Genomic DNA, 60,948 nt, shown 5'->3' on the forward strand with positions numbered 1-60,948 from the left:
CAGGTGAGAGAAGAGAGATGATTCCTGCCTTAATGTAAGCACTTGTCCCCGTAGTGCTCCCTAAAGCAACATCCACAGACAGGTAGTCCAAAAGAGAGTTTACTTTATTGGAAAACATACAGGTATTCAGAGCTTGCAGAAGTAAAAAGGCAGGAATGGGGGGGGCAAAGACATACAGCAGAATATATGGAGGAATAGTGGTCATACAGGTCATATCAGGTAGTACAGGTTGGCACGGCAACCTTAGGCTAATGGGGCCAGGCTCCCACAGGCATCAAAGGCTGGAGAGAAATGTAACAGTTAGATAAACAATCCTTGAGCAAAGCATCTGTGAGAAGCCAAAACACTCCCAAACGCAGAGAGGAGAGAGCAGGCCTGACAGCTTCTCTGAAGAAGCCTATTACCAGAGCATATTACAGAGGTCTCTCTACACAAGGTGAGAGCACTGAATATGTTCTGCAGTCAGTTCTGAGACTGAGGTCTCACACAGAACTATCTGACATACACATGCATACATAGACATGCATTACAGCCAACAATGGCTAAACACATAGACGTGCTCTAATTGGAATACATATAATTGGAATACCTGGATGGAGATCCATGGAGCCTTAAGCTCTTAAACTGAATTGTACTCAGTATCTCTCTGGAAGATTGGCACTGCCAGAGAGAGACTGTAGAATAGAGTTTTATAACTCTACACATAATGATAAGCTACACATAGCTTCAAATACTGATTAATCACAGTGTAGTTAAACCATTAAAATGGCTCTTAGCTATACAACAATGCTCATAATAAATGCATGCTTAGAGCATGGCTTACACATAGTCTTTTCTAATCTGAAGCCCATCTTCAGACCCATAAATCTCAAATATAGAGAGACTTTATGGTTTCATGACTTCAGTCACAGACTGACTGCTGGAAGAGCTATGGATCAGCTCTTACATGAAACTATGGAACCAAAGAGATCTCTCTTATTCTTACAACTACTGAAGGCATTGAAATAACACAATAATACTTAGAGAATACCTGAAGGGAATCTAACTATTCTAAATGAACTTATAGAATCCTTACAGAATCTCTGCAATGACATAACTGGGTAAAGTATGTCTTATATTTACATAAAATGAATTAGAATATTTATTCAATGCACTAACCATTATTTTATAAGATTTCTGTAAACTGTATTATTTCCTGAATGAAATATATACTTGGGAAACTCTCATATAGAGTCATAAAGATTGTTGATATTGCTGATATTTCTTGCATATATATTTGTTCCTGTTGAACTAACTAATATAGTTTTTATTTCTGTAATTATTTACATGCATATATTTTATGTGAAATAAATAATATTTTTATTCAAATATTTTCATATTTTTTACTGGAACAATTCAATAAAAAGACTTGCTTTTTAAAAGTAGGTAAAGTTGTTGAGTCCTGCTTACTCGATGACTGGCTGAATAAGATACCTTCACTTCTCAGTAAGAGAAACATTCTAAGAGCCTGTCATTTGAACAGCACAACCTGCTTCATTCTCCCCAGTTGATTAAGATTAAAAATTACTAATTCTCTATTGTTTATGAAGATACATATAGATAAATATACATATATTTTTACTTTCTTTCAGTTTTAGCCTTAGTGTGACACTGTTCAGATCCGAATTGGCTGTATGAACAGTATCATTAAAGTAAGCTTTAGGAAGTTGACTAGTGGCGCTGAGTGTCTACTCAGACTGGCAGTTGCTCGTGTTACGATATGGACTGTTTGTATCCCGGACTGGTCATGGCAACTCCCAGTCTGTCAGGCCTGGTATTCAGCGGTTACACCAGGTGCTGTTCCAAGGTCAAGCTGTTATTCAGATCTGAGGTTGTTGTGTCTTGTTCTACCCTGGGAAGTGTTATCAGGGGGTTGCTGTAGCAACCAGTAATAGTCCAGATTGTTCGCTCTCACTTTTTCCCCCATTAGTGTCCTTGCACTTTCCAAGTGGTTCCTGTAACCTGATGTATTATTTCCATTAAATCATCTTTCTATGGAGAACCTGTCTAGAAGTTGGTTGTGGAAATTGTATGGCAAGCCCAGAGCTCACATTAGGACACTAATCCTCTATTTTTTCAACATTTGATCGTGTCAACGGCTTGCACCCGCGCCCTAGCTGGAATTGCCAGGGGAGACCTCCAGCGAGCGCTCCTGGAGGAAGCACGTCGCACTCATCAGGAGGCCTTTCGGCTGGCGGGTTTGGTGGCCTTGCAGTGGGTAGCCCTTGAGAAAGCGGCACCCATCGAAACTTCGGAGGCCGCGCACTGTGCCTGTGATGAGGCACGTTGGCTTGCCGGCCTCCTCGAGGAAGCCCGTCTAGCCCAGCAGGGCGCGGTGCTACTAACACGTCTAGTCGGCAGGACCTGTGCACTGGGCGGAGGCGAACAACTGTTACAGGGAAGCAGTCTACCCCCCCCAGACGACATGGCGGGTGCGCTGGACGAAATCGCTCCTGGGAGCGATTTTGCCAGGAGGCCGAAAACGCCGCCGCCAAAGTCTTGCGCTTGATGGATGTACCAGTAAGCACCGCTACTGAGGCCAGCGTCCAGCAGACGTTGGAGGCGGTTTTGGGTCACCCCGTGCCAGGGAAACTTGTGCGACAGGCGCTACCTCAGTTAGGTGACCACGGAGAACTTTTACTGCTGTTACAACAGGGATTTGAACCAGTGCTGACCGAGGTGGCCGCTGCTTGCGCCGCCGAGCTGGAGACGGCTAAAGCGGCGGCGCTAGCGGTTGAGCAAGCGGAGGCGCTGGCAGCCGCGCAGACGGAGGCGTTGGCGACCACAGAAGCGTCCGTGGCACTAGCCACATGGACATCCGCCCTACTTGGAGCACGGACTAAGGAAACAAGGATTCCGGATACGGGGGGAAGAGTGGTCGCTTGGTTCTTTCTCCCCCAATCCCTCGTATTATCCTCTCCCGTCTAGGGACACGGCTCGCCAACAAAGACTGGCTGATGCCGACCGCCACAGTAGTTTTGCGCAGGAGGGCAGAGGGTACCCGGGAGAGGAAGGTCTGGGAGACTGGAATACAGACCTCCGAACGTCCCAAGCCTGGCGTACCAGAGGGGTCGAGGAGGAGATCCAATGCCTACGGTCCCAAAACCTGGATTTACAAGAGCAGCTTGCTCAAGTGCAGGATCAAATGGCTACTATGTGGAGGGAGATGGGGAAGTTGCAATGGACTCAACCGACCCCTGCCCCGCTCCTGCCGGCTCCGGTGCCGCCACCGCCGAGGCTACAAACCCCGGCACCTCCTCCACTGGGACAACCGACTCCAGCGCAGCCTCTGCCAGGGCAGCCGGCTCCAGCGCTGCCTCCGCCGGGACAACCGGCTCCAGCGCCGCCTTCGCCGGGACAACCGGCACCAGCACCATTCCTGCTCCTGGGATATCCCGTATTACCCGCGTTGCCAGGATACCCCTATGCACCACCACTGCGCCCGTTTGCTTCACAACGGGATTTGCAGTTCACCTTCGACGGGTCTGCAGATGAATTGCCGTACTTTCTGCACCATTAGGACAGTTTCATGAAAGCAAGGAATGACTTTCCCCACTGAGGACAGTCGAGTTCGGTACATTTCGTCTCTCCTGCACGGGGAGGCGGCGGAGTGGATGATCCAGCTGTTTGATCTTCAGGCCCGATCCATGCAGACTCTAAACGAGTTTATGCGGGCTTTACGAAGATGTTCAAGGACCCATTCCAGGGGGAGAGGGCCAAGACTACCATTCTCCAACGGCGGCAAAGTACTAAGTCTGTCAGAGAGTATGCCAGTGAATTCCAAAGACTTGCCAGCAAGATCGTGGACTGGAGCGAGGCCACACGAGTGCAGTGCTTCCGTGAAGGATTGCACCCCGAAATTCTATACTGGGCCCTCATGCAGAGAGACCCACCGCATCTCGAGGCTGGATTTTACTTGCGGAAGAAGTGGGAAATTGCCGACAAGTGCTTTCCATATCCAGACACCAGGCAAAAAACCTTGGCCCATGGCAGGAGCAGCCGACCCCAAAAACGCCTGCACCACCGCTGCGACACCCGGCTGCCCCAACTCCAGCCCGAGCCCAACGGTTCCAGAGTGGGGCCTGTTGTCAGCTCTTGCCCCGTGATAATTTCATGAATAAATTCCATGAGATGCTTAGTCCAGAAAATCAGGTTTATTCAGAAAATTCAACGGGTTTCAGAAGCCTAAAAGTCAAATGGACTCTAGTGCAGGCAATAGGCAGGTACAGAACATAAGTAGCAAAACAAAGACTGATAACAGGGCACCATGGTAACCACCCCCACCCCCTGGAGACCAAAGGAGACCAGCGGGGCACTCGGTGCTTCTCATGGCGCGAAGTCTAAACAGAACAAGGCGAGACCTTGGACGAGGAACACAACAGCAGCTGCTCACAGCCACAGCATACCATTCCCAGGATCTGCTCCTGACATTCTGCCCCTCCAAAAGCCTCCCTCACCCCCCAGTGGCAGGCTTATCAGGGTAGGCGACATGAAAGTCCCGAACTAACTGGGGGGGCGGAGACATCCCTGGCATGCACCCACTCATCTTGGGCGGGGCCAAAATGTTTCCAGCGGACTAAGTATTGAAGGGTGCCCCGGTGAAATCGCGAATCTAAGATTTTAGCAACTTCGAAATGCTACTCCCCCCCACCATCTTGGGCATCTCAGGCGGTGGTTCTGGATGCCATTTGTCTGAGGGCACATATAGTTTAAGGAGACTGACATGAAATAACGGATGAATTCTGCGTAAAGATTTGGGGAGGGAGAGCTCCACGGTGACCTGGTTGATGATATGGGAGATGGGGAAAGGACCCACATATTTGGCACTGAGTTTGCCGCAGGGGCGAGAGGAGCACAGATTCTTGGTGGACAAGTACACTAGGTCCCCCACCTTACAGTCCTTCCCTGGTGAACGGTGCTTGTTGGCCTGAACTTTGTATTTGCGCTTGGCTCGTTCTAAATTCTTAACGAGCCATGGCCAAGTCGTTTGGACAGTATGCACCCACTCATTCACGTCAGAGTGCTCCCCCTCCCCGGACACATCAAAGTGCCCGACGGGGCACAAGTCCTTGCCATACACTGCCTGGAAGGGGCTAAATCCAGTGGATTGATGGACTGCATTATTGTAAGCGTATTCTGCAAAGGGCAACAAGTCTACCCAATCATCCTGGTGGTGATTCATGTAACAGCGTAAGTAACATTCCAGTACAGCATTCACTCGCTCAGTTTGACCATCAGTTTGAGGATGAAAGGCACTAGACAGACCCTGTTCCACCCCAACTAATTTCAGAAAGGCCCTCCAGAATTTGGCCACATAGGTGCCCCCCGTCACTCACGATCTTGCGTGGAAAACTATGCAGTCGAAGGACATGTGACACAAAGAGGCGGGCCAGTTTCGGGGCGGAAGAAATACCTGCGCAAGGGACAAGATGCACCTGTTTAGAAAAGATATCTGTAATTATCCAAAGCACTGTTTTTCCCCCACTGGGGGGAAGATCCGTCATGAAATCCATTGCAATCACTTCCCAGGTTCTAGAGGGGGTCTCCAAGAGTCCGGGCGGCTTGCCTTGGGCCTGTTTGGCTGCGGCACAGATGGGGCAGCTGCGGATAAAGGAGTCTACGTCTGATCGCATGCCCGCCCACCAGAATTGACGCCGTAACAGATGCAACGTTTTGAGGAATCCAAAATGTCCGGCTGTCTTGGCCCCATGAACCAAGCCCAACACCTCCCCCCTTAACCCCGCAGGAACGTACAACTTGGAATCCTTGTACCAAAAGTCCCCCCGTTTCACTAGAGTAGCCGGTAAGGCTTGTGCAGAGTTGTCAACTTGGTAGCTACGACGCAAAGTTTCTTTGAACGATTCAGGCAGTCCCTCCACCCCCTCAACCTTGGGAGTCGTGGTGGTGGGTGGTGCAGGCGGAGCCGGTGCCACGGGAGGGAGTGGGGCTGAGCGGCCGGGGCTCTGCACTTTGGGAACTACAGGCTGTTCGGCCGGCGGAGGCAGTGGAACGGGCTGCCCCGCCGGCTCAGCTGGGCGTGAGGTTTGCCCGTCCTTCGACGGCAGTGGCGGCGACCGGGTTTGGGATCGCATTTGCACTGCGAGCGTAGGCAATAAACGTTGCTGGGCAGGGGTGAAGAGAGAGTCAGTGGGCTGATCAATTTTGGTAGGATACTGGGGAAGCCTAGACAAAGTGTCGGCCAGTAAGTTTTGCTTCCTTGGTACATGTTTCAAAACGAAGCGAAATTGGGCAAAGAAGTCTGCCCAGCGCACCTGTTTTGCGGACAGTTTGTGAGCCCCTGTTAGGGCCTCCAGGTTCTTGTTATCGCTCCAGACTTCAAAGGGTAGTTTGGAACCTTCTAAGAACTGCCTCCACACAGTCAGAGCATGTTTGACAGCAGCAGCCTCCTTTTCCCATACGGGCCAGTTGAGCTCAGACTGTGTGAATTTTTTTAGAGAAGTAAGCGCACAGATGCAATTGACCATCCCCCCTCTCTGTAACAAGGCTCCCCCCATGGCAACTTCGGACACATCGACTTGCACAATAAACATTTGGTTACAGTCTGGGTGTTGTAAAACAAGTTCAGAAGTAAACAGGCGTTTCAGAGTGTCAAAAGCAGTTTGACAGTGGGGGGTCCAATTTACTTAAGCGTTAAGTAAGGCAGCTGCATTCCCCTTCCCCTTAGTCTTAAGGAGATCTGTGATGGGGAGTGCAATGCGGGCGAAATTGGGGAGGAATGTTCTGTAAAAGTTTGCAAATCCAAGAAACTTCTGGACTTGCTTATGGATGGAGGGTGGCTTCCAATCGAGTACTGCTTGCACTTTTTCAGGGTCCATAGTTAGTCCATGGTGTGAAATGACATAGCCGAGGAATGTCAACTGCTTCTGGTGAAATTCACACTTGGATACTTTAGCATAGAGCTGATTGTCTCTGAGACGTTGCAATACTTTTCTAACCAAGGCAACATGTTCGTCCATAGTTTTAGAGTATATAAGTATATCATCCAGATAAACTATAACCCCTTCGAACAGAAGGTCACATAGGATCTCGTTAATTAGTTGCATGAAGACCCCCGGAGCCCCTTTTAAGCCAAAGGGCATGACCAGGAATTCAAACATCCCAAAGCAACTAGAAAATGCTGTTAGAGCCTCATCCCCCTCCCAGATCCTAACTCTGTAATATGCTTCGACTAGGTCCAATTTAGTGAAGTTATGTCCCTCTTTCAGTTGTCCGAGGAGATCTGAAACAAGAGGGATGGGGTAAGCATTGGTTTGTGTGACAGCGTTGAGCTTGCGAAAGTCAATACACAAACACAAGTCTCCTGTTTTATTGTGCTCGAAGAAAGCGGGTGCAGAAAAGGGAGCAGTGGACGGACGAAACCTCGAGCTACGTTTTTATCCAGGAAGTCCCGAAGCACTCCCATCTCTGTAGGGCTCACTGGGTAAATCTTACTTTTTGACAGCTTTTCATTGCCCACCACTTCAATAGCACAGTCCGTCTGGTGGTGGGGGGGGGGGCAAGATGTCACATTCTTGCACATTAAACACATCTGCAAAGTCTTGATATTGGGGGGGGCAGTGCGGGAGGATCAGAGGTCTCTGAGGCCAGGGCAGGGGTTGGGGTGTTGACGGTTTTAACCGCCACCTCATATCAGTGTTGGTCACATAGCGGGTTGTCGAATGCCAACGTCCCAGCCCCCCAATCAATAGTAGGGCTATGTCCTTTGAGCCAGTTTACTCCCAGCACCACGTCGTATTGGACATTGGGTACTATGGTGAAGTTAATTTGTTCCCAATGGTGGCCAATCCCCATCGCCACCCCAACTGTGTGCCGAGTCACTGGCCCACCCCTGAAATCGCTACCATCCATCTGGGCGAAATGAACCGGTATTGGTAAAGGCAGGGATTTCACTTGGAGTGCATTAAAAGTTACTTCGTTGATCAAAGTGCGGGCGCACCCTGAGTCGACTAAGGCTTTGACTCTTAATTGGGGACCCCGTTTATAATGTTGCAACAATACATCCACATACATCGTCTCTTCCACTGCACTCACCATTAAGGGAGCTTGAGGTTTTGCAGGAGGTCCTGCTGTTGTCTGCGGCAGCGCTCCCTCTACCGCAGACACCACCCATTTTTGGCGGCTCGAGGGGTGACTCCAGATTGAGGGCAGCAGCTTCCCAGCGGTCACTCTCATACGATGAAGCAGAACTGTCCCGGGGGGAGAGCAATTTTAATCCTGGACCCCAACGGGTCCGCTGGTAATGCCTCCGTGGTCGCCTCTTCGACATGGAGGGCTGGGGGCGCTCTCCATCCCAGAGCGATGCTGAGTTTGCCCACGGTGCTCCGTCCTCGAGCGCGATCTCTCCCTCGGGGTGTTCCGTCTAGCCGTGGTAGGGAGTTCGGTTGCTCTGTGCGTAGCGGGCAGGCTGCAGCGAAGTGCCCCACCGCGCCGCAAACGAGGCAGGCCCCTCTCAGAAAACGCAAAGCACGGTCAGGGGTAGATTGAGCCTGCCTCCACGGTGTGGCCGGAGCAGCGACTTTGGGAGGATTCTTTGGGGGGGGGGCCTCGTCCTTGGCTTGACGGCGGGTAAGGGTGATGAACTGGCGGCGGCTTTCCACTTCTTCAGCCAGTAAAATCCATTGCTCTAAAGTCGCTGGGTCTCGTTGCATGTAGGCCCAATTTAGAATATCGGGATTGAGGGCTGTATGGAAGTAATGGATCTGAGTGGCCTCCGGCCAATCGACTATTTTACTCGCCAATCATTGAAACTCGTCGGCGAATTCTCTCACAGGGGTAGAGCCTTAGCATAGTTGCAGGATGGCAGTTTTGGCTTTTTCCCCTGGAACTGGTCTTCAAAACGCCTCCGCAGCGCCCTCATGAACTCATTCAGCGAGTACATGGATCGGGCCTGCGTATCAAATTGAAGGATCATCCACTCAGCAGCCCTTCCCATCAGCAGAGATGATACAAACCGCACTTGGCTGTCTGCCGTGGGGAAGGCATGTCCATGTTCCCTCATGTAACTGTCCACTTGATGTAAAAAATACGGCAATGCGTCAGCGGAGCCGTCGAAAGTGATGCATAACCGAGGCGGCTTCCACGGGGCGGCAGGGGCTACTAGTCCCCCCAGTAATAATGGAGGACCAGCTGGAGGCCCCGCTGGATATGCCACTGGTTGCCCTGGCAGCGCAGCTGGCACTCCCGCTGGTGGCGGCGCTGGTTGCCCAGGCGCCACTGGTTGCCCGGGCCTCTCTGGTGGCACAGTCAGTTGCCCTGGGCCGGTTGGTTGCCTCGGAGCTGGCAGCCCCTGATGCTGTCGCGCAAGTTTGTGTACTAGGACGTCGATTCGGTCCTGCATTTGGCCCATACGATCCAATAAGTCTCGGTTTTGATACTTCAAAGTGAGGATCTCTTCCTCAGCACCCCCCGTTCGTCGGGCTTGGCTAGCCCGGAAGTTTGTATTCCACTCCTCGTAGTCGTCCTCTGGATCCCGTAGCAGCCCCGCTGCAAGCCGCCGTCTACAGGCTGTATCTCAGGTAGGGCTGTTGATTCGGTTCGGCCTGAACAGAAAAACAGCCGAATTTCCCGATTCGGTGGTTTTTAGTTCGGGACGAACCGAACTTAAAAATGGCGGGCAACTGGGGAGCCGAATTCAGCCAGTTCGGGAGTTCACAAATAAATCCGGCCAATTCGGGGCGGCAGTAAGCAGCATAACCGTCAGTAAGCAGCATTCTCCTTCCCCGGCCAATCAGTGGCCAAGCTGGGTCTTCTTCTGGCCAATCAGTCAGGATTGAGTACTGGAGGAATCAGCTGATGTGCGGCCCAGCCGGGGAGAGAGAGCGAGAGAGAGGGAAATCCTCGTGTGTGTGTGTGGGGGTGCTTGTGCACATTCACTCCTTTCTGTGGCTGCAGGGGGTGCATTTTTGGGGGTGCAGATCCCAAACTTTGAGCGGAGCTTCAGACAAGCCTTCTTAAGAGACCACCCAAGTTTTGTAAACATTGGGTCAGGGTGTCCCGAGATATGGGCTCCCCCCTTTTTTCTTTCCATGGCTGCAGGGGGCGCATTTTTGGGGGTACAGACCCCAAACTTTCAGTGGAGCTTCAGATGAGCCTTCTTAAGATACCCCCCAAGTTTTGTAAACATTGGGTCAGGGGGTCTCGAGATATGGGCTCCACCCCTTTTCCCTCCCCCCTTTTCCATTTACGTGGCTGCAGGGGCTGCTTTTTGGGGGATACAGCCCCCAAACTTTCAGCATAGCTTCAGACAATCATTCTTAAGATACCACCCAAGTTTTGTAAAGATGGGTTCAGTGGGAGCAGAAATATCGGCTCCCCCCTTTTCTCTTTCCGTGGCTGCAGGGGGCGCATTTTTTGGGTGCAGATCCCAAACTTTGAGCGGAGCTTCAGACAAGCCTTCTTAAGAGACCACCCAAGTTTTGTAAACATTGGGTTAGGGGGTCCCGAGATACGGGCTTTCCCCTTTCCCCTTTTCCCTATTGGGATGAATGGGATCCTGTATGCATCTCCAGAGCAAAACGTCCCATGCCTAAATGGAATCATCTTGGATTACTCAGTACTCCCCAGCCCCTCCTGATGGAACAGAAGACAGCCATAGTAAGACCCCTTTGGGGGCTTTAATCTATAATTTTTCTCCTGTGTATGTGTGTGTGGGGGGGAAGCAGAGTCTGTGTGTGTGGGGGGAGGGAGCAGTTTCTGTGGGTGGGGGGGAAGCCAAAGGGGGCTTTTGCCGGTTCTGCCTGGGGTGTGTGTTCCCCGTCGAGTCTCTCCCTGGTTTGAGGGGGGGTTTCAGTTGTGTGTCTTCAGGTTTTCCCTCATAAGAGCGGTTTGGTCTATTTGGATGCTTGCTCAAAACTTGTTTTCAAATGGTGACTTAAAGAATGCATTTGGAGTCCCATGCAAAAGGGGAAATTCCACCCCTCCTGCTCATTATGCATAGCTAGCTGCCTCTGTCCCTTTCCATGGTTTGCAAACTCCCAGGTGTCAGGTGTTGCTCTGCACAGTTGCAAAGGTGTTGCTGTCGTGTTGCCTTGCAGTTGTGTTGCAATGCTTTGCAAACTTCTCACCTGTTTGAAGGGGCTGGGAGCTTTGTGCGTGGGCGGCAAGCTCTGCTCAGACATGCACATTTAGGGTGGGGGGACCCCTTTCGGGGCCCATATCTCAGCCCCCCCTGACCCAATCTTTACAAAACTTGGGGGGTCTTTCAAGAAACGTCCTTTGAAGCTCTGCTGAAAGTTTGGGACCTCTACCCCCAAAAATGCCCCCCCAGAGCCGCGGAAAGGCAAGGTTGTATTTTTAATGGCTTTATTCGGCCGAATTTTTTTCCTGAACTTTGAATTCCTGCCGAATTGCACGGACCTGAAGCGGGGGAGTTCGAACTTCAGCATATCCCAAATCTAAACGGGCTGAATTCAGCCAAATCCGAACTATACCGAATTTTTTTCAATTCAACAGCCCTAATCTCGGGGTTCCGGGGACCATGTAGAAAAGGACCATTCCGATTTATTGCGGCTCCCCGCTCGCATCCCAAAGGCACCTCGAGCCCGAGCCGTGGCTTCCTCCTCCGCCCGCTGTTGGTCAGCGAGCGTTTTGCACGCCGCGAGTCTGGCTGCCTCGGCAGCAGTTGTTAGAGGTAAAGCCGCCTGCTCCAAAATCGGAAGGATGTCCTTGTGCCTGCCCAACAAGGGATGAACTTGCTGGGCAAGATCCGCGGATGCATCGCCAAACATAGGTTGCAAAACTTTTTCCACGTCGGCCTCCGCTGCCGTGGCAGCCGGCAGGTCCATAAGAGCCATGATAGTCTTAGCTGCAACATTTTGTGCTTCCTGTTGGCACAGGAGAGGATCGGGGATGTCCTCTGGGGCCCCGGCCATCTGGAAAGGTAGCTCGCAGTCCTGGATCAGGGTCGCCGGCTGGCACTGCACCTCTCGGAGGGCGAGCTCACTGAACAACTGAGTAAGGAGAGCAAAGTCCCATTGTACTGACTGGAATTCCTCCAGCAACCTCTCCAGCCACAAAAGCTTGTCGCGGGCCAGTAGGTCAGCGTCCCTCGTTTGCCAAGGAACTGCCACCGCTGTACAAAGCCACTGGCGCACCGCCAAGCTGCCCAAACGGTCGGCCTCCGCACGTGTCCGGAGGGCTTCAACAAAGACGGTGTGTAGAAGGTCGCAGTCCTCGGGGAGCTCGTCCTGCGCCCCAACCCAAGAGCCCGCCAGGATTGTAGAAATAGAGATTAGAGTCCAAATGTCAGCTCTTGCCCCGTAATAATTTCATGAATAAATTCCATGAGATGCTTAGTCCAGAAAATCAGGTTTATTCAGAAAAGTCAACAGGTTTCAGAAGCCTAAAAGTCAAATGGACTCTAATGCAGGCGATAGGCAGGTACAGAACATAAGTAGCAAAACAAAGACTGATAACAGGGCACCATGGTAACCACCACACCTGGAGACCAAAGGAGACTAACGGGGCACTCGGTGCTTCTCGCGGCGCGAAGTCTAAACAGAGAACAAGGCGAGACCTTGGACGAGGAACACAACAGCAGCTGCTTACAGCCACAGCATACCATTCCCAGGATCTGCTCCTGACACCTGTCTCATCTGCGGGGCGATGGGCCATTTCACGGCGGCTTGCCCTTGCCGACCTGGACGGCCAGACCCGACCCCTCGTCCTGAAAGCTCAACCCGAACAGGGGGCGGAGGACGTCAACGAAGCGCAGCTACCGGACGAGGCGCAACCACCAGACGCAAAGGTCCCCCCGCTCTCAATCTCGACGTGGAGGTTTCTTCACCAGATCGCCTCATTGCTCCTCCAGTGGGCCCCACCGGGATTTGGATTACAAATGCTACCGCTCCGAACGAGGACATTACAGCTTCATCGGAAGAAGAGGGAACCTGGGGAACTTGGCGCTGAACCTGGTTTTGCCCTCTGAGCAGTCAAAAACGGACTGGGTCTGTGGTAACCGGAGCGCCACCACAGACCTCTGCACCCGTGCAACCCAAAGCTCCAAGAATGGTGAGCGAGGTGGAAGAAACCATGTTCCTAGATGTTATTTTGCAATCCTATAAGGGGGCACCCCAAATTGCTGTAAAAGCCTTAGTTGATTCCGGTTGCGCCCAAATGTCAGGCCTGCTCTCTGTGTCTGAGATAGTTTCGTTTTCTCACAGACTCCCGTTCAAGGTCTGTTTCCCTAACGATCGCATTCCTGTTCCCTTTGAAGCTAGCGGGTGTCCGTGGGAGCCTTGGTGTTTCTAAGCTGTTTGATATTATCTCATGAGACTGTATTGCTCCTGCTTTTCTAGTGTTCTCATATAACCAAGTGCATGCCCTTTCCCCCTCATTGCTGCCTTTCGATTTCTAAGCTCTGCTTACCTGTGTTACCAATAAACCAACTCTTTTGGGACTACTAGTCTCCTGGTGTGGCTATTGGGAATCCTATGGAACAAGTGCTTACATTAAGGCAGCAATCCACACTCCTCTTTCATCCGTCAGGCTAGAGCCCCGGAGGGTTCGCCTGGCTCTCGGATTGGAGCTGGGATGGTGCTCTCCGAGTTACCTACCCATGGCTGGAGCCCTGTGCGGTTCGCCAGGGACCCGGGTGGGAGCAGATTTGCTCCCCGGGTGGTGGGTTCCTGCCCGGAGCCCTGGAAGGCTCCCATCCTTGGTTCCTTCCCTTGGGGACAGCGGACGACGACCCCGACTTAGCACAGGATGTTTTAGCTGAGATACATCGTACTGACGCGGAAGTCAACCGCCTGACTGGACTACTTCGAGCTCAGTGGCGTTCTCTGGCCGCAACGGTTCCCTGGACATCCGAAGTCGTGGATGCCAGTGCTCGCCAAGACCTCCACACCTTGCACTGGTTGGTGGAGGACGCTCGCTTGGCGGCAGAGGATTTACAGTTGTTAACTAGCCTGTTGGCGGGATTAACCTTCAGTGACATGCAGTTGGATCAGGCAGGGGTCCCGATCCGTCCTGCTGCGTCACCAGGCATGGCGACTCCAGCCACACCGGATCCACAGCTTTGCCAAGTGGAGGCAAAAGCGGTGGCAACACGGGTGGCTGCGCTCTTGCAAGGCAAGTCCTCGGCGACGATTTCTGTGGCTGAAATCACAAAGCTTCTGACCCCTGACTTCGGTGCTGGTGCGGCGGCCTTGGCGGTACAGATTCAACCGATGTTGGATCTTACCGACCCCTCTGAACTCCTCTTGGCTTTGGAACTGGAGGCTCTCCCACTGATTACTACAACCCTCGCCGCTAAGCTTGCGGCTGACCAGGCCTTGGTGGAACGCAAGAGGGCTGAAGATCAGACGCGGGCAACGGCGGATGCCGTGGCCAAGGCTCGGGCTGAACAGGAGGAGAAGGAACGCTTGGCTGCCGAACGGGCGTGATCCGGCACACGCCCCCAACACCCCGGGGGCTATGAATTTCCCTCGTTCTCCCTGACTTTCATTCTGTCTCACAGCGTCCAACGCGCCCATAGGTTCGCGGGACCTTTGTCCACTGTACCGGATGAATCTGATGAGGAGGACCTATACGGTGGGGAGTCCCTCTGGGCTACTAACCTATGGGCCAGCCAGTCCCGCCGCACTGGCGGTACCGGCACTGGCGGTACCGGCGACGATGTGTTTTTGTTGCAGAACCAGAATCTGGACCTTATGGAACAGGTGGCGCGCTTACAAGACCAACTGGCCCTAGTACTCCGTGACAACGACCAGTTACAATGAGCCCAAACCGCGCCCGTTGCCCCGGCTCCAACGATGCCGCAGCAGCCACCACAACAGCCGCCACAACAGCCGCCGCAGCAACCAGCTGCGCCGGTGGTACCTCCCGGCGGAGGACCCGTTGCCCCTGGCGGAGGGCCCGTTGCTCCTGGTGGAGGGCCCATTGTCCCTGGCGGAGGGCCCGTTGCCCCTGGCGGAGGTCCCGTAGTGCCAGGAGTCCCTGCCCTACCGTTGCTACCGGGTGCCCCGGGAGTACCAGGGGCACCAATTCCTGGACACCCACCTGCACCCCAATGACATGGAGGCAACCCAAGTTGAAGATTACTTATGACGGTTTGGTTGAGACTCTGTCCCGATTCTTGCACCATGTGGATAGTTACATGAGGGAGCAAAGACAATTTTTCCCTACCGAGGATAGCTGTCCGTTTCGTTGCCTCCCTGCTAACGGAGAAAGCGGACGACTGTTCGATACGCGGTCCCGCTCCATTCACTCCCTCAACAATTTTATATTTGCCTTGAGGAGGTGTTTTGAGGACCCCTTCATGGGAGAGAGAGCCAAAGCGGAACTTTTGCAACTCAGGCAAGGCTCCTCTCCGGTTCAAGAATTCGTGGATGAATTCCAACGACTCGCGAGTAAAGTAGTGGACTGGCCTGAAGCTACCCTTATCCACCACTTCCGAGAAGCTTTGCACCGGACATTCTGAACTGGTCTTATATGCGAGGCAACCCAGATACCCTTGAGGATTGGATTTTACTGGCGGAGGAAATAGAAAGCCGCCGGCGATTCATTTCCCTAGTCTGAAATCGGGCCAAAGAGAGGGGCGGTCAGAAACCTCCCCCCAAACCTTCTACTCCCAACCCACGGAGACCAACCCGACTCCCTCTGGATCACGAGTCCCGATTCCAGAGGGGAGCCTGTCTCGTTTGCGGTGTTATGGGCCACTTTGCAGTGGCTTGTCCTCAACGTCCAGAACTCGCTCGACCGGACGCACCGCCCCGAGCTTGGGGATGACCTCAACGCAGAGGCACCGTGGCCACCCGCAGCACAGCGCCGGGACGACCCACACCCTCTGCACTTCATGTCGGAGAACCATCTAGTCTCCCTGCACCTATCGACCTTGTAGGGTCCCGGATTACAAGTGCCCCATTGGGGGACAGCTCTCCTTCTTCAGATGAAGACCGTCATTGGAATTCCCCAGCTCTGAATCTGGAATCACCTCTTGACCTGTCAAAAAACGGACACGGTCTGTGGTGAGTGGAACGTCCCCACAGACCCCTGCAGAATCCCCTGCAAAACCCAACGCTCCTGTCATGGTGAGTGAAGTCAAAAATACTGTGTATGTGGACGTAGTGTTACAACACTATAAAAGGGGCCCCCAGTTACGTGTCAAAGCACTCATAGATTCCGGCTGCGGGCGCTCTTTAATCAATGAGGCCACCTTTGCAGCTCTTCAAGTCAAATCCGAGAGTCTACCGGCTCCTGTCCAATTCGCCCAAATGGACGGTAGCCACTTTAAAGGGGGTCCGGTCGACCGTCGCACACGGGGAGTAGCAATGGGCATCGGTTCCCATTGGGAGCAGATAGACTTTACCATAGCTCCTGTCCGATACGAGGTCATTTTGGGAATCAACTTGCTCAAGGGGCATAGTCCCTCCATAGACTGGAAGGCTGATACTATTACGTTCACCGACCCTAAGTGTGACCAGCATCGACGCGAGGTCACGGTCGTCCTTCCACCCGCCTCAGCCTTAGCCTCCGATGCCCTACTGTCGACCCAAATACCCGATGTATACCGAGACTTTGAGGTTGTGTTTGATGTAAAAGAATGCAATGCATTGCCCCCCCACCGCAAAATGGACTGTGCGATTGAAGTGGTGGGAGACTGCAAACTGTCTAAAAGTAAAATTTACCCTATGAGCGTTTCCGAGCGCGCCGTACTGCGAGACTTTCTGGATAAAAACCTTGCTCGTGGGTTCACTCGGCCATCAACCGCTCCCAACTCAGCCCCCGCTTTCTTTGTCCGTAAGAAAACGGGTGACTTGCGCTTGTGCATTGACTTTCGAAAACTCAACGCAGTCACCCGTTTTATTACGGGTTTCTCTAATCAATGAGGACACTTTTAAAGCGTTAAATGTGAAGGTGGTGCGCCTACCCCAGCCCATCCAGTTCGCCCAAATGGATGGCAGTGAATTTCGGGGAGGGCTGGTAGATCACCGCACCAGTAGAGTTGCCATGGGAGTGGGCCATCACTGTGAACAGTTGCACTTCACAATAGCACCGAGCATTTGCTATTCAGTGGTGTTGGGGGCAAACTGGCTACGTGGACACAGCCCCACTACAGACTGGGCAGCCAAGACGATCAAGTTTACCCAACCTCAGTGCGACCTCCATCACAAAGAGTTAGCAGTGAAAGAACCCGCTATGGCGGCGTATCCCAACGCTCCCCAACTGCCCCGAGTATGTAGACTTTGCTGATGTTTTTAATATAAAGGAGTGCGATGTGTTGCCCCCCCCCCACAGCTCAGATTGCGCCATTGAGGTGGTGGGGGAAGGCAAATTACCAAAGAGTAAAATCTATCCAATGAGCCCCAAAGAGAAATCTGTGCTCAGAGACTTTCTCGACACAAATCTGGCTCGAGGTTTCATTCGATCCTCCACTGTGCCTAATTGCGCCCCTGCCTTTTTTGTACGCAAGAAAACAGGTGATTTACGCTTATGCATAGACTTTTGCAGACTCAGTGCGGTCACCCAAACCAACGCCTATCCCATTCCCCTAATCTCTAACTTACTAAGCCAGTTGAAAGAGGGGCGCATTTTTACGAAACTGGAATTGGTTGAGGCTTATTACCGTGTGATAATTAGAGAGGGGGATGAACCGCTGACTGCGTTTTCCAGCTGTTTTGGGATGTTTGAGCACCTGGTGATGCCCTTTGGATTGAAAGGCGTCCCGGGGGTCTTCATGCAATTGATTAATGACATACTTCATGACCTGTTGTTTAAAGGAGTGGTGGTCTACTTAGATGACATTCTTATTTACTCCAAGTCCTATGAGGAGCATGTTGCCATGGTCAAAGAGGTGCTATGGCGCCTCAGAGAAAATCAACTCTATACCAAAGTATCTAAATGCGAATTCCACCGAGACCAATTGACTTTCCTGGGTTAGATAATTTCACACCAAGGACTGGCCATGGATTCTGAAAAGGTGCGAGCCGTGGTGGAATGGGAACCTCCCTCCACCCGTAAACAGGTGCAACAGTTCTTGGGGTTCGCAAATTTCTATAGGGGTTTCCTCAACAACTTCGCTCAAGTTGCGTTACCCATCACCGACCTCCTTAAGACCAAGGGGAAAGGGAATGCAGCTTCTTAGCTGAGCGCGCAGGTGGACTGGAGTGTCAGAGGGCTTTTGACACTCTCAAGCAATTGTTTACTACTGAACCCGTGCTGAAGCATCCGGATTGCGGGCGGCCTTTCGTAGTTCAGGTAGATGCTTCCGAGGTAGCCATGGGGGGCCCTCTTCCGAGGTAGCCATGAGGGGAAAGCGATCAACAGAACCCCTGCGCATATTTTTCCAAAACGTTTTCCCAATCCCAACTGAACTGGCCAATATGGGAAAAGGAAGCTGCCGCAGTGAAACATGCTTTAATAGTGTGGAGACATTTGTTTAGAGGGGGCAGACTCCCCCTTCGAGGTTTGGACTGATCACAAGAACTTAGAAGCCCTAACGGGAACGCACAAACTTTCCGCCAAACAAGTGAGATGGGCAGATTTCTTTTCTGAATTCAAGTTTGAACTGCGCCATGTCCCTGGGAAGCTTCAGCAGATGACCCCGTGTTCTAGTATTATGGGAGAGGGAGAAAACCTTCTCCCTGTGCACTCTCTCCAAACCATGCATAATGTTATAGACCTCTATCATGTCTCCCCTTAGCCGCCTTCTTTCCAAGCTAAACAGCCCTAAGCGTCTTAACCCCTCCCCATAGGACAGTTGCTCTAGTCCCCTAATCATTTTGGTTGCTCTTTTCTGCACATTCTCAAGCTCTGTAATATCCTTTTTTAGGTGCGGTGACCAGACCTGTACACAGTATTCCAAGTGTGGTCTCACCATAGATTTGTACAAGGGCAGTATGATATCAGCAGTTTTATTCTCTATTCCTCATCTAATTATGGCCAGCATAGAATTTGCCTTTTTTACAGCAGCCGCTCACTGGGCTGACATCTTCATTGAGCTATCCACTACCACCCCAAGATCCCTTTCTTGGTCTGTCGCTGCCAGCACAGATCCCATCAGTGTATATGTGAAGTTGGGATTTTTTGTCCCAATATGCATCACTTTACACTTACTCACATTGAATCTCATTTGCCATTTTAATGCCCATTCTTCCAGTATGCAGAGATCCTTCTGGAGCTCTTCACAGTCCGATTTTGTTTTAACCACTCTAAATAATTTGGTGTCATCTGCAAACTTGGCTACTTTACTGTTTAACCCCCAACTCCAGGTCATTGATGAACAAGTTGAAAAGCACCGGTGTTTTGTTTTGCCCAGCAGACCTTGCCCTTCTATATGCTTGACAATTCTATCTTTAATAATGCTTTCCATTAATTTACCCGGAACAGACGTTAACAGACGTTAAGCTAACTGACCTGTAATTTCCTGGGTCCCCCCTGGAACCTTTTTTATAAATGGGTGTTACATTGGCCATTCTCCAGTCCTCTGGTACAGAGGCTGATCGAAGGGACATATTACATATCTTTGTTAGAAGTTCAGCAATTTCCCATTTGAGTTCTTGAAGAACTCTAGGATGAATACCGTCTGGTCCCTGTGACTTGTTAGTTTGCAGTTTGTCTAGATGTTCTAGGACTTCCTACCTTGTTACCACTATTTGCCTCAGTTCCTCATTTTCCCCTCTCCAAAATCTGTGTTCAGGAGAAGGAATCTGCCCTGTATCTTCAACAGTGAAGACGGATGAGAAGAATTCATTTAGTTTTTCAGCAATCGCTTTATCCTCCCTTAGAGTTCCTTTACTCTCATTGTCATCCAATGGTCCAACCGCTTCCCTAGCTGGTTTCCTACTCCTAATATACTTAAAGAATTTCTTATTGTTTGTTTTGATGTGTTTAGCAATATGCCCCTCAAAATCTTTTTTTGCATCTCTAATTATCTGCTTGCATTTCCTTTGTGCAAGTTTGTGTTTGCTTCTGTTCGCCTTGTTTGGGCAAACCTTCCAGTCTCTGAAGGAAGACTTTTTTCCCTCTAATTGCTTCCTTCACCTTACCCGTTAGCCATGGTGGTGACCTCCATGTTGCTGGTCACTAATACTAAGGAAATCAAGAGCTGCTAATCAAGAGTTCAGAGAAAGTCTATGCATGGTAAAACCACCCTGACCCCCACCCCAATTCTGGGAGGGAGGGCTTGCTGGAACTTGCCTTTGAGCTTTGATTCCCCTCTGGTTGTTGCCTCTTTTCTGCCTTGTGTTATTGTGGGCTAGCAGAGAGGCGTGGCTGGGACTATTTAAACAGCTGGCTGTATATGTACATTGCAGCAAATTACCCTGGGGATTGCCATAACTTTTGCTGATCATTTTGATACCAAGCGATGGCCATGTTCTCTTAGAGCTTTGGCTGATAAGGCTTTAATAAGTCTCAGAGCTGACTTGGTCAATCGGGCGTTTTGCTGAATTGTCTTTCCTGCCCTGAGTCAGCACCATCAAGCTGAGTGTCAAAGGTTTGCTATAAAGAGCTGAAGCCAACAGTTGAGGCTCCCTTTTAGTTGAGGCTTCCAGAACCAGCTGCCTGTACCTGAGCAGGAATATCCATCCCAGAGGCAGACGCTTCGCCATGGTAAAGCTGAAACTGCCCAACCCTGGCCTGGAACTTAGAATACCTTCCCATGAGGAACTGGAAACCATTGAGGCAAGGGAGGCAGACACCAGACCCAAATGGGATAACAAAGCACAATACATGCTCACCTGCGTTGGATTCTGTGTAGGCCTGGGCAACGTATGGCGATTCCCTTATCTCTGCCAGAGCCACGGAGGAGGTAGGTCTTTGCTAGCTCAAATGATTGTGTGGTACCAAAGTCCCCCCACCCCAAAGTGTATCACTAACAACAACCTAAAAAACATTTAGATTTCCAGAAGACTTATAGACATACGTAGGATTGTGCTGTGTAGCTATAGTTAATATATTTATGTACAGCTTTGCAAATATGGAATTCACTGGGATTTATTTATAAGTAAGTGTGCATAGGCTTGAGGCAATTATTGAGATACAAATTTTGAATTATTCTTTTGGGTATTTTCATAATGCTGTCAAGTATGGCAAGCCAAAAGTATTCTGGTTTCCATGTATATACCATGTCTAGCAATTAAAAGGGGAAATATTATTAACATCTTAATTGTAAGTATCTGAGAGAGCAGTATGTTTTTTTAAAAAAAAGATTAATTAAGAAATTGTGTACTCTGGTGCAGCATTCTTACCATGCAGGTTCCACTTAATATAAACTGAAACATATAACTCACATGTATTACTGGATCACCTTGTTTTAAAACATTAAGCCCATTGAAAATATCTTTCCATCATCAAGATTTTGTGCCCTGGGAACTGATCCAAAAGCGATGTGTTGTACTTACTTTTCACTGTATTACAATATGGGACATTCTTTCCAAACAGGAGATTACTTAACAAGGGCAATGTCCGTAAAATATGTTCGTAAAATATGCATGTAAGCCTGCTTTCACTGGAAAAAATCTGTGTGGTTGAAGGGAAAACCTTCTAGGGTTGCCATAAGTCAGTTATGACTTGAGGGGGGGGAGGGGGAGAAAGAAAAAGTGGTAGAGCATCTGCTTGGCATGCAGAAGATCCCAGATTAACTGGGCTGAAACTAATAAAATGAATTTCAACAGAGATAAATGTAAAGTTCTGCATTTAGGTAGGAAAAATTAAATGCATAAGTATAGGATGGAGAAGACTTGTCTTGGCAGTAGTATGTAGCTAAAAAGGCAAAAGCAATTTTGGCTGCATCAACAGAAGTATAGTGTCCATATCATGCAAAGTGATGATAACACTTTGTTCTGGTTAGACCTCACCTAGAGTACTGCGTTCAGTGTTGGGCACCACAATTTAAGAAGGATGTAGACAAGCTGGAACGTGTTCAGAGGAGAGCAACGAAGATGGTGAGGGGTCTGGAAACCAAGTCCTATGAGGAAAGGTTTAAGGAGCTGGGTATATTTAGCCTGGAGAGGACTAAGAGGTGATATGACAGTGATGGCGAACCTTTTAGAGACCAAGTGCCCAAACTGCAACCCAAAACCCACTTATTTATCGCCGAGTGCCAATGCACCATGAGTGCCAGAACCATGAACACATATGATGGAATAATATTCTCTATAATTTCATCTCTCAAACATTTTGACTAACTAAAATATTTTTGTCAGTACTCAACAAACATTAAAAGGCACATCTGTCATGGCTGCTTAGTTGAATAGTTTTACAAAGGTCAGTAGTACTGCTTGTGACTAAAGTAAGTGGTTTCTAGAGTATGACCACTGTAGTTCAAACTCTTTCTTTTCCTGTAAAATATAACCTTCTTTTTAAAACTTACAATAATTCATTGCATTTAATTGCTTTCCAGTCTATCTTATCCTTTTCTCCCTGGAAAGTGTTTAAGAGGGGCATGATCCCTTTACACACTAAGATCCATATGCTTATGTACCTTTCAGTTTCACAAGACTTAGAATGAGCAGGCTTTTGAAGTAAAATGTGAAAGGACATTATTGTCAAAGCACTTCCCTCTAAAATCAGGGAGAAATATTGAAATCGCTTAGCAAAATCCATTAAAAAATCTCCAGCAATTACCGGCTTTATATGTTTCTCACAAATCATGCCAAGCAATGTGAAAGAAAGAAAAATAGGTTCGCCAACATGGTGATATGATAACCGTCTTCAAGTACTTGAAAGGGCTGTCATATAAGGGATGGTGCAGAGTTATTTTCTGTTGCCCCAGAAGGTCAGACCAGAACCAATGGGTTGAAATTAAATCAGAGGAGTTTTCGGCTAAGCATTAGGAAGTACTTCCTGACAGGACAGTTCCTCAGTGGAACAAGCTTCCTCGGGAGGTGATGGGCTCTCCTTCTTTGGAGGTTTTTAAGCAGAGGCTAGATAGCCAGCTGACAACAGTGCTGATTCTGTGCATTTAAGGAGGGCAGGAAGGGTTGCATCAGTGCTTGGCTCTTGTGGCCCTTTCTTACATGCCCGAGGAAATGCTAATCTCCACTTTGGGGTCAGGAAGCAATTTTCCTCCAGGCCAGATTGGCCAGAGATCCTGGAGGGTTTTTTTTTTTTGTGTCATCTTCTGAGCATGGAGTAGGGGGTCACTGGGGTGTGTGTGTGTGTGGGGGGGTATTTGTTAATTTCCTGCATTGTGCAGAGGGTTGGACTAGATGATCCTGGTGGTCCCTTCCAACTCCATGATTCTGTGATTTAAAAGGACCAAGTAGTAGGTGATGTTAAAGACCTCTGCCTGAGACTCTAGAGAGCCACTATCAGCCTAAGTAGACAATATTGTCCTTGATGGTTTGATGTAGTGTAAGTCAGCTTCATATGTGTTTCATATGAATGTGTTTTTAAAAATTCATTCTACACATGTTTTGGTTTGCCTATCTATACATCTTTACTAAGCTTCTATTTTCCAAGTGTCTCGGCATGGACTGTGACTGTCTTTACCCTTTCTTGCTTTCTTTTTGTGCACTGTATGTTTTGGATAACTTAACATGCAACACATGCAAATTTGATACATTTGTATTTCAGTTTGAATCTGTTTAAATCCATGAATTGGTATGCGTTGCATTTATTCACATTTCTGATTAACCCATTTATTTTTATTAGCAAGAGTGATCCATATAAAGAAGTGTGGTTCTTCAGCATCCTTTTGCTATAATGTAACTTGAACATGCACAAATATGCAAGATTTGTTTAAAAAATCCAGTGAGCCATGTTATGTGACCCATGTGGTGATCCTTCTGCCAGGTCTGTATGTCCATTCACCTAATGGATAGTTGGTGTGGTCAACTCAGACAATGTGGACCACCTGTTTGGAGAGGTGAGACTGAATCCCAAATTCACTTTCCTCTCCAGTGGGGACCCATAAGTGGTTTATAGCATTCTCCTCCATTTTATCCTCCAATTAGCCCTATGAGGTAGGTCAGGCTGAGAGTTTGTGACCAGCCCACGGTCAGCCAGCCAGCTTCCATGGCAGAGTGAGAGTGGGGATTTGAACCTGGGTCTCCCAGATCCTAGTCTGACACTCTAATCACCACACCATGCTGGCTCTCATCTTTTCTATCAAACACCTATATGCACCATGTCTGTGCAGATGTGCGAACACTATCTCTGGATGCAAGGATGTTGGTCTTTCTTCCCCTCACTTTTAAAAATCTAATTTTGGATAATTATCCCAACCCAGCAATGAAAGTGTGTGCTCTTGTATGCTCAGACAATGCCAGTGTAGATACACAACAGTGTCTGCAGTGCACCTGGGTCCAGAAGAAATGTGTGCCTAAGATGCACTCCCAAATGTCTCCTGGTTCCTGCATGTAACTAGTTGCAAATGACATGGATTCTTTTCCAGGATTCTTAACAACACTGGATTAAAATTATAAATAATTATTATCAAATAAGGAAAAGATTGCCTTGGAAAATGTTCTTAAGAATTTTACTTTGGCTAATACCTATAATTAGGGTTGCCAGACTGCAGGCGGCAAAACCTCTAGGAGAAAGTGGCTGGCGGGGGTTGTTCACTGGCACGCTGATGTCACCTCCATCAAAACCCGAAAGAGACATCATTAGACACGTCAGGGCTCACAAAAATTCTGTGGTAAAACTATAGAGTTTTTGTAAATTCTGGAGCATCCATTACTTCACTTCCAGTTTTCTCAGAAATGACATCTCTGTGCCAGTAAAAACCATTTCCTCCCTCAGGCACTAGCAGGCAAATGAGTGGGATGTCAGGAGGCATCTCTACTTGTAATAGATTCCCAAACAACACATCAGAGCTAAAATTGGAGGCACGCCTCTGCCTTTGCACTCAAAAAGATGCATTGTTTATTGATTAAAAGGTTGATTTCTACATGGGGCTTCCCTGTTCCAAAGGGCATCAGCCTGCATCCTATCTAAGTACAGCAGACTGACTGTGGACTTCTTTTTTCACATTCTGCACCTTTGTCCCTGATCACAGGTGAGATACAGTCAAAACACAGACAGGGTGGGCATTTGGCCACTGTAGACAAAGATGGCCACAAGATTGATCCCCTGGGTAGGAAGGTCTACTCAGCTGATGCCCTTAATTTCCGTATAGCCTACTATTAAGCTATCATGGGTGCTTACCAGCTTTTTCTGTGGGAGAAGATGGCATTTTATATTGATCTTCTCCCAGAAGATAAATGTACCTTAGCTGAAGTTCTCATGACAGAAGTGACAAAATTGGCAAAACAACAAATGAATGCAGGCAGGCATGCAGCTGACTGCTCGGCTTGGGCCATGGCAGCTGCAATTACGCTTAGACGCTTTTCCTGGCTACGCTCTACAGCCTTGAATATTGACACTCGCTCAAGGGTGGAAGACCTGCCCTTCGAAGGCCACTCTTTGTTTTCAGATAAGACGAATGAGACTCTGGAACAAATCAAGAAATACAAGCAGACTGCCTGGTCCTTGGGTATCACTGCTCCTCCCTTTCAATTGTCTAGACGGAGATTCCCAACGAGAGAGTATTTCCAACAGCAGAAGTACTACAAGTCTGGTAATTCCTCTGCCTTCTATGGATAACTGTACCCTTACTTACCAACACAGAATGAGGGAAAGCACAGGTATTCTAATCCCAGGTCCAGGTCTTCTCAGCCACAGTCTCCAAAGCAACAGGGTCATAATTCTACCTTTTGACTATACGACAACGCCCTGCCATCATCTACTAGCTTCAAGGACAAATGAGCTCCTTACCTTCCAGCTTGGAGGGAGATTACCACAGATTCTTGGGTGTTAAAAATTGTTGCAGAAGGGTATTGGCTGGAGTTCTTAAGCAGTTGGGAAAGTGGTCCTGTATTATCTGTTCGACTCAGCACCCGCCACCTGGTGAGTAGCCTATTAGTCTCCCAATGTGGGACTGCACAGAAGACCGAAGACGAAAACAGAGTTTCCCTTACCTGTAAATGTTGTTCATCAGGATGTCTTCTGTGCAGGCACACATTCCCTCCCTCCTGCCCTGCTTTGAGCTCTCTGAGAGACATTAGTTGTTTCTTGGGGATCTTAATTGGTAGGAGAGAGAAGAACTGAGGGGAAAGGGGGTGCCTCCACCTTTAGATGTGTTCCAGCTTGGCGGGAAAACCTATGCATGTGTGCTGGGGTGAGGCAACCCTTCCTATACCTGAAAGCTAGAACATTCTCTCCTTCGGCAGGCCTGCGCATGGGCAGTTTCAATGTGTGCCTGCACAGAAGCCATCTCAGTGAACAGCAGTTACAGGTAAGTGCAACACTGTTTTAGGGTCTAAACCACAGAACTGTGGAAACAGTCAGCATGGCGGCTTAATTTTTCAAGGCACATTTCTGTGCTTTCTACAATACGCTAGTGTAGCAGACACAGTTTAGGAATTGCAATAATAAAATCACTGTGTCATGGCAAAAACTTTGTGCACCTAGTTTCTGATCGCAGCTTGTGAACTTGCCATGGAGAGAAGCAAAAAAATCCACAGTAATTCATGTTCCCTGCGGATGTTTAATAAAACATTGCTTATAGGAACACAAATTGCATTGCTAGATCAGAGCAAGGACCAGTTTATGCAACGTGTAGAGCCAAGCAGTAAATGTTTTCCTGGATGTGGGTGACTGCTTGTTCCTTTTAAAGTTCCTTTTAACAATTCCCTTCATATAGCAACACTAGCCCGTCATGGAAAAAAGGCTAAAACCTAAATTTGTCTGCTACTTTTCAGTGTTGTAGGGAAATCCATCAAATGGGGTAGCAGTCAAACATGTGATTTCCCCACCTACAGCCTGAATCGGTCCCTTGATTCTGCTGACAGTATGAACTGGCCCCTAGATCTATCTAGCCCAGCCCTCTGTTTCCAAAAGCGGGGGAACTCACAGACAAGGCCTGGAAGCATTTGGCTTCTCCCTGTTGCTTGTCTCTAAACAACCATTCCTTTTTGATCCAGGTGAAGTTAAGGGGGTCTTGTATGATTGGCTACTCATCTACTATTTCACTCTTTTAAAAAGGGAGAAATTAAATTAAATTTTTCCTTGACACTATAAAGTGGAAAGTTCCCACATCTCTCATGCAATTGACCGATCTACTTGACAGCAATGCTTCTCAGAAAGTGTCTTTAGCTGTTTGATCCAGGGAGTGATATATTTATTTCATGCAGTTTTATTTTGTGGACATGCTAAAACAATGTGGGCTAGAGAGTCTTCTTGATCCGGACAAAATGGGTATTTGCAGTCTTCTGCGATAATTTTATTATATGGCCCTTATGTCTCAGATGAGTCTTAAGGCATTGTATGTGTGTAAAGTGCCTTCAAGTTGCAGCCAACAGGAACAGCTCCCTGCCCTCCTCTAAGCGACAGCCCTTGGAATACTTCAAGTGAGCCATCACATCCCCCCTCCACCGCCTCTTCTCCAGACTGAGCGTTCCCAACTCCCTCAGCCTTTCCTCGTAGGGCTCCTTGGTCTCCAGGCCCCTGGTCCTCCTTGTCGCTCTCCTCGGCACCCGCTCACGACAGTGACTCTTTCCTGTCCTTTCCTTCCCCCTGCTGCCCCCTGTGATCCCCCAAAAGACAACACTGAAGGTCAACCCCTCTCCTCCTTGCATGAGCAGAACAACCTTGGAGTGCCCAACTCATCTGCAGGGTGACACCCGTTTAGGATCGCTGATTTCATTTATTTCGACAGTCTTAGACTTTGGGGAGAGCGAGATGTCTGCTAGCACAGGAGCAAGGGGTGGAGTTCCCACTTCTTATTGCAGACCCACAAGCCCTGTGGCATTGAGTGCAGGAGGGTCCCCTCAGCCCCCAGCACTGTCTTTGCAGGCGGGTCATGGGGGTGGGGAGATCAGACTCCACAAGTTCCTCATGCTCACAAACAGCAGCAGGATCTCACCCAAATAATTCTACTAGATGTTCCTTTTTCATTGTTGCCTTGTGTGTGTGTGTGTGTGTGTGTGTGTGTGTGTGTAAAGTGCCTTCAAGTGGCAACCCCTTTTGGGGTTTTCATGGCAAGAGACTAACAGAGGTGGTTTGCCAGTGCCTTCCTCTGCACAGCAACCCCAGTATTCTTTGGTGGTCTCCCATCCAAGTACTAACCAGGGCTGACCCTGCTTAGCTTCTGAGATCTGATGAGATCAGGCTAGCCTGGGCCATCCAGGTCAGGGCCTTAAGGCATTACATCTTGCCAATAAGAAAGCTCATCTAAATGTATGGATTTCTAACTAGCAGAAATAGTCTGGCAAGGAGAAAGTTCTGTTAAAGAGTATCTGGAAGAAGTGAGGTGAACATTTACAATTTGCATCCTTAAACACTAAGGACCAGTCCTCATTTAAGATTTTATTTTGTAATTGTTTACAGCTTGCTTTCCAAATACTATTCAGTCACTGTATTGGAATCTTCTGTCTAATTTACTAGTCCACCTGGACTGTTTAAATCTAATTCAGCCTAACTGGGATCAGACAATATAATTTTTACATTTCAAGATGGTGGCCATTTTATTTAGACCACATGAATGTCCTTGGCATTATTCGTCCCGCATCTAGGTACACTTTTATAATATTAAAAGGGAGAATTTTAATGGGGAGAAAGAAGGCAACATTTTAAATTAACGTTCACAATTGCACTGAACAACCCAGGAAAAGGGCAGCCAGGCTTGGACTTGGTTTCCATTTGCATGGTGGAGCCACAGGTTGGTGTGTGGTGCCCTGTGACCTTGGACTTTGCTGTGGAGTTAAGAAGGCATGGCGTCATCTTTTTGACCAAGTTCCAGCAGTACCTTCTGGCAAGAGAATCCCTGGCCTTGTTTGACTAATGAGCCTTGTAAAATAACCACTTTAAAAAGGAAAAAAGAAATTAGACTGATTTTGCAGGCGCCGTGGGCTGGATCCTACTAAAAAGTTCTACACCTATGGCTGGGGAGGGATCTCCCCCATAGCAGCAGCCCCTCATTTTGCTTCTGGGGGGGGGGTCTCCTGTCTCCTAGGAGCAGTATTTCAGAGAGCATTTTGGGCCATAGCCTGAGTGGGGGAAGGAGAGGAATTATACTTCTGAGTGTGGAATTTAGATGGAATCCAACCCCGTATGCAGTTTTGAAAATCCCAACAGCTTTGCTATATCAGATGTGACTTTACCTCATCATCATCATTATTTTCAAAAGAGTCAATATGGCATAGATCGGATGCCAAAGCTTACTGAAAATATATGCCATTGCATTTGCTTGATCAAAGTCCATATTCCACTAAATGTCTTGGTTAATATACACTCCAGTTCTCCACCTCCCAAAAGGCTGATCCGCTCTTTGTAACTCATTAGCTTAGCATGATACAGAGACAGCCCAGAATTCCCACAGAGATTCGAGCTGCCTATAATGGGGTTTTCCCTTCATTTTTAAAGGGGTGAAGGGAGAGCAATCTCTGTCTGTGCTGCATTTCAAACGTGGTCATCTTAGGAAAGGGTCTGATTTATATTTGTATCTTGGAACAAGTGGATATCTAAGCTTAAAATATCAATTGTTGCATTGCTGGCAAACTTAATGGCATTAAATAATGAAATACTTGTAAAAGGCACTTGCATTGAGCAAGACGTCCCCCTGAGTTTCATTCTAGTGTGTCAAAGAGTAATGTTCTCTAATGCCTGGTTTTGCCTAGAAAACTGTAGTGTGCCTGCTCTCTTTTAAATAAACAAATAATACCCCTCTTCCTCAAATGTATGAAGCAGATTACAAATAATACAACCACAATGATTCTTTTTTTAAAAAAAACACACCATAATGCAACCATTGTCCCAATCTCCAAAACGGCAGTGCCCCAAACACAAAACATCACATAATGTACACAGAAGAGAATGTTTATTTCAGGCATTTATGCTCTGCTTTTCTTTTCAGTGATGGCCCAAAGCAACTCACAAGTAGTAAAACAGGAAATACATGAAATAGAAGCATAATTTAAACAAATGGTTAAAAGTAGAAACCAAATATAGTAAATAATAATAATAATCACATGTTAAGACTCCGAGCATAGAACACTCAAAATCCCTTGGAAATTGTCAGGAACTGGAACAAATATGTCTTCAGGTGAAGCTGGAAGGGTTTGTGATGATGGAACCAGTTAAACCTCCTGGGGAAGGGAGTTCCACAGTTCAGAGGCCATGGCCAAGAATTGCCTCCCAGGAGTCCCTGGCCTGTTGAGCCTCTCAGAGTCTGTTACCACCAAGGCCTGGAACATCCCAACTGGAAGACAGGGCTTGGGGGCAGCAACGCAAGCTCCCCCTTGCTCCTCCACAATTTTGACACACAGCCAGTGTCAAGGAGCGCCAGCAGCTGCAGCCCCTGGAGCTTGCTTGTGCTACATACAGGAGGGCAAGCGTGCGAGTTAACAAAACCCCGAGCAAGGAATCCACCCCACTCCTCGGTATCCTGCCACCACTCTTGTACAGGGTTCAAACCAGGCTGGGGCCAAGAGACACCCAGTCTGCCCTTTGCAGTTACAAAACCAAACACTGACCCTGCAGGGTAGTACACCTGCAAGGTGGGGTTGCAATCACAGAAGTCTTATTTGGTAAGTGTGCTGCCTTAACCAGGACATCTAGATTTAGCTTGAAGCCAGCAAAGTTCAAGAAGCAAGTCACAAAATATAGTTTAAGAATTTATTAAGGCTTGTACTTAGTTCCAGATAATGACATACATGAGCACAGCAGAAAATAACAAAGCTTAAGCAAATATCTAACTACACATTGGAGGTTTGGTTCAAAGAGGTTTGGCACGCAAAAACAGTTACCGGTTCTCAAAGGTTCCCTCCCCCCATCAGCATTCAGGATATTATCCAAGGTTGCGAAAGACAACATCCCGTCCTAAAAGGCAAACAAACATGGTGATGGCCTCCATGCAGCGTAGCATGCCCAGAACCACCCACTGACCAGGTTCGAATCAGGTGTTCTTATCCCTGCAGACCCAGAATGGGGGGAGCTCATGGCCCAATCAGGCTCTGCCAAGGACTATAGCCAGGTGTTGTAAATTTTGCTGAGTCAGGGTTTCGAAGCTGCCCCTTTGAAGTGTGGTTGTGAAGAATGGCGGCCGTCCATCCATCACCCCCCCCCCCATCTCCCAAGTGACAGGTGAAACTCCTTTGGCAAGCAAAGTTATTTCTCTAATTGCTCTCTGGCCTTCAAGGCGGGAAGGAGGGTAGCTTGGGATTACTCCCAGCTGGATGTTATATGTGAGGTGCGAAGCGTTCCCTGGGACTTCAAAACACCCCTTGCATACCAAAGACCTCTGAAATGGAAATCAGGCAGCCCAAGGCCCAAGCCTGAACCAAAGATTGACCAAGCAAGGAATTGTGGGTAATCTCAAGTCCTTGACAGCCAGGACACCCCTCCTGTGCAGCTCCCCAGGCAGTGTTCCATTGGGAGGGCATCAGACTGTCCGCGCTTGGTCAGGAGTGCGGCTGGCTCAGCACTGCCTTTCCCCGGCCACAGAGCAACCCGGGTGAGTCCACTAAGGATGGGGTAGTGGGTGGACTGCAGGTACTGGCTGTGGAGGGAGGGAGCAATTTAGCAGGCATTGGGTGGAGACTAGGCTGTAAGCTGCAGGCAGGTAAGTAAGATGCAGCCCTAAGGTTGTTGCCAGCTCTAGATTGGGAACTTCCGGGAGATTTGGGGGTGGAGCCTGGGGAAGGTGGGGCTTGGGGAGAGGAGGGCCCTCAGTGTGATATAATGCCATAGAATCCCCCCTCCAAAGCAACCATTTTTTCCAGGGGAACTGATCTCTGTAGTCTGGAGAATAACTGTAATACCGGGAGATCTCCACGGCCCACCAGGAGGTTGGCAACCCTACTGCAGGCAGGTGAGTTGGAGGCATCTGGCATAATGCCGGATGGAGGAGGACAATGAGATGGATGGCTGTCCAGGTCAGTGAGAGCTTTCCTTCAATCCCCAGGACTTCCAGCTCACATGGGTGGGGTGGAAATGGCCATGTGGTCATTGCAACCCACTGGTTATTTAAACAGAGCCCAGAAGCAACTCAGGAATGTGGTAGCTGATCCTGCTCAGAGGACTGGGGAGCAGGGGTCCCTAGAAAGGAGTGGGATCCTGATATGGCTACCCTGTTCCCTCCCCAATCCTCACTGAAGCCTAGGGCCCCCTCTAGTGGTAGGAGCAGTCACGGCACAGGGGCAAGCTGTGGACTGGGGCAGGAGGAGCCCAACAGCCTCCTCCGTCCCAGAATTTACAGTTTAGCAAAAGTGGACTTCGTGCTTCACAAAACAAAAGGAAGGGAAATACCATTTTAATATGTTTTTTCCCTTTGTTTCTCCAATAACACACCAGAAACCTGGTCTACCATCAGGTTTAAACCCTGCCTAGGGTAACTCCACTCCACGCACAGAAAACTACTTCTGCCTAGGGTTGTGCTGAAAATATCCTAAATTCACAGCCATTGCAAAAAGATTTCAAAGGGCAGGAGCTCATGAAGTTCCCATCTTTCTAAAAATACTTGGCAGGTGCCCTGGCAGCCATGGGGGATGTCATTGGGGTCCCCTGCTTTACACTCTGGATTCACATTCAGTTTCTGACTGGACTGCTGTGTTTTTATTTTATCAACACAAGGTTTTTATTTTTACCAGTTGTTTTGGCACTCTGATGCAGGGAAGGATTGGATTTGCAGGTCTTTCTTGATAGCCAAAAGTGGTTGATCCTTTGCCAGTGGAAAGAAGCAAACCCTACTTCAGTGCAGAGTTTTTAAGAGTGGCCAGTACAATTGGCTATGAGGGAAGTAATACATTTTGAAGAAAAGAGAAAAGCAAGCAAATATGACTCCCCTGAGGGCTTCAGAAAACAGTGGGATCTTTTCTGGCCCCCTTTCCTCATAATTTTCCACTCCCCTCAGATACTTTGTTTTAAAAAGTCTCTCTCAGTGTATAAAGATGAGTGGGGCCCCCCCAAACTTGTTGAGCCTGCAGAACCCCTGCAGTTTTGAGACTGTGTAGTTAGCAGCAACACAAACTGGCTGCCAGGGGGAGGCGGGGAGCCAACCACAGAACGGCTTCCATGGAAGCAGTGGCCAGTCACAAAACTTTGGGATGTTCCCAGCCACATGATGTCCACATATGAAGGTAACCCTGTCCCAGTGAGGACTTCCAGCAGATATGAAGGTGACGCCTCCTGTGCTGTTCTGAAACAGTTCCTGTGCCAATGAGTTTAACCTGAAGAGGAGAAGGCTGAGAGGGGACACGATAACCATCTTCAAGTACTTGAAGGGCTGTCATAGAGAGGAGGGTGCTGAGTTGTTTTCTGTTGCCCCAGAAGGTCGGACCTGAACCAACAAGTTGAAATTAAATCAAAGGAGTTTCCGTCTAGACATTAGGAAGAATTTTCTAACCATTAGAGTAGTTCCTCAGTGGAACAGGCTTCCTCGGGAGGTGGTAAGTGCACCTTCTCTGGAGGTTTTTAAGAAGAGGTTGGCCATCTGTCAGCAATGCTAATTCTATGATCTTAGGCAGATGATGAGAGGGAGGGCATCTTGGCCATCTTCTGGACATGGAGTCGGGGTCACTAGGGTGTAGGGGGGAGGTAGTGGTGCGTTTCCTGCATTGTGCAGTGGGTTGGACTAGATAACCCTGGTGGTCCCTTCCAACTCTGATTCTAGGAGGAGGAAAGCTAGGATTAGCTCTTTGGTGTGGGGAAGAGGAACAAGGGCATCAGAAGCACATCGGTGCATACAATGTTACTTATTGGCAACATGTTGAGGATCACGGGGCTATCCTGAGGGTACCCAAGTTTCATTAGCAATGGTGAACTGGGAATTGGGTAGGAGCAGGTATGTGTGGGGATTATATCCAAAATGTACTAATAGTTTATGTAACTTTCTTCCTAATAAAGTAATTTAAAAAATAGATCGGACAGGATTCACTAGAACTGCATCCAGATCTTTTCTGCTTTGCTTTCCTCTCTCACTGCCTCATTCCAACATTCCTCGTTCCAGAAGGTCAGACCAGAACCAATGGGTTGAAATTAAATCAAAAGAGTTTTAGGCCAAACATTATGAAGAACTTTCTGTCAGAGCAGTTCCTCAGTGAAAAAGGCTTCCTTCTTTGGAAGTTTTTCAGCAGAGGCTAGATGGCCATCTGTCAGCAATGCTGAATTCTGTGAACTTAGGCAGATGATGAGAGGGAGGGCAGGAAGGGTTGTGTCAGTGCTTAGCTCTCATGGCCGCTTCTTACACACCCAAGGTAATGCCGATTGCCACTTTGGGGTCAGGGAGCAATTTCCCTCCAGGCCAGGGATCCTAGAGGCCTTCTTCTGGGAATAGAACTGAGGGAGTGGGTGGGGAGGTAGTTGTGAATTTCCTGCTTTGTGCAGGGAGTTGGACTAGATGACCCTTGAGGTCACCTCCAGCTCTAGGTTTCCATGTTTCTGTTCAATAAAATATATTAATTTTGGATTTACACCCCCCTGCAGGAGCTTTTATGATCCCCTTCCTCATTTTGCTTGTCCTGGAAGGCATTCCATTGCTTCATCTTGAGTTTGCCATTGGTCAAAGGCTCCGAAGATGCAGTGTGGGAGTCTGGAGTTCTATCCATCCTTCCCTGAAGGGAGTAGGTACGTTGGAAGACCAACAGTTACTCAACAGCTGTTATTCCATCCAGAAACATGTCTGTATTGTGGATTTATAGATAAAAGTACGACAGTGGGATCCTAAACCAAATTACATCCTTCTATTAACTCTGCTTAGGATTGCACTGTAGGTGAAGTAAAGTCTTTTCCATAAACCTTAGGCTCCCCGTAGTTTAAATGAGCAGCTTTTTGTGCTTCGTAAAAACTGGTGTTATATTGAATTGACCACTAGAGGGAGCAAAATGTGTGGAAGAAACAGGAAGTTAGACCTGAGGAAACTGAGAATGCATAAAAAGGCAATGGATAGCAGAGTGATGACCAGGATACTCAGCAGGTGAAGTTTTTCAAACACGTTGGTATAGTTTTTCAGTTGACTGGTTCATGGAAAGCTCAGATGGTCTAAACTATTGAGACTGCTCAAAGAAAGATAGCAGCCACCCTGAGATTGTTTTTCACGAAAGTGGGCTCCCATATTCCTTATGTGATCAAATCTTCCAAGGTTTGGTGATTCCCCAGCTAATGTGTGGGTCACAGCTAAAGATTTCCATTCCCTGGAGGCAAGACAACCTAAATTTATTACGTCCATATTTGGGGTTGTCCGCTGTGTCCACAATGGCCTTCTTGGGTTAGAGTTGGGGGTGCCACCACCAGCATGGTGTAGTGGTTAAGAGCGGTGGTTTTGAGTGGTGGAGTCTGATCTGGAGAACCAGGTTTGATTCCCCACTCCTCCACATGAGTGGTAGAGGCTAATCTGGTGAACTGGATTTGTTTCCCCACTCCTACGCACAAAGCCAGCTGGGTGACCTTGGTCAAATCATGCTCTCAGTCTCACCCACCTCACAGGGTGTCTGTTGTGGGAAGGGAAGATGATTGTAAGCCGGTTTGAGTCTCCCTTAAGTGGTAGAGAAAGTTGGCATATAAAAACCAACTCTTCTTCTTCTTAAAGCACAAGGTTGGTATCAAGCAATATCCTTCTGGCTTAAATTCAACTCTAACCCTTCTGGTTTATTAATTCATTAATTCTTTCAGATAATTTCCACTCATGGGTGACAGCTGGTGAAGAGAAACTACATTTCTATGGGTTCACTTCCCCAGCCTTATACAAACTTGGATTTAAGGGAGCAATAGATATAACAGCAAATCTGGGATACAGCTTTTCAAGTAGATAGAATATGGGCACAGTCCTATCCGGTGTTATGGAATCAGGGTACAAACTTTGCTCCAGCTTTAGAATTCCCTAAATATTGAAGAGCCTTCACCTTGACCTGCTTTAATGTGTTAAGGACATAAGGAAAGCCCTGCTGGATCAGACCCAGGCCCATCAAGCCCAGCCATCTTCACACAGTGGCCAACCAGGTGCCTCTAGGAAGCCCCCAAACAAGACGACTGCAGCAGCACCATCCTGCCTGTGTTCCACAGCACCTGTGTTACCATCAACTCTTTTGGAAGGGGGATATACACATATCTCTTACTCTCAATGTATTTGCCCCTGCCAATTGGTCATGGTTGAAATAGTCAATTGTGCGTTATTGTAATATCGTTTGTACAGGGACGTTAGGTCTGTACATATAACTCCAACCTTACCAAATTTTCCAGGAAGACTGTTCAACTGAAACCACCTTTAAGGTGGTCAAATTTTCCAGGTCTCGGTAGGCTCAACAAGGAAGCAGCTGGTTAAGTCTTTTTATTAATTATGTCTGCACTATTGAAATCAGCCTGTTATGTAACTCTGAAATTTTATTGTATGTAGATGTGCTGTGACAGCCAATCTGTGATTGAAACAAATAAAGATTGATTTAATATGAATACAAGATCAGGCTGCATGTGATAGCTAGAAGGTGACCTGTGTAAAGAACAAACCAACTTGTGCATTAGAAGCAGCTAGGCTGAATTTTCCTTCAAACTTGCTGGTCTATAAGAACATAAGGAAAGCCATGTTGGATCAGGCCAAGGCCCATCAAGTCCAGCAGTCTGTTTACACAGTGGCCAACCAGGTGCCTCTAGGAAGCCCACAAACAAGACGACTGCAGCAGCATTATCCTGCCTGTGTTCCACAGCACCTAATATAATAGGCATGCTCCTCTGATCCTGGAGAGAATAGGTATGCATCATTACTATGAACGTAGATTAACCATGAACTATTAACCATGACGGATCAAATCAATTGTCTATCTAGTGTGGCTAGTCAGATGTCACTGGGAAGCACAGAAGCATGGCCACGAAAAGAAGCCCTCTCCTTTTTACTCTTCCCCAAGAATCTGACAATTAGAAACATTCTCCCTCTGAACTAGGGTTGCCATCCGCCAGGTGGTGGCTGGAGATCTCCTGCTATTACAACTGATCTCCAGGTGACAGAGATCAGTTCACCAGGAGAAAATGGCTGCTTTGGAAGGTGGACTCTATGACATTAATCCCCATTGAAGTCCCTCCCCTCCCCAAACTGCAACCTGTCTCAGGCTCCACCCCCAAAATCTCCAGGTGTTTTCCAATCTGGAGGTAGCAACCCTACTCTGAACCTGAAGGCCCCATTCAGCTATTGTGGTCTAAAGCCAAGGATAGACTCATGCTCCATAAATCTGTCTCACCTGTTTTGTATCTGTCTAAGTCAGTGTCCATCATCAAATCTCATAGCAAGCAGTAAGTTCCACAAGTCAACTATGCCATTGTGTGAAGTGGAACTTACTTTTGTCTGTCTTAATTTACTGCCAGTCAGTTTCACAGGCTGATGCTCATTCTAAAATTGGGGAGAAGGGAGAAAAGTCTGTCTCTTTCTGTGTACAAGGCAGTCATTTTATGCAGGAATCATGGTTATGCTACCTAACTGGAGACCAAATCTGGTCCCCATCCTAACTCCTGTCCCCAATTTGGACTCTAGGTGTGTGTGTGTTGGTATGCCAGTTTTCAATGAGAAGTTACCAGAGTGGCCTAAAGTCCTTTCCCCTCTCTTCCTACAGGTATAACGGCGTTACTGGTCTCTTTCCTTGTTGGTTTATACTACAATACCATCATTGCCTGGGTGATGTGGTATTTTTTCAACTCTTTCCAAGAGCCCCTGCCCTGGAGTGGTTGCCCATTGCTTCCCAACAAGACAGGTACACACCATGGCGAGGGATGCTTTGGTTAAAACTGACAGCAATTGAAATGTCTTGCAAAAATTTTAATAAAGGGTCGTGTCGTCTTTCACCGAAGAACATTTCTTTTTAAAATCAGCAACCAAGAAATAAGAAATAAGAATGTCTTAAATGTCTTAAATGCGATTTTAGATGGTATATGCTCATGGGGTAGGACCACTATCACCTTTCCCCTGCTGTACAGTTCTTTTCTTTTTTTTAATTTTGGAGCCTAGCAAACAATGGATATTCCAAATCAAAACATTTGCCTTTGGTTGTGCATTATACCTCTGTGTGAGTGTAAAGTGCCATCAAGTTGCAACTGACTTATGGCAACTCCTCATGAGGTTTCCAAAACAAGAAATGAACAGAGGCGGTTTGCCACTGCCTGCCTCTGCGTAGCAACCCTGGGCTTCCATGGTGGTCTCCCATCCAAGTACTAACCAGGGCAGACCCTGTTAGCTCTAGCCAGTGGGATTTTTAAAATGGCTTTGTCCAGAATTAGCCTTAAAGTGGCAATTAAAACAACCATTGACTCTGTTGTAGTGTTAGTCCAAGATTATGAGTTGCTTCCATATGGCACTATGTTGAATTATTTCAATTAATCTTCCCACCAAAAAAGTATTGCTATTGTATAATTGTAACTACATGATTCTGCAGAGAACAAGCGCTACCTTTGAAAAAGAAAAGTGTCCTTCAGATACTTCTTGTTCTCTCTGATCTCTTAATTGCACATAATAAGTAAACTGGAATGTGCATTCACATGATTTATTGCCATTCTGAGTCATCAGGTATTTCTTGTCAAAGTTCTTGCAAGACTCAATAAAATTCCTCATTAGAATTCTGCACTTAAGCTATGTCCTTATAACATCTGATGAATCAAAAGGTATTTTTAGTTCCTGTAATCCCCACTTACAGCAGTGATCCCAATCTTTGTACTTGCCACATCAGGGTGTGGTGGTGGGAGTGTGTGTCTGTGTGTACCTCAAAAATGCTAAATGTGTTGATGGATGCACCCATTCCATGCCCCTCAGAAGGGGAGGCTGCTATCAGGTAGTGACATAATCATGGGAGAGGAAGGGAGTTATCCTGCATAAGCTCTATGGGAAACAATGAGAAGCTGTGCATGACATCCCTCTGAGGTCCTCCCTTCCCCAAACTCCACCCCCCAGGTTCCACCCCCAAATCTACAGCAATTTCCCAACCCAGAATTGGCAGCCCTAGTTGTTGCCACCATGGGCAAGCAGAGCATTACTCTTCCATCTCAATGGGGCTTGTACAGAGAAGTTTTCTCCTGAACTTCACTGTGACTTAACAGGATCGTCTCTTTGGTTTCAGGTTACACAGACGAATGTGCCAGGAGCTCTCCTGTTGATTATTTTTGGTACCGGAAGACGTTAAACATCACCAGTTCCATTGATGATTCTGGAACGGTCCAGTGGTGGCTCCTGTTGTGTTTACTGTGTGCCTGGGCAGTGCTGTACGTGTGCACAATCAGAGGCATTGAAACCACAGGAAAGGTACTTGTTTTCGGGGGATGGGGGAGGCCTTCTTCTCATGTTGTCTTTCCAGACTTCTGGAATGGCTCTGCAAAATGCTCCTTGCTGGTGGGGCTGGTGGGGCTTGGCTCTGCTTGCCCATGGTGGCAACAACTAGGGCTGCCAATTCTGGGTTGGGAAATTGCTGTAGATTTGGGGGTGGAACCTGGGGGGTGGAGTTTGGGGAAGGGAGGACCTCAGAGGGATGTCATGCCATAGAATCCACCCTCCAAAGTAGCCATCTTTTCCAAGGCAACTGATCTCTGTAGCCTGGAGATCAGCTGTAATCCCAGGAAATCTCCAGGCCCCACCTGGAGGGACAAGCCACCTTGGGGACAGCCCATTAGGAATTTCCCCAGACTGTTAAATGGCCATGTGTGCCCCAGAGTCACCTGTGAGCCTTGAGGAGTCCTGAACACCACAGAGTGACCAGGGAGCTCCTTTGTCTGTATTGCCAATTCAAAAAAACAGAAACAAAGCTGAGATCATACGTAGGCAGGGGTGTAGACTGTGGTCCAGCCTCACCCTGCCCTGTCACATGTAGATGGAAGAAGCAAATGAAGGGGCTCCTGCCCGTGTCCCTTCAGGATGCTGAAACCCCCTCTGGTTCATCTCACATCTTGTTCACTGGTTGTGAACGGAGTCCTGATTTTTCGACGATTGGTTCTACCATTTGTCAATCTACTAGTGGGTGTTCAGCAGGTTGTTTCACTGGGTTCCTTACTAACCATGCAATACAGCGCAACTGGCTTTTTAAGCACGCATTCTCACACAGCCCCAATGTGTTCTACTGTCCCCCCATCTGTGTGCTCAGCAGGTTATTATTTAAATAGACCAGTAGGTCACTCACAAATCATAGGAATCAGTCAGCACAAATTTCAATAAAATCCTACTCGTCAGAGTTTGCCTAAGTAGTCCCAAGTAGTGCTGATGGCCACCAACCAGTTTGAATCAGCAGTGTCTTTGCACGTGTGGAGTTTTGGGAAAACCCAATGTAAAGTGGTTTGGCTATCTATAAAATTATGCATGGTTTGGAGAGAGTGGACAGGGAGAAGGTTTTCTCCCTCTCCCATAATACTAGAATGCGAGGTCATCTGCTGAAGCTGGAGGGTGAGAGATTCAAAACAGATAAAAGGAAGTATTTTTTCACACAACGCATAGTTAAATTGTGGAACTCCCTGCCCCAGGATGTGGTGATGGCTCCCAGCTTGGAGGGCTTTAAGAGGGGACGTATTAATGGAGGAGAGGGGTATTCATGGCTATTAGTTAGAATGGATACTAGCCGTGTTGCATGCCTATTCTCTCTAGTATCAGAGGAGCATGCCTATTATATTGGGTGCGGTGGAACACAGGCAGGATGGTGCTGCTGCAGTCGTCTTGTTTGTGGCTTCCTAGAGGCACCTGGTTGGCTACTGTGTGAACAGACTGCTGGACTTGATGGGCCTTGGTCTGATCCAGCAGGGCCTTTCTTATGTTCTTATGTTGGCTGGCATTTGCAGCCGCTCGGCATGAAATAAACAGACCAAAGGATCAGCTCAGATTGGATCATTACCTTTGAATACAATAAGTTCGACACAGTTGAATGTGTTTGCAGCGAAAGGTCAATGTTGTTAGCTTCCCAAGAGAGGTGACGGTGATGTGGAAGGGAACCACGTCATTTGGTATCCGTTTGGTGTTGGACCAAACAGTATAGAAGCAGGTCCTACACTGCACCAGCAGCGACGGAGTCTGCAATATGAGAAGAATGACGTAGCTCAATGGGCATTTGTGAAAATTACTGGAGATATGTGAATACTCCAAGACACTGGGCAAAAACTGGCTCATCCTATTGTTTTAAGAGAGCAGCCCTTTGGCAAATTATTCCACCCTAATTCCAATGGTTTCATTTGAGCTTAGACTAGTGTCCAGAGTAAGCATTGCATTATATATAGAACTACTGAGACCAAATAGGTGGGCCTCTGCCTTGAGGAGCTAACAACCCAACAGCAGAATTGGCCCCCTTCTGGGCCCACCTCCAACATATGTAGAAGGATATAACTCTGCTTAGGATGGCGCTGTAAATGTCTACAAAGGGGAGAAAAGAAAAGGAGAAGTGAGGTCAAAAAGAGGTGATTGTGTCGGTTGTGGTTGTTCAGTTACATGCATTCTTTCTCCAGGCAGTGTACATAACATCCACCCTTCCTTATGTCGTGCTCACCATTTTCCTGATCCGTGGCTTGACACTGAAAGGATCAGTCAGTGGAATTGTGTATCTGTTTACACCTAATGTAAGTGTCAGCTGAATTCTTTTGCCTTTCACTGAAATACCTAACAGAATATTTGTGATAGTCATAACCAGAGGAAAGATTCCAATAGTGTTTATGCTACTTTTTGGGGGAATGAGCTTTTGAGAGTCAAAGCTCCCTTTGTCAGATACAACAAAGAGAACTTGGCTCTCGGAAGCTCATACCCAAAAAACCTAGTTAGTCTAGTGAGCTCCTGGGCTCGAATCCAGATGTTCTGCTGCAGACCAACAGGGCTACCCTATGTAACTGTAACCAGGTTTGTGATATTCATAACCAGAGGAAAGATTCCAGCGCTGTTTATACTATTTCTCTTCTGGGTATCAATAAGCCTGTGATACTCAAAGGTTTTAGGATTTGAAAGAGTGTTTTGTTCATATGCTACCTGGGGTGGGTTCATGTGGGGGCAGAGTGGCATGTTCCTTCTCCTCCCCCATGCAGATGGCTTAATTGGTGGATGACCTCAACACAAATGACCTCTGCTCTTTCAGCAGTCAGTTGACCCAAAGGGGCTAAACAAACTCTCAAAACCTGCTTGGGCTCTTCAGTTTCAACCCGTTTCACAGTAATCCCCATCAGAGCTGCCGAGTTCTGCTGCAGCTCAGTTTGCTTGGGTGCAGAAGAGCCTGTTACTGACATCATGAGTTAAAAATAAGGTAGCAAAATTAAGAAAGACCTGAAATTTGAGAAATCTGATCCTTGTTTGAGTGCATGACAGTGGACAGAGTGAACCAGTGGTCTGACTATGTATGAGGCAGTGTAAAGTGTTTAAAGAAATGATATTCTGCCTACGTCTCCCTTTGAAGAGAAGAAGAAGAGTTGGTTTTTTATATGCAGACTTTCTCTACCACTTAAGGAAGAATCAAACCGGCTTACAGTCACCTTCCCTTCCCCTCCTCACAACAGACACCCTGTAAGGTAGGTGGGGCTGAGAGAGCTCAAAGAGAGCTGTGACTAGCCCAAGGTCACCCAGCTGGCTTCATGTGTAGGAGTGGGGAAACCAACCAGGTCCTCCAGATTAGAGTCCGCCACTCTTAACCACCACACCATGCTGTCTCAGACAGAGGTGGTTTGCCACTGCCTGCCTTTTAGTAGCAACCCCGGAACTTCCTTGGTGGTCTCCCATCCAAGTACTAACCAGGACTGACCCGGCTTAGCTTCCCAATCTGACAAGGTCAAGCTAGCCTGGGTCAGCCAGGTCAGGGCAGTTTCCCTTAACTGTCAATAATGCAGAATGGTAGTGCCCTTGGGCTACCATGTTTGCAGTGTGCCTTGTCAATCATGGCTGTTTCCACTCACTATACTGGATTTTATTTTTTATTTTTTGCCAACCCTGCCCAACAAGCAGATTAGGCAGAGATCAATAAAGTTCCCAAATCAAACTGGAAAGCAAGAAGCATGTATTGCTCTACTATTTTTGTCTCTATGCTCATTTCCAAAGTCTGCATGCAAACCTTATTCTGCACTTCAGGCTCTTTTGAGAGTACCCCCTGTCAGTCGGGGTGGGCAGTGGCACCAGTCTGTTCTTCTCAGGAAGGCTGTGACTTTTTCTGGTTTGTTTCTGAACTGCTGTGTACAGAAAGCTTTCTGGTGCACCCCCAATGTAAGCAGTCACCCTGTTCCAATTGCTTCCCTGCTCAGAGTTGCAGCTTCTGCTATGATTTGCTTTTGTTAGCCTGTGAAGTTACCTACATTAACAACTTTCCCCCCTATTATTCAGGTTGCTGAACTGAGCAACGCAGCCACCTGGCTAGATGCTGGCGCTCAAGTATTCTTTTCATTCTCCCTTGCCTTTGGTGGCCTCATCTCATTCTCTAGTTATAATTCAATACAGTAAGTTTCTATATTGAACTCTATTTTAGCACATCATTTTGCAGTTTGTGATAATAAATGTCTTGCAAATAAGACTCCATAAACCAAATTACATATCCAGTTAGTGTCTTAATATTTCAACAGGGGCCTAATGAAATTTCATTCCAGCTTAAGCTTTTGTGAACTAGAACCTGAAAAAGTAGACTTCCTGAAGGTAGCACAAGACCTGCTGTATCAGATTTACATGACTGCTCCTCTGGAATTATTGTCTTGAGTAAAAGGAAATGTGAAGAGCTAAACAAAGTAGCTTAAAATGGAGGCCTAGACAAGAACAGGAGTCTCTTTTTATATCCCACTTTTTCTCAACTGTAAGGAGTCTCAGAGTGGCTTATAATTTCCTTCCCCCCAGAACAGGCGGCTTGTGAGGTAGGTGGGGCTGTTACAGTTCAGAGAGAACTGTGACTGGCTTAAGGTCACCCAGCCAGCTTCATGTGGAGGAGTGGGGAATCGAACCTGGTCCTCCAGATTAGAGTCCCCAGCTCTTTACCATTACACCATGCTTAGGGTTACCAGGTCCCTCTTCACCGCAGGTGGGAGATTTTTGGGGCAGAGCCTGTGGAGGGCGGGGTTTGGGGAGGGGAGGGACTTCAATGCCACCCAATTGCCAAAGCGGCCATTTTCTCCAGGTGAGCTGATCTCTATCGGCTGGAGATCAGTTGTAATAGCAGGAGATCTCCAGCCCCTACCTGGAGGTTGGCAACCCTAACCATGCTGGCCCTCTTGACTACACATAAAGTCATTTTGTTATGATGGAAGGATGAGAGCTTTCCCCCATCTTGGTCTTCAGCACTGGGTGGCATGCACTAGACACATTGCTCACGCTACCCAGGACTTTTCAAAACCAATGTTGATGTACCACTGAACGCATGTCCTCGTGCAAATTTTGATTGGGAATAAAGTTTTAAGATTTAAAAGTTGAAATCTTTGGAATTCACCTGTTTTGGTATTTCGGTTTGCAGCAATAATTGTGAGAGGGATGCTGTGATTATCTCGGTGATCAACGGCTTCACCTCCATCTATTCCGCCACCGTCATATACTCAATCATTGGGTTCAGAGCAACGGAGAGATATGATGATTGTGTTAGCCAGTAAGTTGTTTTTCCACTTAATAAATTTCTGACAGTTGTTATTTTTTTCATCATGAACATAATCTCCCTGTCCCCCAGTTGCACTGACAATTATAAGTCTATGGATTCATGGAATCAACTCTCTGCTCTAAGGGGTGGACTCTGCAGCTGGCGATGGCAAACCTCTTTTTTGGCCTGGGGTAGCAGGGAGAGCCTCACGGCCAGCAATGAGCATTCAGCCCCTGGCACCTTTGCCCCCGTGTGTGATACAGGAGCTTGAGTTTTACAAGGCCTCTGCTTTATTGCAGTCTGTTCTCTTTGGAGTTAGCCCTCCGGAGCAAGCTGTGCCCCTCCCTTTTGACTGATTTGAGGTGTTCCAGTCAGCCTCCCCCCCCCCCCCCGCATCTTCTGCTAGCGGACATTTGTGATGGCCAAATCTATTCACTCCTTGGATTTGGACCAATGAACATCCTAGTTAGACACTTTCATAACAGAGAAGACACAATGTGCGCTTCATTTTTGCCCTGGCACCCCCCTCCCCCCGTGTGGGTTCAACTAGTTTTTATTTATCTCTTAATAAATGGCTGATCTGTGCCATTGCTGATTCAAATAGGCTGACCATTTTGGGGGGCAGGCTGCTCTAGCTGTACAGCACAGGTGCCTTTTGGCAGCTCCATCCTGGCTCCCAAGTTGCCTGGCGCTTCTGCTAGCCTTGTGTGCCCCAGCCTGCGCGATCACTATGTGCCCAGGTTCAAAAAATGCTGCTCAGAGCCCAGGGCTCTCCTTCCCAGCTTACTCAGCCACAAGGCAGATGACGGCCTGTTCTGGACACGCCCCCCCCCCATCATGTCTGATATCTCAAGGTATTTGCTGATTAACCATATCCATCCTGTCTGTGAGGCAGAGAGCACAGCTTGAATAAATCACTGCCTGTCACCCTCTCTTCATTGTCTGGATCCTCTACAAGCAGACCAATAATTCCCTGTGCCACATTTGAAATTCATGTGGGCAGGGACAAATTGATCCATGGCCTTAATGCTGCAAATGTCCCTAATGAGAATAAATAAAACTAAGGAGGCCTGTAGGCGGGCATTCTTGTTAACTGTTTTTGTTTCTTTCCCTTTGCAGAAACATCCTCACCCTGACAAATGCATTTGATTTTCCAGAAGGTAACATAACGGAAGGAAATTTTGAAGCCGTGCAAGCCTGGTGTAACTCGATGTATCCAGCAACCTTTGCAACCCTTAAATTTCAAACTTGCAACCTGGACACATTTTTATCTGATGTAAGCTAAGCAGGGTCAGCCCTGGTTAGTATTTGAATGGGGGACCACCAAGGAATACCAGAGTTGCTGTGCAGAGGAAGGCACTGGCAAACCATCTCTGTTAGTCTCTTGCCATGAAAACCCCAAAAGGGGTTGCCACTTGAAGGCACTTTACACACACACACACACACACACACACACACACACACACACACAAGGCAACAATGAAAAAGGAACATCTAGTAGAATTATGTGGGTGAGATCCTGCTGCTGTTTGTGAGCATGAGGAACTTGTGGAGTCTGATCTCCCCACCCCCATGACCCGCCTGCAAAGACAGTGCTGGGGGCTGAGGGGACCCTCCTGCACTCAATGCCACAGGGCTTGTGGGTCTGCAATAAGAAGTGGGAACTCCACCCCTTGCTCCTGTGCTAGCAGACATCTCGCTCTCCCCAAAGTCTAAGACTGTCGAAATAAATGAAATCAGCGATCCTAAACGGGCGTCACTCTGCAGATGAGTTGGGCACTCCAAGGTTGTTCTGCTCATGCAAGGAGGAGAGGGGTTGACCTTCAGTGTTGTCTTTTGGGGGATCACAGGGGGTGGCAGGGGGAAGGAAAGGACAGGAAAGAGTCACTGTCGTGAGCGGGTGCCGAGGAGAGCGACAAGGAGGACCAGGGGCCTGGAGACCAAGGAGCCCTACGAGGAAAGGCTGAGGGAGTTGGGAACGCTCAGTCTGGAGAAGAGGCGGTGGAGGGGGGACGTGATGGCTCACTTGAAGTATTCCAAGGGCTGTCGCTTAGAGGAGGGCAGGGAGCTGTTCCTGTTGGCAGCAGGTATTATTACTTGCAAGTATTATTACTGGCAATAATAGAGGATAAGACTCACAAGGATGCACCTGGTTGGCCACTGTGTGAACAGACTTCTAGTCTTGATGGGCCTTGATCTGATCCAGCAGGGCTTTTCTTATGTTCTTAATAATGGGTAGACATTATGGGCAGGAAGGTATATTAGGGGAAATTTTTTTTTACAGTGAGAGTAGTTCGACAGTGGAATCGGCTACCTCGGGCTGTGGTGAGCTTCCCCTCACTGACAGTCTTTAAGCAGAGGCTGGACGAATACTTGTCAGGGATGCTCTAGGCTGATCCTGCATTGAGCAGGGGGTTGGACTAGGTGGCCTGTATGGCCCCTTCCAACTCTATGAATCTATGAACTCCTTCTGCTCACTCATGTAGGATCCAACCCTATAACATTCAGATGTCAAAAACAAACAACAGTTTTGTTTGCAATGAGAATGGACCAAGAAGTTCTCAGACCTTGTGCACTTCCTTCCTCTGTGGTTTATGTATTTATTTAGCAAATCTGCACTTTGCCTTTAAATATAAAATTCTAAAAAAAATAAAAATCAATAAAACTTAAAAATTAAATCATGAATAACTATTAGTTGCCCCATTGGGAATTCTTTTGTCTTCCACTATGAATAGAATTAACTAAAACTCAGAGGGAAAAGCCCGTGTGAAAAAAGGGGTCTCACTGCGTTGCAGACTCTTCATGTTTGTTGATGAACAACACAGGGAAGGTCATTGCAGACGTGCCGGGAGGCTCTGTGCCTCCAAGGTGCCGGCCAGCCCCTTTCTGCTTGTGACCACAGTGCATGAGAAGAAGGGGTTTCAGCCTCCCCACCCCATGTCCTTTTCATGTCCTCAGACTGCCCCGTGGAGTCACTGTTGGCTCCTTTGCAAAATCACATTCCTCACGTGGCTGCGCATAGTTTTTTGCAGTGGAGCCAGTCGAAGATCCAAGGGGCAGTGTCAAGATGTGAACATGTCGCCACAGAGAGGCTGAAGCTGCTTCTCCCCGCACACTGTGGTCAAGAGCAGGGGAAAGGGCCAGGGTGCACCTGGGAGGCACAGAACACCCACTGAATGTCTGACACAAAGTCCTCATGGTCCACCAAGAAAATCAAGGACTTTATAATGGGTTCAAAAGCTCTCATCATTCTTCAAAGTCTATTTAAAGTGGCCAAGCATCTGAGGCTCTTCAGCAGGTAATTGATTCCTCAGTTTGAAGACCACTATGTAATAAGCCCCTTGGCAGGGGCAGCCAATCTAAAAGATGGTGAGATGACCACAAGTCTCATGGGAGGAAGGAATTATATTTTTAAATGCTTGTATTTCAGGTTCGCCCATGAAGTTGTTTTTCATTTTTGACACTTAAGGGGTTAGTGTAGATGTAACGTGTGTGACCTGTGGTTAAGAGAAGCAGCATCCTCAAGATTCTTCTCTCTCTCTAGTGCGCAGTCCCAAACCTTTCCCTCCCAGCCTTTACCAAATGCTGGCATTATATTGGCACAAACATTCACTACGGTTAATGTTAACTAGGAAGGTAGATGATACAACCTATTGGCTTAAGAACTCGGCCATCTTTGGTCCTGTAGTTCAGGGCCTGGTGGGAGGCTAGGGGAAGAGGTACATTTTAAAATGATCAATACTTTGTACATTTTATTATTACACCGGTTGTTATCTTCTGCAGGGCGTTGAAGGAACGGGCTTGGCATTTATTGTCTTCACTGAAGCCATCACCAAAATGCCTGTCTCGCCTTTGTGGTCCATCCTCTTCTTTATCATGCTGTTCTGCTTAGGTTTATCGTCCATGTTTGGAAACATGGAAGGCGTTCTTGTACCCTTGCAAGAACTCAACGTAATACCCAAAAAATGGCCTAAGGAACTTGTTACAGGTCAGTGAAACAGTATAGTGAAGACAGGAATAACATGGTAAAAGGTACATCAAAAGTGATGTGATCTATTGGCTGTTATTAAAATGATGTTAAATTATGAGTTGGTTCCAACGAACTTTTCCACTAGTGAAGGGGGGTGCTTTGACCTCCCCTGAAAAGGTATGCTGGGGATCCTGGGACTTATGTGGATAAAAGCCATATGTGATGGGAGGTGTGGAGAAGGGTGGAATTAGATGAGATTGGGTGAAAGAGCTGTCTGGATCCACTCATAAGTAATATTTTCCCCAATACCAAGCATGTTTTTAAGATGGCAAACAGCAATGAGCGGTAGATCAAAACAGATGCAACAAAGATCACGGCTCTCCCAACTGTCTGTGAAAGGTAAATTGCATGCACAGTTATGATTCAGATGGGGGCTACATGAAGAGGGGATCAGACTTCCCCTCTGTCCCCCTGATGGAAGCCATGATTATAAGAGCACAGGGAGCCTGGTATTGATTAGCAAAGCCAAGCAGGGATTCAAGGATTCCGCCCCCTCCCTTCTTGTGTGACTCCAGCCTGGACTGGGGCTACCTGTGTGTGCAGTTTTGTGGTCCTCACCACGTTTGTTTCCCCTTACCTATCAAATTTCAGTCTTTTTGCCCTGGTAGGGGATCCCTGATTGCCTTCCCTCTAGGCTGGCTGCTAACCAGTCTGTCACAGGAATGGCGTCATTGGGTTTTAGCATTGGTTAGAATCAGAAGTTTTTATGTTCTAAATTATTAATATGTATGTTATGAGATATGTTGTGTTTTATGATGATGTAACCCACTCTGAGCCCTGTTTTGGCAGGAATAGAGCAGGATATAAATCCAAAAAGTAAAATAAAATAAAAAATGAATGAGGACTGTGGGCCAAACAGATTGGCATTATTGCAGCTCTTCATTGGTCCCGGGCTGTCCGTGGCCTGTACCTTACTACTCCACCAAACAAAGTTTGAAGCCTCCCTCCAGCCTAAGGAGGCTGTTTCTGTGGGAGGATGAGCCACTTGGTATGGAGGACGTGTCCTTAGGCTGAAGGAAGGCTCCTTAGTCTAGAGAAACTCCTTTCACCCTGAGGTAGGACACCACCCAATGAAGAACTCCCAGCCACTGAATACTCATCCTCCTGGTCAGGGGAGGAGATGGTCCAAGGCTATGGACCACAGCCAGGCTGCCTTTTGCCCAACAGAATGTGGTCATTTTCTTTTTCAGTGGGATGGCCCTATGCCAGTTTTGGATAGGGGGTGGTAGATTGTGAGCCTGCTCCAGGCAAAGAATAACTTGTCATGAACCTGGGGGGAAAGCCCTCTGTTGAGCTGCAATGTCTTGGAATTCTATATGCACAACAACCAGTCATGCCTAGTAGATGTGAAGTGTTTGACCTACTGCCAGCATTGCTGACTAGGTAATTTCCGGTTTACATGTTATCGAAAATAACACAATCATAATGTGCTGTTTGTTTCTAGGTCTGATTTGTATAGGGTCTTTTTTGATTTCCATCATTTTTGTGCTGAGGTCAGGAAACTACTGGCTTGCTCTGTTTGATAATTTTGCTGGATCCATCCCTTTGCTGATAATCGCTTTCTTTGAGATGTTTTCCGTTGTCTACATATATGGGATAGACAGGTAAGAAATTGAAACTGTTCTCAAGTTGGGGGCATTTAGTGCATGTTGTGGTGCACCCAAGGAAAACTCAGAGGTGGGCTGACTGCAGTCGAGCGGCCCCTGAGGCTCGCACAGAATGGCCTGGGGCTTGGCTGTGCTTGGGGCCCCATGCAGAAGCTGCCCACCAGAAATGGGTTCAGGGACCACAATCTGCCCTCTGCCCATTCCTGACTTAGATATTTTTAATTTAGCATACATATACGGTGGCGATGGTGCTCGTGTGTGTGTTTTGCAATTGCGGAAAACTACTAGTTTGGTTCAGTACCAAAACAAGAAGTATTTTTTCACATAAATGGATAAAGGATTCCATTGGTAATTTACCATATAGAATTTGCAAGCCACATCCTTGATAGAACATTGCAGGAAGAAATGTGTCCCCACAAGCTTTGGGATACTTTTAAAGAAGCAAGAACGTTTCAAGATGATATAGAGTGATATGGGTGGCCATCTTGAACAAGTGCTGCTTGTGTGAGAGGCATGCCATGGGTCATGCTTGATTCTGTTCAAGTGTTTCTAATGGGTTCAAGCGGTCAGGAGTTATGCTGTCCTGACAGGCTCTTGACATGAGTTAGGCCCATTCCTGTTCTTATGTTATTCTTTGGTTTTGATTCTCTGTTCAGGCTGTTTCCCCTCCCTTCCTCTCCCCCCTGTTCTGACCTTGAGTCTCTAGCAGGCACCTTCTGTGTTATGGTTTGCTCACTCCCTGCTCCCTGCTAGGCACTGTTATCTTGTGGTTCCCAGGCCGCTTCGCTTTGCACCTGGGATGACTTCATGCTTAAAGTTATGCTTTGTAGTTTGCCCCGCCATTAGCAGCTTTGAAACTGTGGATTGCTTATGCTGTATCCTGCGGCTCCTGAATAAACATTTACCTGCTTTTTGGGATTGCCGAGGTTGGCTGGAGAACCTCACAGCTTGGAGCTGATGTTACCCTTGACTGATAGAAGAGTGTGTACATTTTTTTAAAAAGTTGGGTTTTTACTTACACCGTAGAAGGGATGGTGTAGTGTGTCCAGTGCAGACACAGCAGCCATTCCAACAGTCATTGAGTTGGATCCAAAGGTTTGGTTCTGCTTCCACTAAAGCAAGGAAACATGCCTCTTCCACTGGTGAAAATGCTTCTTCTGATTAAAGACCCTTCCATCAGAGGAAAGCTCTGTTGTAAGAGCTGATAAGTTTCTGAGGACTGTTAATTATTAATTCTGCTACCATTAGGAGGGATGAGATCGTTGATCATGGCTTATTGTCATTAAGATCAGTCATACACACACACAGAAGACACAAGACGTCTGTCTTGGTTTAAAAACAATCTTTACTAGATTAAACTCAAGGGTAGGGTTCACTGGGAGATAAAACAATTAATCCTTTCTACATTCTAAGTTTCTTAGGCTTGCCAGAAGCCTCTGGCAGGTGCTAAGCTTACTCTCGAGTAGGCATTCTTAAAGAACAAGATTGCCTCTCCATCCTGCTAGGCTGGGATCGCAAGATGAATAATATGTCAGTGTGAACCAGCTGCAAATCTGTTCACAGCAAGAATCCTGTCTTTTCTTTCTCTTTATTACCAGATTTAACGATGATATTAAATTCATGATTGGACATAAACCCAACATTTTCTGGCAGGCCACCTGGAGATTTATCAGTCCCATCATCATGTTGGTTATCTTCTTCTTTTATTTTGTGGTGAAAGTGAATGAAAAATTAGAATACATCGTTTGGGATCCAATGTATGTAAGTACACGTGGTCAAAAAAGCACATTCCAGATTGTTTTGTTAACTTCTCCCTCATACTTGTCTAGTCAAGACCTTTCTTGTCCAACCTGCCACTGAAACTCTTTTGGTGGGTGTGAAGGGGGGGCACTTGCTGAAGCATTTGTTAGGGCTCTCAACATTCAAACAACACAAAATGTTATCCACAGGGAAGTTGGAGTGTTGGGCTAGGATCTGGGAGACCCAGGTTCAACCCCCCACTCTGCTGTGGAAGCTTGCTGGGTGACCTGGGGACACTCACTCTCTCTTCGGCTGCTCCTACACATGATGAATCCCTTGTGCTTGTTGGGGAACAACACGAGCACTTTGCATCATACGTGCAATGGGAGTTTTACTCCTCCCAAAAGTTTAAGAAAATCACATTGCTTACATGACTACCAGTAAGTTTCGCAACAGAGCCAATACCAGCTCCATGGCATGGCTTGTGGTTGTGAAAGCAGTGTGGGGAGAGGGGATGCAAAAGCTGCTTCTCCCTGCGTGCTGTGTTCGCAAACAGAAAAGAGTCGGGGTGCATTCGGGAAACACAGGACTCCCATCTAGGTGTAGAGACAAAGTCCTTGTGTTGTTGCCCAATGAACACTAGGACTTTGTGATGTGTAGATGGATCCTTTGCCTAACTTACCTCGCAGGGTGGTTGTTGTGAGGATAAAATGGAAGAGGAGAGGATGTGGTAAAGGCACTTTGGGTCCCCAACTGAGGAAAAAAGTGGGGTATAAATAAATCTAAATAAATAATTCAAATAAATTAATTAAAATGCAGCTCCAAGTTGAAAGGAACAGCTGAATGGTTATTCCCTTGCTAAGGCTTGTCTTCCCTGCAAAAGGATTTTAAACCATTTGAGTATATACAGCTGTGCATCAACATTAAATGATTCCTATACCTGGGGCAGACTCCCTGTCATCATTTCCACATAGGACCTTGCCCTATAGAATGTTACAAACTAAATTTTGGGACACTAATACTAGTGTGTTAAGAATGTTAATGGTTGCAAACTCATGTGTTGAATTTCCAAGTTCATATAGGCCATGCCTGCTATTTTCCAGTGAGTTATATTGGGAGATGTTTTCCAAAACCATTTGCTGGCAGATTTTGTCCACTTCATAGCAACATGTTTCTAACTTCCCCCTTCACTGTTCCATGGTTGAATGCTCCTTGCTGTGTTAGGTTACCAATAAGAAGAAGAGTTGATTTTTATACACTGACTTTCTCTACGTCAGGCTTCAGCAAATACACAGCGTTTCAGGCAATAGACCTTCAATCCAGGCAGAGCAGTGATTCAAAGATTTATTCCAGAAGTCAGTGATTTCAGTAAGAGATGCGCAAGGTTGGAATACATGACATGGGGAGTGTGGATACATTTATAGGGCTGATACAATAGGGTTACAGGAACAAAGAGACAATGTAGTCGTTTCCTGCCGGTAACGACTTAAGTAAAACTGAAACAGAAACAATCATGAACAATCAGTGGAGGAGATGGCTGAGCTCTCGGCTTTGTGCGCTGGACCCGATATCAGATCGAAGATTTACACGGGTGGGTCCCAATACAATTGTAAATCTCTGGCCAGAGCACGTGTGCAAAATGGGGGGGGGGGAAGGAGTGCACGGAGAACTGCATTTTGTTTGCGGGGAAACCATCTTGTTTGAGGACGGAGCTGTCAGAAGCCCTATCTGACATTCCGTCTCTCCAAAGGCCCCCTCCCCGGGTTTCCAGGCTTGTCGGGACAACTCCGATGGAACTCGGTGATCAGAGAGGGAGCGTTCACGTGTTCTGCCGCAACCCACTCATCGTGACTCGAGTTCAAATGTTTCCAGTGTACCCTGTACTCCAGCAGACCCCTCCGCAGCCTGGAGCCCAGGACCCTAGAAATTTCAAAATGCTGTTCCCCCTGCACCATGATAGGTGTTGCCTCTGGGGGTTCGGGGTGCCAATCAGGGGCGGGAGCAAAAGGGTTTCAGGAGGCTAACATGAAACACGGGGTGCACCCCTGCAGAGTCTTGGGGAGGTCCAGTTCAGCAGTGACCTCATTGATTACTCGGGATATAGTAAACGGACCCACATACTTTTGGCAAAGTTTTCTACAAGGACGCAGGGACTTTAAGTTCTTGGTGGAAAGGTACACCTTTTCCCCAACCACAAGATCCCACTGAGGCGCTCTGTGTTTGTCAGCCTTCGCCTTGTACCGTTCTTTAGCCTGGTCCAACTGTTTAACAAGTCCCGGCCAAGTATTTCTGACGGTGTTAGACCAAGCAGATACCTCCGAAGGGTCGCCTCCCGGCAGGAGGGGAACCGCCCCCAAAGGGTCGAATTCCATCCCATAGACAGTCTTAAAGGGGCTCTGTCCAGTAGCAGAGTGCACAGAGTTGTTATAGGCATACTCCGCCAGGGGCAACAGATCGACCCAATTATCCTGGTGATAATTGGTGAAGCAACGCAAGTAGCATTCAACGACCGCATTCACCCTCTCCGTCTGCCCATCCGTCTGGGGGTGATAGGCTGACGATAAACCTTGTTGTACCCCAACCCCCCGAAACAATAAATCATGTAAAATTTCATTGATGAGTTGCATGAAGCAGGACGGAGCTCCAGACAACCCGAACGGCATCACGTTAAACTCAAACAGACCAAAACAACATGAGAAGGCTGTCTTCGCCTCATTCCCCTCCTTAATCCGGACCCGGTAATAGCCTTCCGCCAGGTCCAGTTTCGAAAATACCCTGCCTTCCTGTAACTGACTGAGGAGGTCAGGGATAAGGGGGATGGGATTCGCATTCTTTTCAGTCACTGCATTGAGACCCCTGTAGTCTACACACAACCGGAGGTCCGAAGTCTCCTTCTTCTTTACAAAGAAGCAGGGTGAGGAAAATGCAGCCTTGGACGGACGGATGAACCCCCTAGCCAGATTCTTGTCCAGAAACTCCCACAACACAGTCTTTTCCAGGGGGCTCATGGGGTAAACCCGGGCCTTGGAGGGCTTCATGTCCGCAGTGAGCTCCATGGCACAGTCCGTAGTGCGGTGAGAGGGTAGTAAGTTACAGACCTTCCCCTCAAATACGTCCATAAAGTCCTGATACTCCTGGGGTAGTGTCACAGGGGTCACTGTCACGGCAGTCACCCTCCCCCCATCGGGCATGTCCTCCCGGCAATGCCACCGGCATTGTGGAGACTCAAATATTATTTGACGCTGCGTCCAGTCAATGCTGGGGTTGTGACCCGCCAGCCAGTTGCTTCCCAGAACCACTGGGTAAGCGATCCCAGGAGCAATGGTAAGGCTGATCTGCTCCCAGTGATCACCCACCCCAACAATACTGGGTTGGAGCGCAAATGAACGGGGCCCCCCTGTAGGTCGCTCCTGTCCATCTGGCAGAAGTGCAAGGGCTGATCCAACTCCACAGCCCCCAACTGCAGTCGGTCAAATACACCCTGGTCTATTAAAGTCCTGGAGCAGCCAGAGTCCAAAATGCCCACTACTGCAATTGGATCCCCTCCCCGGGGATTCTTTAATGCCACTGGCACCAGTAGAGTCTCTCCCTGGTCACTCACCCAGGTCGGAACCGGCTCGTTGTCTTGCAAGGTAGCCTCCTGTGCCGGTTCAGTCACAGGAAGCTTTCTTCGTTTTTTGCCAGTGAGGCTTCTCCGGAGCAGCAGCGATATTCACATGGCGTAGGCTACAGGTCTGCGCTTAGAGCTGCTGCGCTGGGTGGGTGTTCCCTCTGCTCTCCTTCGGTCCGGAACTCGGGGGTCGGTCGGGATCGCTCTGTCTGCCGTCTGTCCAGGGGATCCGTTTGTACATTTGGCCGCGAAGTGTCCCATTCTCCGGCAACGCAAGCAGGCCCCCTCTTTGAAACGATGCGCCTTCACTTCCGAGAACCTGCCTTGGTTCCCCTCGCCATGGTGCGCCCCTGCCGCAGCATTCCCCCGGCTGGGCCTCGGGGGGGGGGGGTTCCCTCCCTGGGCGATCCTTGGCAAACTGCAAGGTAAGCTTACTGTGCTTCACTTGCCCTGTCAGCCGGATCCAGCCCTCCTCTGTTTCAGGGTCGCCCAGAGTCAGGCAGCCCTCCAACACTTCCCATTGCAGTCCCTCTCGAAAGTGTTGGACCTTGGTGGCCTCGCTCCACTCCCTTACTTTGCACGCCAGGGACTGGAAATCTTGGGCATATTCCAGTACTGTATGGGACCCTTGCCTCAATTTGCGCATGGCGATCTTGGCCCTCTCCACCCGGTGTGGATCCTCAAACCTGCGGTGCAGGGCTTCCAGGAAACCATTGAGGGAGCGCAAAAGTCCAGGATTAACTTCCATTGCTGTTACTGCCCACTCCACCGCCTCCTTCTCCAGAAGTCCGATGGCGTACCGAACTCGCGCTTCTTCGGAGGGGAAAGTCTCACCCTGGTCCTTCATGAAGCCAGAAAGTTGTAGTAAGAAGTGGGATAACAGGGCGCAGGTTCCATCAAAGGAGATCCTCAGGTCCCGGGGGGCTGTGCGTGGAGGATGAACGGGGGGGAGGTCGTAGAGACGATGGACGATTGGAGTCCTCGCACCGTCCCTGCTAGCGCTGTCATCTCCCTCTTTAGGATCCCCAGCTGGTCCTGAAGCTCCCGGTTCTGTCAAGTCAGGTCGTGGTTCTGCTCCTGCAGAAGACAGCGTTCCTCTTCTCGGCACGGGGTTGAGGTGACTGCAGCTCGGCCTCGGAGCGGTTCCTCGTCCCTGGAGTACAGGTCCTCCAGCGGGCCTCGATATAGGAGATCGAAGTTTGGCCCCGTGGTTGATTGGTGGACGTACTGTCCGGCGATCCGCGGTGCCCCCTCTGCAAGTTCTGCGGGGCACCATCCCAGGGTTACTTCCTCCCGGCTTGGATCTGCTCCTCTCGGGGCTGCTTCCTCCCAGGGCAGAACCGCTCCCTGCTGTTCCAACAGGCAGAGGCGTTCGTACCGCCGGATCAGTTCGGCGGATCGTTTTGAACTGGGGAACATCTTTCCCAAGAACTAACTAGTAGAAAATAAAAAAGATGGATTCCAACCTAATGTCAGGCTTCAGCAAATACACAGCGTTTCAGGCAATAGACCTTCAATCCAGGCAGAGCAGTGATTCAAAGATTTATTCCAGAAGTCAGTGATTTCAGTAAAAGACGTGCAAGGTTGGAATACATGACAGGGGGAGTGTGGATACATTTATAGGGCTGATACAATAGGGTTACAGGAACAAAGAGACAATGTAGTTGTTTCCTGCGGGTAACGACTTAAGTAAAACTGAAACAGAAACAATCATGAACAATCAGTGGAGAAGATGGCCGAGCTCTCAGCTTTGTGCACGGGACCCGATATCATATCGAAGATTTACATGGGCGGGTCCCAATACAATTGTAAATCTCTGGCCGGAGCTCGTGTGCAAAACGGGGGGGAAGGAGTGCACGGAGAACTCCATTTTGTTTGCGGGAAAACCATCTTGTTTGAGGACGGAGCTGTCAGAAGCCCTGTCTGACACTCTACCACTTAAGGCAGAATCAAACCGGCTTACAATCACCTTCCCCTCCCCACAACAGACACCCTGTGAGAGAGCCCAAGGTCACCCAGCTGGCTTCATGTGTAGGAGTGGGAAAACAAATCCAGTTCACCAGATTAACCTCTGCCGCTCATGTGGAGGAATGAGGAATCAAACCCGGTTCTCCAGATCAGAATCCACCGCTCCAAACCACTGCTGTTAACCACCACACCACGCTGGCATCTCTTCTTCTGCTTGCTCTGACTTGGATGGCTGAAGCTAGCCTGATCTCAGAAGCTAAGCTGGGTCAGCCCTGGTTAGTACTTGGATGGGAGACCACCAAGGAAGTCCTGGGTCTCTACACAGATGGCAAACCACCTCTGGATGTCTCTTGCCTTGAAAAGCACATGAGGGGTTGCCATAAGTAAATTACATCTTGGCAACACTTTCTACCACCTCCTTATGCTTCTGCTCTCACAAGGCCTCTGAACAACCTGAACTTGGGTTTTTCATCAACTGCTTTGAGAACTTGGCTACATTCTGATACAACATGGGAATGAGCCTCAGGTCCTTGGGCTTGGTTTGTAATTGTGATTTGTGGACAAGAGAGCAAATTATAGTTTGTCATTTCCTCCAGTCTGGGGAAAATGTGGATATTGCTGAACTGTGTGCGGATGGACGGAAGGGAAGCTGATGGACAGAATGGAAGCGTATGAGCCCAAGACTTCTCAAGCTCCTTCTCACAGCAACAACTCATTATTTTTTTATTAATTCAGAAGGCAGCCCATGTCTGATTATGCCAAACAGAAAAGAACATGTTACAGAATTTTAGATTATTTAGTAACATCTGGGTTTTGGAGATCAGTTTGTGGCCCTGTTCCTGTGCCTCAGTTGCTGCATCATAGTAATACAATTGCTGCTATTTAACATGTTAAATTCCTATAGAGATAATGCACCCCATGTAGTAAATGCAAATGGTGGCCCCATGTCTTCCTTTGAGGGAATCAGTCCTTTCTTGGAATGAAGAAGAAGAAGAAGAAAAGTTGGTTTTGGTATGCCACCTTTCTCTACCGCTTAAGGAAGAATCAAACCGGCTTACAATCACCTTCCCTTGCCCTCCCCACAACAGACACTCTGTGAGGTAGGTGGGGCTGAGAGGTCACCCAGCTACATTCGTGTGTAGGAGCTCCAAGGTCACCCAGCTCAATTAGTGTATAGGAGTGGGGAGTCAAACCTGGTTCTCCAGATCAGAGTCCATTGCTCCAAACCACCGCTCGTAACCACTACACCACGCTGGCTCTTAAGGAAGTTTTTAGTTGTGCTCCTTTCACATAAATACCATTACCTGGGGAGAATTATATAGTTCTTTAGCTTTGCTGTATCCCTTTATTAGATTGATCATTGTCCTACCAGGGTGCTCAGTTCACCTGGAAGCCTTTCTCCAGACTAAGGAGGTTTCCTCCAATGAGAAGACAACTCAATTATAGGAAAACTTTTTGGTTGGGGGGATGCTTTCAATTAGGCTGTGCAGAGTGGCTAGATAAAAGCCAGCAGTTTTAAACTTTCTACCTTCAGGGAATACTTCCCATATTGTCTTGTTTACTAAGGAATCCTGAGGATTCTGGGATGGATTGTAATACACGCCTCTGTTCATGAGACTCACTGGGCAGATTTGTTGGCCTCTCTAATGCCTTACCTGAACTGAGAAGACAGGCTACAAGAGAACTCAACATTTCACTGTGTATGTGCATTGTTAGGGAATGTCATATACAGGCAGGGAAGATCTCTTTTACCAAAATGTGTCTATCTGTGCAATCCTAGGCAGAGCTGCTCCAATCTGAGTGCACTGATTTCAGTGGGTTTAGACTGGAGTAACTCTGCACAGGATTGCATTGGTGTCTCTGCTAATTTTAACAGAAGTCAGTGAAGAACTCCAGTGCTCCCTTCAATACAACTGAAAAATGACTGCTGCTTCGGCACTTCTTATTGGGATTCTGTAGATTTCCATCTTCTTTGCCACGCTTAGGTGCCGGAAGAGTATAGAGGATAAAACTATATAAGGGTATAGAGGATAAAAGTAAGGGAATATTCTGGATGATCACTGGTTGCTACAGCAACCCCGATAACACATACTTTTCCCAGAGTAGAAACAGACACAACAACCTCAGATCTGAAAAACAGATTTGACCTTGTAACAGCACCTGGCATAACCGCTGAGTACCAGGCCGGTGCCTGACAAAATGTGCTTCTTCCTCCCCACAGGATCTGTTCCCCAAGTCGAAGGCAATGACCTATCCCAGCTGGGTTTATGTCATCATCGTCATTGTGGCCGGTGTGCCAAGCTTGATGATCCCTGGATTTGCTATCTACAAGACCATCCAACACTGTGTGAAGAAGCAAGATGACCGACAGGATCTGGTCAATGCTGTATCAGAAGCATCCATAAATGGGCAGCTGAAGAATAAATTGTAACAAAACTTCCTGGGAAAGGAGAGGAAAAGATTTGTAGGACTAAGGGATGGAAAAACTGATCTCTTTCTTTCTGCAATGAAGTGCACACTTGTCCGGGAGCCACTGAATATGATGGAACTTTCTTCTGAGTGAACAGGCATAGGAAAAGGGACATAACTTTAGTGCATTTAACAGTGAAAACAAATAGAGTGAGAGTTTTCTAGCATCTGAAAGCCCGCCATGTTTGCTGGGACAGAAGTTTTTATGTACTAGAGTCCACTTGGAAAGCTTGTGAAACAAGAAATCATCTTTTTAAGGTGTCACAAGACACACTTTTGTTTTTTTGTTGTTAACCATCTAGCTTGGCTGCCCCTCTGGAATTTCTCTTTAGCAGTTGTGGGATCAGTAGACAGTTCATGCTGTTGTTGACATCCAGGGGCATGCTGATGTGCACTGGTGTGTGCCAATATGTTGCACAAAAATAACTGAATTCTATTTTCAAATAATGTATTATTAAAACAAATTATATATCTAGCTGGCAAACATCCACTGTTTTTCTCCCCCCCCCCCACACCCTTGTGTGGGAATTCTAGCATGTCCTCTTAGCTTTCAAATTGCTGCCAACAAGCTACACCTGTTGCAGTTGATGCAACAACAGAATGAAGGAGGGATGGAGAAGGGCCCTTGGTGGGCTGCCGCAGTGGACTAGCGCTGGGTTTTTGCAAATCAGGACCCATGTGCATGCTCTCCGTCTCCTTTCTTTGGTCAGTATTAGAATGGCATGCGCTAGCCATGAAATAATCTGATTGGTGTTAGTCGTAGTTAGTATAGTTACCCATGTAACATATGCTTAACACCACCATGGAAAAGAGAGCCTGTTTCCTGATTCTTTTGACTGGAGATGTTGGGGCCTTCCTGGGACCTTCTGAATGCCAAGCAGATGCTCTCCCACTGAGCTGCCAACTCTAGTCCTCGCAGTGCACCAGCTAAAAATAAATGGGAGAGTCAATGTGAGTTGGTGGAGAAAAATGGGGAAACGCTGGGTTCAAAATCATGCACAACCATGAGGGGAACCTTGG

At 47.8% G+C, this 60,948-nt stretch overlaps 1 protein-coding gene across 1 annotated transcript; it reads left to right on the forward strand.

The window, feature by feature from the left end:
- The first annotated feature begins 20,610 nt into the window (after positions 1-20,610).
- Positions 20,611-59,890, forward strand: SLC6A19 (solute carrier family 6 member 19). The gene is made up of 12 exons (XM_056862502.1): positions 20,611-20,812; positions 34,471-34,611; positions 37,581-37,718; positions 39,075-39,256; positions 41,431-41,541; positions 43,277-43,389; positions 44,388-44,516; positions 45,624-45,780; positions 48,288-48,492; positions 49,979-50,138; positions 51,740-51,902; positions 59,681-59,890. The coding sequence occupies exons 1-12, from the start codon at positions 20,611-20,613 to the stop codon at positions 59,888-59,890; spliced, it is 1,911 nt and encodes a 636-aa protein (XP_056718480.1).
- The last annotated feature ends 1,058 nt before the right edge of the window (positions 59,891-60,948 follow it).

Source organism: Euleptes europaea, chromosome 17, assembly GCF_029931775.1.
Source record: "Euleptes europaea isolate rEulEur1 chromosome 17, rEulEur1.hap1, whole genome shotgun sequence".
NCBI classification, from domain to species: Eukaryota; Metazoa; Chordata; class Lepidosauria; order Squamata; family Sphaerodactylidae; genus Euleptes; species Euleptes europaea.

What these genes read in the sequence shown, in the direction of transcription:
- SLC6A19 (XM_056862502.1), top strand. Translation starts at nt 20,611, where the DNA reads ATGGTAAAGCTGAAACTGCCCAACCCTGGCCTGGAACTTAGAATACCT. An exon ending in ATTGCTTCCCAACAAGACAG is followed by an intron (nt 37,719 to 39,074) that starts GTACACACCATG and finishes CTTTGGTTTCAG; the next exon opens with GTTACACAGACGAATGTGCC. An exon ending in TACATATATGGGATAGACAG is followed by an intron (nt 50,139 to 51,739) that starts GTAAGAAATTGA and finishes CTTTATTACCAG; the next exon opens with ATTTAACGATGATATTAAAT.